The sequence below is a fragment of the Lutra lutra genome, chromosome 7 (assembly GCF_902655055.1).
Source record: "Lutra lutra chromosome 7, mLutLut1.2, whole genome shotgun sequence".
Taxonomy (NCBI): Eukaryota; Metazoa; Chordata; class Mammalia; order Carnivora; family Mustelidae; genus Lutra; species Lutra lutra.
Genome location: NC_062284.1, coordinates 64,404,279 through 64,476,117, shown reverse-complemented (window position 1 = coordinate 64,476,117; position 71,839 = coordinate 64,404,279). Strand labels below are relative to the sequence as shown.

Genomic DNA, 71,839 nt, shown 5'->3' with positions numbered 1-71,839 from the left:
CCATTTGTCTGTCTCTCTCTCTCTGGCAAATAAATAAACAAAATCTTAGAAAAAAATAAATAAATTTGTAACACACAGATGAAAAGGAAATATGGCATTTCGCTATCGAACAACTTTAGCCTGCTCTAATAATGACTCATCATTTGTGGTAACACAACTTGGTTACTACAAATAATAGTTTAATTGGGGAATTATACTAGTTTAGTAATAACTTGGATTTAGATACAGATAAACTCCTCCAGAGGCCAGGAATACCTAAGTTCCCGTCAGGGTCCTGCTGCTAGTTAACTCTGTGGCTATAAACACATGACCTCACTTTGCAGGGTCCCAGTTTCCTATCTCTTCAAATAGGAATGATAACTATCTCACAGATCTGAATGAGGATTGAATTAAATAAATCATGCCCTTGAACACGATTTGTAAAATACAGAGGTATCCTCAGCACCTTTCCCTTTAGCCATCTGTGTCCTTCCTGGGGTGGGTGCCAGGCAAACAAGGCAGAAAGTGGGCCGACAGATAAGGCAGCAAGGTCAGGAATCCTCACCGCGCCATGCCTTGCTGCTTCACAGGTTTCAAGCCCTTACAAGATCTAATAGAATGGGGGTGTCAGCAGGAGTGGAACTTGAACCAGCACTTGAGTCAGCAGGGTCTCTCATGTATCCCAGGAATGAGAAGTCCTAAAGCAAAACGAGAAGCTGGAAGTAGGAGAACCAGATGCCTGTTGCCAGTGGCGGTCACAACAGAGGCACCAACCTACTCAGTCTGGAGCAGGATTTAAGTGTCTGACCCAGGACAGGGAGTAGGACGGGAGAAGCCCGTGGATGTCAGAATCAGATGCCTTAGTCTCTGAGACAGAACCCAGAACTAGATCCTGAGGTAGAAGAGCAGAAGGGGAGAATGAGCTCCTAGCTGCAGACAAGAATAGGTCACCGTCTTGGGTGACCCAGTAGTCTTAGGTTGAATTAGCTTTCCACATTGTATTCCTGGTAAGGTAACTTGAACACCAAGGTAACCTGATTTTTAATTTCTTTCTGGAAATTACCGTCATTTTCTTCATATGTTTAATTTTTTAAAGATTTATTTATTTATTTATTTATTTGACAGACAGAGATCACAAGTAGGCAAAGAGGCAGGCAGAGAGAGAGGGGGAAGCAGGCTCCCTGCCGAGTAGAGAGCCCGATGCGGGGCTCGATCCCAAGACCCTGGGATCATGATCTGAGCAGAAGGCAGACAACTGACTGAGCCACCCAGGCGCACCAGACAAAATGGTATCTTTAAAGGGAAAACGTACTAAATTAATTTACTTAATTTCTGAGGAAGTAAATCACATGTAGGTAAAAGAGAACTGCTTAATACTACCTACCTGAGCACCTTAAGAAAACCTTGGACAGGGGTGCCTGGGTAGCTTAGTGGGTTAAAGCCTCTGCCTTTGGCTCAGGTCATGATCCCAGGGTCCTGGAATCGAGCCTCGCATGGGGTTCTCTGCTTAGCAGGGAGCCTGCTTTCTCTTCTCTCTGCCTGCTTGTGATCTCTGTCAAATAAATAAAATCTTTTAAAAAAGAAAAGAAAACCTTGGACAGATTTCCAAAGGAAAGCCTGAAATAAAAGTCCCGGAAAACTGGAATGTTTTGTGAGGCAATGAGGAACTAAGCTCAGAAACAAAAACAATGGGTGGAGCCTCCTGATTCCAGCCAGGGGAGGGAACTACAGGGCCCGAGTGACAGATACTGGAAAGGCCTCTGATGTATGGCGGGCATAGTAGTCACATTTCTAATTCTGGATTTCTCAAAGGAAACAGTGTGGTCTTCCTCAGGAAGGTGGAGTCCTGTGCACTGAGGGGATCTGACGTAGAGGCATCAGACAACTGTGGGGTTGACATCCATGAGAGGAAGTGGGGAAGGGGCCCATTAATCTAATAGTAACCAAAGCAAGCCAGGTGCCAGTCACATTATCTCATTTATATCACCACAACCCACTGATGGTAACTGTTGTCTTCATTTTACAGAGAAGGAAACTGAAGCTCAAGGAGATCTTATAATTCAAGTTCTCTCTGCTAGTAAGGGAAGGGGCCTGTTATGAAGAACAGTGCCCGCCTAATAAGCTAAGGTCTGCTGTGGCTCTGGTTCCTCTATTCAACAGATGCTTACTAAGCACCTACTATGTGCCAGGCACAGAGTCAGGTGCAGGAGATAAGACCCCCCCCCCCCGCCCAAGTCTCATGGAGCAGAGTCTAATAAGAGAGTTGGAAGCAGCCACTAGTCAAATAGTGCCACTAATGAAGATAAAATTACAAAGTGAGACATGAAGACACGTCATAGATGTGTCTAGACTTGGGATGGGATGGGTGCCATGGGGAAGAGTGGTTCTAGACTTCATCTAGAACTAATGAGGTAAAGGAGTGGTGAAGAAAAGCATTCCATTTAAGACTATTGCCTATCATAACTATGGTCCAAGCCCCCAAACAATGCAACTTCAGTGTGGCTACAGCTCAGAGGGGCTGAACTGAGGGTGTGGGGAAGTGTGGGCATGCAATCAGATTTCCATTCTGTAAAGTCCAAGGTATTTAAACAAAAGCCACTGGCACACTTGGGCAGCCCCAAACAGACCACTCTAGTGGGTTCTGGGACCCCAGCTACATTCCACCTGTATGAAGACAGTTGGAATGTCCAAACGTTGCTGCCTTAATAGTACCTTGGGAAGCAGAGATTGATGGACCCAAGTAAAGAGACTGACTCCTCAAGCATCTTTGCTAGCAAGGGGCTCTCTAAGATATGTATATGTGATCAGGAGGAGGCAGTGAGCAGTAAAATCTCTAACAACACTTCTATCTAGTGATGGGTTAGATCAGGGTCAACAAACTACAGCCCACAAGCCAAATCCAGCCTGTGCCTATTTCTGGACAAACCTGGAGCTAAGAATGGTTTCTATATTTTTAAACGATTTTATTTTTAAAGGAAAAGACAACCAATATTTTATGACATGTGAAAAGCGTATGAAATTCACATTTCAGCACCTATAATTAAAGTCATACTCATTCATTTGTTATCATCTGTGGCTGCTTTCACAAGAGCAGAGTTGAACAAATGTGACCAGCACCAAGGTGTGCTGCAAAGCTGAAATTATTTATTATCTGGTCCTTTATAGAAGAAGTTTGCCAATCCCTGGGCTAGTCAGAAGAGCCTGTAAATCTGACCATGTGGTCAGACAACTGACAAATGAGCTTTAGTGGGAACAAGTGCAAAGTAATGCACTTTGGGATAAAAATATCCTAACTATTTATAAAATGAAGACAGGGCTCTGAGCTATGAGGTCACAACTCAGAAGTCAGCACAACTGGGAGGACTAAAGGCAGCAACAGTAATATTAAGTGAACTTCCTGCCCTAGATGATAAAAATCAACACAATGGCTCGAGTTGGTTATCTGAAGACTTCACCAGATGGGGGCCTGGGGAATGATTTCAGGAAGACTAAACTGAAATTCAACTAAGAAGAAAGCTTTTTATTTTTCACTTTCACTTAGAAATTACATATAGATATTGATGAGGGAATAGAGGCAAGCCAAGGACAAAGCAGAAGACAGACACCCCACAACTCTGCTCCCACCCCCATATATGTGACATTCCTCAGATACACCTGGCTTCCCTAAACTAAGTAAAGGAAAAACAAATAGTTAATTTATAGAGATCACAATCCTACAAGAGTTGAGTCTTCCTCCGCTTACAAAAGTCTTAGCAATTTACAAGAACAAAGCATCTCTACGAATAAGGAAAGGTAGACACAATTAAATGTCCTTATAAACTGTGGCCCTGACAGATCCTAGGAGCAGGCAGTGTAGTGTTCCTCCAAGAAAGCTTCCAGCTATCTTCACGTTAATGCCTTGCTAGAGGGAAAACAACCTTAACTTGACAAGGGCAAGGCCTCCAGTATCCTGCGGGTTGTCTTTAGCATTTGAAAGTCCTGTTGGACATCTGCCTTTTTCCTTACCTCTTCCAACTCCCAAGTACATAATCAGCCACCCCTCACAACCCCAAGCAGCAGCTTTTTCTGCCCCCGGGTCCTGTCCTCGTGTTTTAATAAAACCACCTTTTGCACCAAAGACATCTCAAGAGTTCTTTCTCCCTCATTGGCTCTGGACCCTACCCCACCAAATCTTACCTCTATCCCCAAACCATATCAGATATCAACAGTCTATATGTAATCTGGGGAAAATTAATAATAAAGAATTAGAATTTGTGCTGTGTATACAGGACTAATCTGGGATGGGTTATCATCTAGACTTTGTCTATTTAATTCTATAGTTCCAGTGCCTACTTTAGTGACTGGCATATGATAAACACTCAATATTTGTGGAAGGCAGACAGGCAGGAAACAAAGAAAGAAGGGAAGGGGGGAGGAGGGAGGAGGGAAAGGAGGAGGGAAACTGGGCAGAATCTATGGGGTTTGAAAGCCAGACAGCATTTAGCCAGATATCAAGAATGAAGAAGAACATCCCAGCAGGGAACCAGGAGCACAAAAGGCCAGGAGAGGTCATGAGGCCTATAAATAATGTCATTAAGATCCGCAGTCACCTTTGTTCTAGCTGTAAGGTAACTTAGTTTCTCATATTCATTGGTTTTGTGAAGAGGACATCCAGGGCAATAAGAGAGTTGTAGCCCCAAGAGAATTAAGTAATCAACCTCACAGTAATTTTGTCAGTCTCTGGGGGCAGTTGGGTATACACTGATTTCCCCAGCCTCATCCTCAGGCATCATTTCCATACCTGCAAAGCTACGAACTGATTTGGGGCTTCCATGGCTCTAACAGGTCCTGGTGTCTTGGGGCCTCTACCTGGCTGTGGCTGGCCTCCCTCTTGGATACCTTTGACCTCTTCCATTTCACTGTGACAGGAATCACACCCAGAGAATTCTGGAGAACAACCAGCCCAGTGTGCTGTTGAGCCCAAAAGGAACAAGGTATCCTTCCCAGGGAAGATACTCTCCCTGCCCAGCAATATCACAGTTACAGAATCTATTCCTGCCACAAGGTACACTCATCCCAGTACACCAAAAGTCGCAGGTCTTGGGAATCCCTTCCATCTCAGGTAAACTGGGACAGTTGGTCACCTGCCAGATGGGTTTCTCATTTACAATGGGCTTCTTGTCCTGCTCTTCCCCAGACTCCACCTGGGCCGGCTCCACTGTTTCTGCTACCATAAGCCCACTGTAAAGTCCATTTTTAGGCAACAGGCTTGAGCGGTGGAAACCTAAGTCAGGTAAAAGGGCCCACAGGGACCACCAGGCTAAATGCAAACAGGCCCATCAGGGGACCCACCTCCAAACAGCCATAAACCCTGGCTGACTTAAGGAGAATTCTATCTGTTCCCACACCTCCTCACCTTCCCCCCCTTAACTACAGCCCCATACCACAGCCCCCCTGGGCAGACAGTCTCTCCTTTGCTGTCCTGCCCATTTGTATTCAATGAACTTCTATCTCCTCTGTTCTGCTATCGGTGAATTCTTTCACAGCCCACACCTCCAGCTTCCACCCAACTGGGTGGCCCCACACCCACCACTCAATATTCAGAGAGCTCCTTCTGGGTCAGGGAAGGGAAGAGCAGGGGCTGGGTGGGTCAGTGGGAACAGGATTAAGATCACAGATCTGGAGACACAGCAGAAGGGGTTCCTAAGGAACCTCAGAGATGGGGGAAACAAAGGCAGAAGGAAATGTAGGTACAATTAAATGTCCTCAGAACCTGCAGCCCATTGACAAATACTTGAGGAAGGGAGAGTACATTGTTCCTCCAGGAGCCTCCCAACTGTTAACGCCTTGCTAGACTGGGAAAACAACTTTAATGTGACAATAGCAAGGCTTCCGGTATCCCTTCAGTCTTCTTTAGCATATGAAAGTCCTTTTGGACACCTCACTTTTACCTCTCCCAATCCCAAAGTATATAATTACAATCTCAGGGTACCAGGCAAGAGCGGCAGCAGCCCCTCCCTCTTTCTGCCAAGGTTTCGGTCCGTGCTTTAGTAAAATCACTTCTAGGGTCCGTGGGTGGCTTGGTTGGCTAAGGGATGGCCTTTGGCTCAGGTAATGATCCCAGAGGATTGAGTTCTGCTCCCGGCTCCCTGCTCAGTGAGGAGTCAGCTTCTCCCTCTGCCCCTCACTGTGCGCATGCTCTCTGTCTCTCTGTCTCTCCGATGAAATCTTTTTTTTTTTAATCTTTTTAAAATTTTTATTTTATTTTATTTGAGAGAAAGACTGTATGTGAGAGAGAGCACAAGCAAGGGGAGCTGCAGAGGGAGAGGGAGAAATAGGCTCTGAGACTGCAAAATCTGAGCAGGCAGCCAGATCTGGGGTGGGGGGGGCTTGATCCCCGACCCCTGAGATCATGACCCCAGCCAAAGGCAGACACTTAACCAACTGAGGCACCAGGCACCCCAATAAAATCACTTCTTTTGCACCAAAGATGTCTCAAGAATAATTTCTTGGAAAAAAAAATTGCTTCTTGGCAGTCGGCTCTAGACCTTACCTACGTTCCAAAACGACATCATCAGCTGCTAGAGAGTTGGTCGTTAAGACTCCTGTCTTTCATCGGTGTCTATGTGTTTCTGTGCATACAAGGAAGATTAGACAGTACTTAGTAGGAAAAACCCTCATCATTTCCAGAGTTTGGAGGTGAGGAAGACCTACTAAAGGGAAGGCTGCCTTAAACCCCATCTGTAAGTGAGCAGAATGAGAGTTAGTAAAATATAAATCACAAAAAGGAGGGTAAAACTTTGTGGGGTCAGTATTAAACAGCTGTAATAATTATAGTAATTTATATCTAATTACCATGTGGCATCGTGATTAGGAGGCATTACTGTGTCATGTAAATCATACACCAAGATCTTTGGGATTAGGGTACTAAAATCTGCTCATCCATGTGTGCTCCCATGGTCAGTTTAAAACCATTAGAGGATCATCTAGGTTGGCTTAGTCATGGGGTTTTTTTGCTTCAGGGAATATAGGGAGTTAAATAGCAGGTGAATTTGCTACATTTGATTCCGGGAGGACCCATATAAGGATAGTTTAAAAAAAATAATGCCATCTTTATTTATAAAGGAGTTCTGGGAAAAACTCAAAAACACTTTGCAGATTTTAATCTAATTAATCCTCACAATAACCCTAGGAGGGAGCTCTTACACAATGGCCTTCATTGTTTAAAGCCACCAGTTGTTAGAGGCCACAGAAGAGTCACTTGTCTGCAGTTGCTTCTCTGTCTTAGTTTTAATTCATAAACGTTATAGTGTTCTTTGAAATAAGTCTTGTATAAATATAAACTGAGTATTAGTCTATTAATCATCTCCCGATCAGTATGAGACAGACTAAGCTCACCACTAAGAATTTCTTAGAAACTATAGACCAGCTTCAAGAAATAAGAATGTTTGAGTGGAATTTAAAGTTATGAATGAACTCTCTATGATTAAAACATTTTTGCACATAAATCCACATGAATTTACAAGGCTTCTGCTCTGAGCACAATGTTAGGTGCCCTGGACACAAAAACAACTTAGGATACAAATGAAGTAATAGTAACAGTAATGCGTGTGGTTGTGATCCAGAGATCTAACAAAGTCATAATATGCCCTTCACAAACCAAGGAGTTTCTGGAGTTTCACTCTCCTAGGAAGGGACAGATACCAGTGGAGGCTTCTTAACAATCAGCATTTGTCTGTACCCACGTTTTGCATTTTGGTTCAGATGGCCTGACCTTTAAGAGCTGTAAAGTAGGTAAGGTAAGGGAATGTTTTCACATGCAAAATCTCACTGGATTCTTACAGTGTTCTATGAAATAGGTAGGACAAGTACTATTTTCCACTTTGCAGACAGAAAGTGAGTCCTGAAACAGTATGCTGCGAGGGATCACAGTGAAAGGATGGCAAAATTAGAGAAGCCAAAGAAGCTTCTCTTGTCTGAGGAAGGATTCCCAAAGCACGTCCAAAGTCAGTCTTCCACCCTCACACCATCAAGCTCCGGGAGCTTCGCTGCCACCTCCAGGCTCCAGGGCTGGTGTGCTTATGTCTTCTATTCCCTCTAGTTTTAGCCAGACACGGTCAGAGAAATTCACAGGTGCATTTACTTCCAAAACTAAGGGAAGATAAAAACAAAGGTGTGAAAACAATGAACTTGTTTAGTGTAGGTTTTGGCTCACGTGTTGGTTTGCCTGGCGGGATACATTGACTTGGCCCTCTCCTTTATGTCCTCTTTGTCTAAGAAGGAAACTTCCCTCTCCTTGGACAATTCTCTTAACTACTCTGTGTTCTTCCCCTCCCCTTGGAAGAGGGGTTAAACAGAATCTCCAGCTTCTCTGTTACCAGAGCAATCCACAAAAAGAAGAGATTATTAGACTCCCTGTAGTTGTGTGTCACATCACCAACCCTTGTCCATATGAGGCTGACAGCTTTCATCCCCTCCTGAAAAAGATGAGGGGTCACATTCCAAAAACATCCTTCGAGAATCTCCTACAAGCACCTATTCCAATGGCGAAAGGAGTTCTCAGGAAGAAGAATATGCAACATTTGAGCCTGTCAGTTAAGTGGCAACTTTTCCCATATTTTCATTAAAAAAAATTTTTTTAAAGATTTAATTTGAGAAGGAGAGAGAGAGAGAGAGAGCAGAGCAGGAAGGAGGGGCAGAGAGAAGCAGGCTCCCCGCTGAGCAGAGATTTTTTTTTCCCCCCACCCCCACCCCCCAACCAACACAGAGCTTGATCCTGGGACTCTGGGATCATGACCTGAGCAGAAGGCAGATCCTTAATGACTGAGCCACCCAGGCACCACCCTCTCATATTTCCATTTTTGAAAACTTTTCCACTCCCTCCCCCTTCCTTTCCAGGAAGGATTTTACAGGGTGATGCTGAAGTCTGGAGGTGATGGCAAATCTTTGGTGTATGGAATGGGAATTTCTTCTAGAGTACTGCAAGGAGTCTAAGTACATTTCTGTAGATCATTCCATTTGTGTGTGGAAACAGACTGAGAGAATAATGTAGGCTAATGGTTGAGAGCATGAGTGGGGAGGAGGGGGAGAAGCAGGTTCTCTGGGATCATGACTTGAGCCAAAGGCAGATACTTACTCAACTGAGCCACCCAGGTGTCCCTCTACTTTAAAAATATTAATAGTTGGCATTGATGGATCACTTACTATGTGCCAGGAACCATATATGTTATGTTGTTTTTTAAAAAAATATTTTATTTATTTATTTGTCAGAGAGAGAGAGTGAGAGAGTGAGCGAGCACAAGCAGGGAAAGCGGCAGGCAGAGGGAGAGGGAGAAGCAGGTTCCCTGCTGAGCAGGGAGCCAGATGCAGGACTCCATCCCAGGACCCTGGGATCATAACCTGAGCTGAAAGCAAACTGACTGAGCCACCCAGGCATTTCTGTATATGCTGTTTTACATGCTTTACGTGCATGATCTCACTGAATCCTTACCATAGCCCTGGGAAGTGGGTACTCTCATCAAGCCCCTTTTATAGGTAAAAAAATTGAAGCACAAATTGCTTAAATGGTTTGCCAGAGATTATAGGACCAAATAGTGAAACCAGCACACAGACACATGCAGTCAGACTTCAACACCTATGCTTTGAATCATTAACTTTCTCATAGTGATGGTCTAAGGATTAAATGAGCCGATATAAATCAGGTCTCTTGCAGAGGTTCTTGGCACATAAAAAAGCCTCAAGTAAATGTTAGATATGGTATTATTTTCAGCCTTGTCATTTGTTCTGGAAAATGTCTGGGCCAGAAAACAGGTTTTGACGTGGGATATTGTGGGGCTACTCTAGTTGACTGCCAGAGGTAAGTGTCTTTTAAACGTCAGACATCTACTATTACCTAAACAATTTGTGTATTATGAGTTACCTGGTTAAGAGACGGGACAAATGGTTAGCAACTTTATCTATTTGCTCATGCAGAAAAGTTCTCCGTACTGGAAAGAACTATGAAGTCTCATAAAAGAATGGCATGCTGAGCAATAGCTGAATTGTAGGCAGGACCAGATTATAAATGATTATGTTTCAAAAGTTCATTTGTCTATTGTCATAAATTCTGAATACATAGAAATAAGGTTGCAAATGGTGGTTACATGCCAAGACTATTCACAGAAGTCTATTCAGCCCATTTTAAAGTTCAATGCTAGAAATCATGCCACTAGCTCAAGGCCAAGCCTAGGAACAAGGGCCCATGTAATAAAATAAAAAGTGTCTTTCCTGGTACAGAGGCAAGTTGAGATTGAGTGTATTAGTTATCTATTGCTCTGTAACAAATTATCCCTAAAATTACTATATTAAAACAATAAATAATATCTCACAGTCTCTGTGGGTCATCTGGGAGCAGCTTAGTTGGCTGGTTCTGTTCAGGATCTCTCTGGGGTTTCAGTCAACATCTCCTGGGCTACAATCTGAAGGTTTAACTGGGGCTGGTGGATCTACTTCCAATGTGGCTCATTCACATGGCTCTTGGCAGGAGCTCTCCATTTCTTATCACCTGGGCTTTTCTTTGGGGCTGCTGAGTTCCCTGTGACATGGTAACCCTGACTTCCTCAGCACAGCTGATCCAAGAGAGAACAAGCAGGAGCTGCAGTGCCTTTTATGACCTAGTCTTTTAAGTCATACATTGTTACTATTGTCATATTCTATTCATTCTAGGCCACGTGGTATTCATTAAGAGAAGCTCACATTCGGTGGGAGGGAGATTAAGCTCTATTTCTGGATCGGACAAGTATCAGAATTTGTGGATATACATTAAAATCACTATCTAGTTTTTTATCTCCTATCACTTTGTTTAGATATCCAGTGATATAAAATAGTAAAAATAAATTGGGAGGCAGAACTGCAGCCCTTCCCAACAAAGCTTGCCGTAAGTATCCAAAACAATCCATGTTCTGCCTCAACTTTTCTTGAAAACGTCTATCCCCTTTCCTTGAATGGAATTTTATTTGAACAATTTATAACAAAGAAAGAGCAATCACATTCCTGACATATTTGCTTTATTTATGTGTATTTCTCATTAGCAGAATTTCAGCCAATGAAACAAACTGAAATGAAAAATAAAAATAATTTACTCCTGAGTTGGATGGATTAAGATATTCGGGTTAGGAAAGCAAGGCTTAGTAAGCACTGTCCCTTCAGCTGATAATGACCTGAGCTCTCTGGTTATTGAATATCCTAGGCAAGGCTGCCCTCCCTGGTCTTGGGAACCATGGCATCTCTCATCCAGGTTTTCTGATCTGACTCCCATGGCTGCAGCTCTGTAGGAGTATGGGGCGCATTCAAGACTGAAGGATTGCTGGGGAGTCCAAAAACATTTGATGCTCTGGCACCGGTGGGATGCAAGATTCTACAGTACCGTCTGAATCTTCAGAGGAAAAGGACGCTCCATGTGACTTTTTATTGTGTATTCTGTAACCTGAAACTTGGTAATCCATGTAGACTACTGTCAAAATACAACATCTATTAACACAGGGTAACTACAATTCAACTCCAAGTGTTAGCTAGGGACTTCCTCTATGAGTTCCCCTGACAATGTTGCTGTTTTAAATCTTAAAATTTGAGTCTTAAACCCTTTTGAGAATATGATAAAAGCTAAGGGACTTAGTTCAAGAAAATACATATAAGCCACAATATCTTGCACATGAGTTTAATGCCTCCAGAAGCCCCTAAAACTATCCAAGGAATCTGGATTAAGAATCTCTTAAGACTTCAAGGGAGAAGAGGAGTGGGGAGGCTTATTGCCATTCCATTTCACCATTACAGCTTAGATCTAAATGAGCAACTACTACTCAGAACTCAGTTCTTCTAAATTTGTCGTTGTTAATAGAACCAAAGGCCAACACGGAAGCCCCTACTAGATTTGTGCTTGGGTTTAGTCCATGTTATAAATGGAGGGGAAAGGAACATGGCAGTGAACACACACAGGACAATACATATCTGATGAAAAGCAATCGTAAATACAAAGGAGTTAGAATTGCTGACGACCTTGAGAGGGCCTTGCCCTCTCGAAGTTGACCTGACGGTGCAGCAAATTTTGCCAACTTGCCAGAGAAGCAGCAACTCGAGAGAGAAAGCCGGTTGGTTTCTCACTTGGCAAGAAAGCGCTAAAATCGTTTCCTGCTGCGGATCCGCAACCGAGGTCCTGACCCAAGATTCCAGAGGCCCTCCTCGGAGCTCCGGCAGCAACGCCCAGCCCCGGGCGGGCGGGACCGTTCGAATCTACCCACTTGGTCCGCAGGCCCCGCTTCATCCGCTCCTGCTTCTCCGCCTGGGGAGGTGGCAAGGCTGCGCGGAAGACACGGGCATCCCTGTGAGTGCCCCTGGGGCAGAGGCAGGCGCGCGGGGCTCCGGGGCCGGGACTGAGGGAACCGGCGGGGGCTGCGGCGCGCGCGCCCCTGCCCCTCCCCTCGCGGGCGCCGCAGCCCTGCGCAGCAGGCCTGCGTGTGCTCCTGCCGACCCCTCCTTCGCGCTCCTCGCCTGCTGCCGCTCCGGCGCACGCGCGCGGCCTCGCGCAGGGCGGGGAGAGGCGGCGGCCCCTGGCGTCCGGCCCCGAACCTGTCAGACCCGGGTAGCCGGCCTGGAGCTGCGGGCGCGGCCGGCACGAGGACGGGGCCGCGCGGGGACCCGAGCTGCGTGAGTCGGCCCCGCCGAGCCGGCCGGGGGCGGGGAGATGAGCGGCGGCCCCGCGGCAGCGCCCCAGGTAGACGCGCCGCTCCCTCGCGAAGCCCCGGAGCCTCCGGGCCAGACTGCGCCCCCACCGCCCGGGGCTTCGGAACTTGGGGGCAGTGTTGGGGCGCCTTTAATTTATAACGTGTTTCGTTTTCCACAGCATGGGGAGGGACGCGCGGCAGTGCCATCGGGAACTAGCGCTCCGGTGAAGTAGGGGCCGCGGGAGCCGCCGGCCGGCCGCCTGCACCGAGCCGTTCCGTGCGGCGGCCGCTCAGCCTCTGCCATGGCCGGATCCGGCGCGTGGAAGCGCCTCAAATCTCTGCTACGGAAGGACGACGCGCCGCTGTTTCTAAATGACACCAGCGCCTTCGACTTCTCGGACGAGCTGGGGGACGAGGGGCTTCCTCGGTTTAACAAACTTCGAGTTGTGGTGGCCGACGATGGTTCTGAAATCCCAGAAAGGCCTGTTAATGGGGCGCACCCGGCCCTGCAGGCCGACGACGATTCCTTACTGGACCAGGACTTACCTTTGACCAACAGTCAGCTGAGTCTGAAGGTGGACCCCTGTGACAACTGCAGCAGACAGCGAGAGTTACTGAAGCAGAGAAAGGTGAAAACCAGATTGACCATTGCTGCCGTTCTTTACTTGCTTTTCATGATTGGAGAACTTGTAGGTGAGTTGTGTTGCCAACTCACTTTCCATTTACCTTGTCCCGAGGGTTGTTGTCCAGCTTTAGTTACACATGATTTGAGGTTTAAACTTTCTTTTCGGGAAGTTTGTTATTTATCGAGATATTGATCCCGTGATAGGAGGAATCCACACAGTTCCAAAGTGCAGGTCAACCTAAGTAAGACAGAAACTTTCAGAGATAACTTGGACTTTTTCATCTTGTTCTCCAAACACTGTGACACCGACGGTAAAGTTAAGGACATTAGCTTCACTGTTTATCATGTAACTTCCTCTTTAAAAAGTTCTGATCAAACAACCAGGTTAGTTTTTGCATCGTTTAAAACAGTAAATGATCTAAGCGTAGAATCATAAAATTTTACAGTGTGAAGTGACCTTACTGAACATCTTCTCTTCCTTCTTTTCCACACATAAGGAATCTGAGGGCCCAGAAAGTTAAATAAGTTGGGAGGACACTTAGCTGGTTAGTGGAAGAGCCACATCCACAGTCTCCAGCTGCTTACTTTTTTCTCTACATTTGACTTAAGTGGTCTCTTCATACTATTTCTTTTTGCATTTACATCCAAAAGATTTGCAAAATTAAATACTACTGACTTTAAAAGTTTTTCATTATAGTAAGGATCTGAAAAGAACCAGAGGGCTCCCCCAGGGTTCATGAACTTTTCACTTTTTAATTATTCAAGTAATATATTGTCACTCTAAATACATTCTTAGAGGTTAATTTAACAGTCATATTAGTGTAACTGCTAACTTCTCTTAACAACAGTTTACAAAGTGACATTAAAGCAGGGAGATAATTCTGCCTTGTTGTTTCTTAATGATGAACCATTAGAGAACAGAGGTGGCAGTCCAGAATAAGATACTGGCCAGAGGTTATATGTAGGAAAATTATATACATTTCCTACCTCATTTTATACCTCTCCTCCCCAGTGCGCACTTCCGCCATGCTGGCTTTCTTTCTCCCTATGACTCACAAAGCTCTCCAGTCCATGAGGCCTTCAAACTGGCTGGTTCCTCCACCTCAGTGGCTTTCAAATTTTCTTGACCTAATTATAGTAAAAACTACACTAAACATTGTGACCGGGGTAGGCATGCATACATACATATGTATGGATGGATGTACACACACATACATACATGTGTAAATATATGTATAACTAAAACAAAAGTCTGATTTCTTGTGATGCATTCTAGTATTTTTTCGGTACGGCCCCAACCCACTTAATTGATTTTGTGTTTCACAAGTAGATCAGGGCCTGCAGTTTGAAAAACACTGCTTAACCTGGAGTGCCTTTTCCCAAATATTCTCTTGGCTGGTTTCTTGACATTCATATCTTACCCCAAAAGATACCTCTGAGAGACCTTTTCTGATGGACTGAAGTAAGTATCTCATCTCCCTTATTCTCTCCCCAACTTTAAAAGCCCTCAGCATCTTGAAATCATCTTGTTTGTATATTCACTTATTTGATATCTGTCTTCTTCCACTAAAATAAAAGCTACATTCCAAGGAACAGAAGAGACCTTCAATAAACTTTTGTTGAATTAATTTTTATTGTGATAGAGAATTATAAATGCTTAAGCTATAAAGAAAGTAAAAGGCAGGCGTGAAATTGTGGCCAGGTAAGACATAGTCTCTACAGACTAAGATTCAATGACTTGCTCAAATTCACACAGCTAGAATATTGAGTCAGTCAGACTTAGTGATTCTTTTTTTTTTTAAGATTCATTTATTTATTTGAGAGAAAGAGAGCATGTGCACACACATGAAGTAGGAGGGAGCAGAGGGAGAGGAAGAGAAGCAGACTCCCTGGTGAGCAGGGAGCCCTACCCTTGGCATCTCCGTCCCACAATGGCTCACTGAGTCACCCAGGTGCCCCAGACTTGGTAATTCTTGAAGTTAATATTTTGTATTTGAAGTTAAAAATCATATTATTCACAATTTTCCCCCTTAAAATTAATTTACTTTATTTTACCTAAGAAAAAATTATTAAGATAAAATTATCCTGACATACCATTTTTGAAATCTCTTATTTGGTAAATGTTGTTTTGTGAAAGCCACACTAAGTATTTTATTTAAAATATTGATTTTATTTTCAAAGATAAAAATCTTTTGTTAAATAATACAGAAGTGCTAATGGGGGCACCTGGGTGGCCCAGTCTTTCTGCTTCTGCTTTCACCTCAGGTCATGATTCCAGGGTCCTGGGATCCAGCCCCCATATCACATCCCATTGGGCTCCCTGCTCAGTGGAAGGCCTGCTTCTCCCTCTCCTGCTCCCCCTGCTTGTGTTCCTGCCTTCACTGTCTCTCTCGCTCTCTCTGTCAAATAAATAAATAAAATATTTTAAACAAAATGCTAATAGGATAAGCATTAACAAATATTCAGGATGTTACATAGAATTAAATTGTATATAGTAGAGCATATATTAAAGTGTATCAAAAGGGGCGCCTGGGTGGCTCAGTGGTTAAGGCCTCTGCCTTCGTCAGGGTCCTGGGATCGAGTCCCGCATCGGGCTCTCTGCTCAGCAGGGAGCCTGCCTCCTCCTCCTGTCTCTCTCTGCCTGCCTCTCTGCCTACCTGTGATCTGTCAAATAAATAAAAAAAAAATCTTAAAAAAAAAAAAGTGTATCAAAAGCACTTAGAAAAAAGGCATCTTATGTAGAAAGTATGGAGTAATTTTAAAAATGAAATAATTTAAAGATCTGAAAGGGAAGACTTGATTTTGAATCTTGGCTTTGCCACTAACTTGTTTTGAGACTTCAGATAGGTCCATTCTTTTCTTCCTTTCATTCAGCAAGTATTTTTTGTGTACTTGCTCTATGCCAGGCACTATATTTAAAGTATTTGGGCTATATAATTGCAGACAAAACTATTATGAAATCTACTGTCTGAAGCACTTAGTTTAATGGAGGGCACAGATGTTAAGCATATAGACAAATAAATTTAAAATCCATATGGCCTTAAGTGTTATGAAACAAAAGAACAAGGTACTATAAGATAGAGTAACTAGTGGGACATAGTTTATGTGTGAGCTAGGTGCAATTAAACCAAAAGGTAAGAGTTACTCAAGTAGAGGAGTGGAGGAGTTTTCCAAGTGAAGAGAACAGCATGTGCAAAGGTCCTAAAAACCTTCAGTTCTCTTTTTTTTTTTAATTTTTTTTTATTTTTAAGATTTTATTTATTTTTTATTTGACAGACAGAGATCACAAGTAGTCAGAGAGGCAGGCAGAGAGAGAGGAGGAAGCAGGCTCCCGGCTGAGCAGAGAGCCCGATGCGGGGCTCGATCCCAGGACCCTGGGATCATGACCTGAGCCGAAGGCAGAGGCTTTAACCCACTGAGCCACCCAGGCGCCCCGAGTTCTTTAAAAGGACCTAAAAAGAAGGCAAGTTTCACTGGAATATAATAATAAGTAAGAGGGAAAGAGCCCAGACCACCAGATCAGCCAGTTCTGATAGACCATATTATGAGTATAGTTTTTAAGTCTAAGTACAATGAATAGCCAATGAAGGCTTTTAAGTGGAGAGTGATATGATGGGATTTACCTTTTTAAGAGATTATTCTGGGCCTTTTGTGGAGATGGATTGGAGGGTGCAAGAATGGAAGCGAGTAAACTATTGCAGAGGTCTAGACAAGAAATCATGGCTTGGACTGATGTGGATGGAGAAAAATGTACTGACTGAGAAATATTCTAGAAGTAACATTAACAAAATTGACTATTGGCTTAGATGTGGAGGTTGATTCTGAAGTTTCTCACCTAAGAAACTGAGTGTATGGAAATGCATATCATTTATTAGGCAGGGAGAAAATACAAAGCAGGATTTAGGCAGGGGCTCAAGGGTTGTTTTCGACATGTTCATTATCACATGTACATAAAATAGCCAGTAAACATGTCGTGTGAGCTTTAGATATGAGTCTATAGTTCAAAAGAAAGGTCAAATTAAGAGATACAGTGTGTAGTGCTATCGGAATGGAAAAAAACATCTAAAGAGTCTGTTTTGAGGAACTCCAGCTTTAGAAGTCAGGCAAAAAACAAACAGGTATTCCAGAATCTAAGAAATTAAAGTATTTCCAAGTGGAAATAAATAAGTTAAAGCTGCTGATAGGTCTAATGAGATGAGAACTGGACTATCCTTTGAATTTAGTAATAGTTATTGATTAACAATTGCATTTTTGTTGGGAGTGAAAAAGCTTGAAGAATGAATGCAAACAGACTTCCTGATAAAGATGGCAAATGAACTCCTATATCTAAATGTACTTTTTCCTGAAGCCTCTCAAACTACAATAAAGGGATTTCTAAATGTATATATGTTTATAGCCATATATCCATCCACATCTGTGTCTGTGTATGTGTATATATGTCTGCATAGATGGGGAAAACTGGAGAGGAAATAATAACTTAATTTGGCAAACTAGAAAGGAGATAGATAAAAGAAATAACTGACTTAATAGACCCAAGAAAGCCCCCTCCTAAGCAAGTAGTTGGGGAATGCCAAGAATCAACCCAGTTTACACTAATTCATCAGAAACACCTAGAGAATTTATTAAAACACACATTGTTGGGTGAGAGCTTCTAATTAAGTAAGTCTGGGATAGGGCCCGAGGATTTGGATTTCTAAGTTCACAAGGGATGCTGATACCAGGGACCATACTGAGAACTACTGCACTTCAGAATCCTAAGTAGGCCCAGAATTGTTTGCACCTGGTACCCCTAGAAATGTGGGTGAAGAGGAAGACTAAAATAAGGAAACAAGTTAAACAGATACAATAATTATATAGTTAGTATCCACAGAAATAAGAGATATGTATCTACAAGAATAAGCTGTTTTAAAAAAGAAATTCAAAATAAAGAACTTTTGAACAATAAAAACAAAAAACAATTTGAACTCCATAAAAAAGTTATAAGATGAAATAAGGTAATCTCTCAGAGTAGAGCAAAACAATAGAAATAGATAATAGGAGAAAAAACACAAGAAAATCAGCATATCAATCTAAACTCCAGGTAATAGGAATTTGGGAAATTGAGAAAACAGGAGAAAAGAAATTGTCAACAATATAGTTTAAGAAATTTCCCCAGAACTGGGCGCCTGGGTGGCTCAGTGGGTTAAGCCCCTGCCTTCGGCTCAGGTCATGATCTCAGGGTCCTGGGATCGAGTCCCGCATCGGGCTCTCTGCTCAGCAGGGAGCCTGCTTCCCTCTCTCTCTCTCTCTCTCTACCTGCCTCTCTGTCTACTTGTGATCTCTCTCTATCAAATAAATAAATAAAAAATCTTTAAAAAAAAAAAAAAAAAAAAGAAATTTCCCCAGAACTGAAGGGTTTACCTTTCCAGGTAAGAAGAGTAAACAAAAACCCAGCAAACTAGGCGAAAATAAAGCCATACTGAGGTACATCATTGTGAAATTTCAGAATATAGGGAGCACATTGTTATCTATTGCTTCAGGCAGTTGCAGTGTTAAACAATTCCCTCTGATTGTTTTTTGACAAACATTTCTTAGGGTTTGCCTAAGGCAGATCCCCAAGTCAAGTCAAAACAGCCTTACTTGTATGATTTTCCAGGGAAGTACCAGGCAGATCAAATAATGATAGTTCTTTGGGAATGGGGCTTGTAAGGAGCTCTAACCACATTTTATACCTTGCAGTGGCTGCCAGGCTAGTTTTCACTATGGTTGCTGCTTGTTGATTTTCAGGTCAACCACAGAGCAGGAGAGAGGGTGATGGGTCCAAGGCTACAGAATGTTCACTGTTCTGATGAAGATTCAGTTGTTTTCCTTGAGTGAATACTACCTATAACAGCCTCTGGTTAATTTCCAGAGTTCTAAAAAAGTTGATTTGGACCATTTTTCCTAGGTTCTCATTACTTCCATAGAGGAGATGATTTTCAGAGGTCCTTACTCTGCTATTTTTTGCTGATGATTATCAGCACATGGCTCTTTAAATTTAGGTTAACTAAAATTGAATAAATCCCTCAGTTGCCTTATCCATATTTCAAATGCTGAAAAGCTACTGTGACTAGTGGTTCTTCTGGACAGCACAGATAAAATATTTCCATCATCTCAGACACTTACTGGACAGTATAGCTTTAAGGTGTTATCTTTATTTTATGGATAAGGAAACTGAGGCTCAAAAGTATTAAGTAACTTTCTAAGAGAGTCTCAGAGAGTCCAAAACCCCATGTTATTAGCCACCAACTTACATTTTTCTCAGTGATTTCCAGCTCTTTAATGTCAAGGGAATACATTAAAAAAAAAAAAAAGTGGTATTTGTATAGAGCACACTGGAGTAAATGGATGTGATTATAAGATCACTAGCTTGGTCTCCTGCTGCTCTTGCCTCTGCACATCATGCCATTAAAGAGGGGAACAACAGCTCAGCACACTTATGTGTCATAATACCCTGGTCAGGAAGTTAATTGTAACAGTGATGCTCAAAATTACCAAGACCAGAAGCATCCACATCACCTTGGGAACATGTTAAAAATGGAAATTCTCCTTAAAAAAAAAAATAAGGAAATTCTCAGGCCTCATCCAGCCCTCTGGAATTAGAAATTCTGGGAGTGGGGGACCTGGGTGGCTCAGTGGGTTAAGCCTCTGCCTTCAGCTCAGGTCATGATCTCAGGGTCCTCGAATCGAGCGTCGCATCGAGCTCTCTGCATAGCAGGGAGCCTGCTTCCCCCTTCTCTCTGCCTGCCTCTCTGCCTATTTGTGATCCCTCTCTCTGTCAAATAAATAAAATCTTAAAAAAAAAAAAAAAAGGAAAGAAATTCTGGGAGTGGGGCAAGCAATCTGGTGTGTTTAACCACAGGATTCTGATACACATAAAAGTTTTGTTATAAAAAGCTTATTCAAGGGGGGTGCCTGGGTGGCTCAGTGGGTTAAGCCGCTGCCTTCGGCTCAGGTCATGATCCCAGGGTCCTGGGATCAAGCCCCGCATTGGGCTGTCTGCACAGCAGGGAGCCTGCTTCCCTTCCTCTCTCTCTGCCTGCCTCTCTGCCTACTTGTGATCTCTCTGTCAAATAAATAAAATCTTTAAAAAAAAAAAAAAAAGCTTATTCAATGAATGGTGCTAGGACAATTGGTTAACCAATAGTAGAATGACATACATATATATATACACACATATATACACACACACATACACAAAATGAATTTTATATTTTATATATACATATAATGCCTGGAAAATCAACATTAAAAATTTTATTCTAAATACCACCTTTAATCTCTCTGAGACACTGCTGTCTGTACCCAAGGGAATCTGTTAATCTTTATCCTTCATTTTGAACTAATGTACATTTTTTAAAATAATTTTTTAAATTTTTTATTAACATATAATGTATTAGCCCCAGGGGCACAGGTCTGTGAATCACCAGGTTTACACACTTCATAGCACTCACCATAGTACATACCCTCCCCAATGTCCATAACCCAACCACCCCGTCATGTACATTTAAAAAATTTCTTCAGTTTAATTTTGTGGTCAAACCTTCACAAACAAGTATCTACCTTCAGCCTTCTTGTAATATTTAGATATTATGGTCATTAATTTCACTAATAGTAGGATTAGTAGGTTGAGTAAAAGCTGCAGTGCTAAAACAAAATTTCTATGTGTTAGAGCCCAGTTTAATGGTTCTTAATTTTTTTTCAAGATTTTATTTATTTATTTGAGAGAGAGAGCATGAGCTCAAGCAGGGGAGGCAGCAGAGGGAGAGGGAGAAGCAGATTACTCGCTGAGCAGGGAACTCGACATGGGGCTTGATCCCAGGACCCTGAGATCATGTCCTGAGCTGAAGGCAGACAGTTAATCAGCTGAGCCACCCAGGTGCCCTGGTTCTTAATTTTTTTAAGGTCATCGACTCTTCAGAGAATCTGTTTATAGAAATGGACATCTTCACCACAAAAATACACACATATTTAATGTTTGGTATAAAATTTCAGGATATCTTGATTTAGTTGTAATAGGATAAAGATTTAGTTAAAAGCTGATGTTTTGTAGGATGTTACATATTTTTGGTTTGCTTATGTTTATTATTTTAAACATTATTCTAATTATTCATTATTTTAACTTATTCCTTCTTCCCTCTCACCTTTACCCCAAGGTGGATACATTGCAAACAGCCTAGCAATCATGACAGATGCGCTTCATATGTTAACTGACCTAAGTGCTATCATACTGACCTTGCTTGCTTTGTGGCTCTCTTCAAAATCACCAACCAAAAGATTCACTTTTGGATTCCACCGCTTAGGTAGGTAATTGGAGTTTCTTTCGGTTTATAAGATTTCATAGTAAAACCACAATGAACTGTAACTAGCCTCTGAGTAACTGAAGTCTTTCTGGTGATAACCTATTTGAATAAAGCAGATGAAAATAGATAAACAAGATTTATTCAAATACATATACTCCAGGGTACATTTGGTCTAGTCAGCTAAACAGTTTACACATACCCAATAATACAGTAATCACTAACTGTTGTTCCCTATTTCCTGAAGATGTTAACAAAAAAAAGTTTACCTTATAGTTTATTCAACTAGGCAAAACCACATGGGTTTATGCTAATGTGTATTAGCTTCTTTCTCCACACTTTGGTATTCCAACCAAAGCTACATAGCCCAGATCTTAAGCAGTACTATATGTTTCACATATACTGTGTGGCTAAGCTTCATTGCTGCCATTGTATCATCATAATTCTGTAAATGCTGATAAGGATTCTTTGCTTGACCAAAGTTTAGTCAGGAAACTTAACCTCCCGAGCCCATCTGTGCACTTCCTTAAATAATCCTGTTTTAGCAAGAACCCTGCTAAGTCAGTTGAATAAAACCCCCACTCTCAGTATCTGGTAGGTCATCTCACAGGTGATATTTCATTGCACTGGCCTGTCTCTAGTGAAAATTCTCTTAGGTCAGTTTAGCCAGAATCCCCCTCAACCCTTATGTTTCCTCTTAGTAATTTTCCATCCACTGACTTGCCCATAGAGTATTCAGAGCTGAACCCAATCTCTCCCCACCCACTGCAGAGTTCTATTGCACTGGTCCTGTACCTTTCTTCATAGCTTCCTCTCTTGAATAAAGTCTTCTTTACCATGTGTTGACAAGTGTCATTAATTTTTTTCTTTAACAATGTACACATTTTTATTTTCCTATTTTGAATAAATATTAATATTTAAGAGGTTAAAATCATACATTGTTATCCATACAGCTCTTTCTCTGTTACTGTGTTTTAGATTTTTTTTTACTTATTTTAAAAATATGTATGAAACAATTTACTTGAACTAGTATGTGAAATGCCATATGTTCAGATGTCATTTGATTAGAATCCAGAAGTTGACATTTAGGTAGCTTTAGTCAAACCTGTCTTAAAGATCCAGAATTAACAACTTGCAGTTTAATTTTGTAGAGACACTGACCTTCTTGGCTAATATATCAGTAAGTTCCTCCCCTTCTTGGTTACTTTTTAGCCTCATCATAACTCAGCATCTAGATCTTCTAAAATTTAGTCACTGGGCCTTCTCTGTAAAACTCCATAGTGCCTGAAAGGCTCTATCTCAAGTAGCTATCCAGATCATCAGATTGGGACATTCTCTGGCACTCACCTTCAGCACTCTCAGCTGCTTGCTGTACCAGAGAGCTAATGCCCTGGGGTGTGTCTGTGATTTTTTCCCACTTCACAGTGCACCCGCTGCTTACCAACATACTGTACAGTCATTTCTTACCTGCTTGCATTGGGCTTTTTGAACAAATTCAAGATGACTTTCAAACTTTAATTTCTTGTGATTTAAGCACCTTCAATTTAAGATCTAACACTCAAACATAGCATCAAGGAATGGGGGTTTTACCTTCCACCACTCTTTAAAAGAGTGTGTTTCATTTTGTCCTGCAACTCTTAACCTTTTAGGTTATAGACCCCTTGGACCACTAATGAAAGTAGTAGAATTCTACCCCCCACCAAAGAAACATTCAATAACAGAACATAGAAAGTCCTACATATAATAAGAACACATAATCATGAAAATCCTATTAAATATCAAAGAAATACTTTAGTCACTTCATTTCTTCATACACAACAAGCACTGTGAAAAGAGAGAAAATAGGACTGACTGTTCCTGTTTATCTCTGCAAGTTTCTGTAGAAAGTAAAATATTCCTTTTTCCTTAAAAGTACAAAGTTTACAATTATGGATTAGATACCAGCATTTGACTCATCTCTTCTGAGAGTTCATTCAAATAAAAACAGCAGAAAAAAGCAAGTCACCAATAAACACCTTTCTGGAAGTTAGAAGATAGATGGGAGGGGGGTAAAGGAAGAAACAAGCCAGGAAGCTACAGTCCAGTGCACACTGAGCCAGGAGCTGGCAGCCCCACACTTCTCCATAGAAGACTCAGGGATAGAGATGAACAATAGGGAGAACTGGGGCTGAAAACAAGGACAGTTAATTGAATGACTATAAGTGGGAAACTGCTCACACTTGTCCACTGTGTTCCTACCTTCCTATCCCCACTCAGGTAGCCTACATTTTCCCCCATGCAAAATACCATATAGTTCTTGAAAGATCTTGAACAAAATGTCTGGGGACAGCTGAGGCTTGTAGTGTGGAAGCTGATGTTCCAAAATAAGTCTTTTTCATATTAGAATTCAGGGTTCTCTACCTGTAATGTGTGGTTCCCCTCCTCCAAAGTAATACATTTGTTTTAGTCTGCCCTGCCTTACACCCCTTATTAGTAACCATTTTAATTAGTTTATGGCTTATCCTTCCAGCATTTCCTTTTTGCAAAGAACCATTTCCCTGTCCTTCTGCCCTAAATGTAAATGGACAACCAACGACCTTTTAGCAATAAGAAAAACAGAAAAATTAGTCCTAGAGGAAAGGGAGGTGACTTTAGAAGCAGAAGCAAATGTTTTAAATCATCTTATTAATATACTCAGAATAATAAGACAGTAAAATATTTTGAAAAAGAAGCATATAAGAAAAAGGTCTTTAAATGTTACTGCTAAAATTAAAAAAAAAATTCAGTACACAGACTAGAAAATATAATCGAAGTCTTAGGATATATAGAACAAAAAGATAAAAACAGGGGGAAAAGTTTAAAACTTTTATAAAAGAACAATTTAGGAGGTCCAAAGATTGTGCTTATTAAGAACCTCAGGAAAATGTTAAAAAAAAAATAAAAGGGAGTGACTGCATATAGGCTTCCCTTTGGTGTGATGAGCATGTTCTGGAATTAGAGGTGATTATAGCGTAACCTTGTGCACTGAAACCCACTCATTGGTGGTGCACTTTAAAATTATTAAACTGGTGAATTCTATGTGGGTGAATTTTATCTAAATTTTTAAAAATTATCTTAAAAAGGAAGAGAGTTACTAATACAGGTAGGTGAGTATTTCCCAAAGCTAGGGAGGGACTTAAACCTTTACACTAGAAGGGCCTTATGGGATCTTCATTTTCTTCTTTGTATTGCAAAATTTTGTGAGGATTTTGCAGATACAGAACTTATTTCACTTATTCTGCTCTTTGGGGAGGATTAGAGAGACAGCAAGGATATGTAGAATTGAATAAAGCTGTAAACCACAGCAGGGGCTGTCATGTGTTCCACAGAATATACTGCTCCATGAGTATTCTTTTCAAGCTCTGTGAACCTCTAATACCAAGACTTGGGGATTCAGGTCCTAAAAAACGCTGCAGAAAGAATCTCCCTAAGAAACTTCTGGTGTTACTGTTGTTGAATTTTGTTTTGACATTGTGGGTTGTGGGGGGGAGGTTAGGACAGGAGTTAATTTTTTTCTTTGTCGATCTGTTTTGTAAATATGTAAAACTTATGTTGCAAGAATCAAAAATGAGTTATTAAAAGAAAGGATTTACTCAGAGAAGTTTTATTTTCATTCTGTCCCCTCCAACCCATCCTCTAACCCCATTCCTTATTAGTAATGATTTTTAACTTGTTTCTGGCCTATCCTTCCAGCATTTCCTTTTGAAAGTATAAGTGAATACATATATATATACCGTACTACCTTACCTTTTCCTATCCCCTGCCACCCTGTCTTATGCAAAAGGCAGCATACTGTATACCCAGTTCTTTTTTTTTTTTTTTAACATTTTATTTATTTATTTGAGAGAAGAGAGAGACAGTGAGAGAGAGCATGAGCGAGGAGAAGGTCAGAGGGAGAAGCAGACTCCCTGTGGAGCTGGGAGCCTGATGTGGGTCTCTATCCCGGGACTCCAGGATCATGACCTGAGCTGAAGGCAGTCGCTTAACCAACTGAGCCACCCAGGCGCCCTGTATACCCAGTTCTTCATCTGGAAGTGTGTGTCTGTGGATGATAGATACTAGTTGTACCATTCCTTAAATTTATTTCCTTTTTGTTTGCTTCTAACAGTTTATACATGCCTAATAGCATTTATCACATTTTATAGCTATTTTCATGAAATCGTATCTTGTTCTAGACCATGAATGAAGTAGGGATGGAAACAGATAATATTAAATAAACTTTTTATGTCTGGTAGTAATAAGTGCACGATATGAGATTATTAGCTGAATTGTTGCTTATTCAGGCTGAGTAAATAAATAATAATATTATTATTCTGAGTAAATAAGGACATGAAAACTGTGAAGCAGATCATTTAATATAGCTCAAGAACCTCCAATCACTTGTGTTTAGGGTAAATTAAACTAGTTTCCAAACTAGGAATAGGGATATTTTTGAAATTTGAGGACTAAAATATCTGGGACTTGAGAACATTTATCTGTAGTTCTGAAACTGTGATCATACTCACAAACTACACTATAAAAAGTTATTTGATTCATAACATAATGGGGTGGAACAGCCAGTCTTCTCGGTCCCTTCGACTAAGTAAGAAATTAGTCAGGAGCGGGGCACCTGGGTGGTTCAGTGGGTTAAGCCTCTGCCTTCAGCTCAGGTCATGATCTCAGGGTCCTGGGATCGAGTCCCACATCGGGCTCTCTGCTCTGCAGGGAGCCTGCTTCCTCCTCTCTCTCTCTCTCTCTCTGCTAGCCTCTCTGCCCACTTGTGATCTCTCTCTGTCAAATAAATACAATCTTAAAAAAAAAAAAAAAAGAAAGAAATTAGTCAGGAGAGTGTTTCCCCCAGATGTCAGTCAGGAACAGTCCTATTTGTTTTGGTACTTTCCACTTTTAAAGTTTTCGGAATAAGTTGTCTTCGGTTCAGATCTGAGATCTGCAGTTTTACTAGCTATATGAACTTTTAGAGATGACTTAATCTAAGTACAAGGTTTTGGGTTTTTTTTTTTTTTGTAAAATATGAATGATAATACTTGCATTGCAGAATTGTTAAGAATACGTAACATGGTAAGGTCTAAGTACCTGACCTGGTAGACCTGGTCCAGAATGAATTCCCAATAAAAGTTAGTTCCAATCTTGTTTTCCTTCCCTCTTCTGCCTGCCAGTATATCACTCTGCCCACACTTTTCGCATCTCTCAGATGCTACACACCCCAAAATTATATGTCTTCCTTCCCCACTAATCAGAATTCTTCTCTGAGCATAACCGTCTCAGCTAGGTAGTGGGAGAAAAGTAAGGTGATTCACCCTGATGATTAAGCAGCAGTTTTTAGAGCAGTGCTTTTTAACTCAGGTCTTTGGTAGTATATGTTTTTAAGATTTACTTATTTATTCCAGAGAGATAAAGAGAGGAGGTGCAGAAGGAGAGGGAATCTCAAGCAGACCCCACTGCGTATGGAGCCCCACATGGGGCTCAATCTCTCCACCCAAGCCAAAATCCAGAGCTGGACGCTTAAGCTACTGAGCCACCCAGGTGCCCCTTTGGTAACTTTTTTGGAAATGTGACTAAATTTATTTTTGCACAAATCATTTAGTGAAGGTGAGAAAGGTGGTTTTAGATTTGAAGGGAGGACCAAATGGCTGCCCCAGAACCTGTTCCGGTCCGGCAGTACATTCCTTTCCTTCCGTGAACTCCCAGATTGTGTCAAGTCATTCGGGTTCTCCTTTTCTTTATTAAGTGGCAGCTCTTTTGTGGGAAAAGAGAGAGCAGGCTAGAAACCATATCTGAGCTATTTTTAAGTGCCTCGATTTATTTGACTGTGGGTATGTCCTCTTACCCTGGAAGTTAATAAAACCTAGAACTTAATGAAACACACTGTAGCAGAAATCCCACAGATCCTTAGGAGGAACAGCACTATTTCCCAGACAAAGGGGAATTGCTATTCGAAAGAGAACAGTACAATCCCCTTGCTTTCTACTTTTATTCTTCTCTGTAGATTATGAGCTTAATTGACTTTTATTTATAAGGCTTTTCTTCTAGTTCTTGGGCTGAAGAAGCTTCAAGGATTAGATAAAGATAGAGATCATGTAAAAGGACTTAGTAAGAGTTGTTTGTATTTGAAATAAAAAAGCAGGATTTACATTTTGGTAATGCAAATCATCAGCCTAGGTTAGCGAAGTGACAGTGCAGGAGTCTTTTGTAATAAGCAGAGTGTAGTTCCACTCAGCAAAGACCCTGGCAGACATGGCTAGATGATGGTTCTACTCCTGTAGGTATACGGTTATAAAGCTAATTCTGTGTCATTTGCTATTTCATTCCCTGTTGCAAAAGGAGCAGAAAGTATTCAGCTAAAAAATTTCTTTTCCCCATACATGCAGCCATGGTTAGTCATTCATTTTAACAACGTCCTCCCACTCCTGACAAGGGTTATGCCAAAGAATGATTCACATCTTAGTGAGAATTCATATCACTAAACATCTGGAAAAGAATAGATACCTCCTAGAAACTGGAGTTTTTGTTGAGACAGAAGGAAGACATGAGTGAGGTGGTCCATGTTGGATAGTCAAGAGTCAATTTGAGAGTGCTGGGCATCTTGGGTATGGGGTAGAGGGAGCGGTGAGAAGGCATTAGAGGGGCGCCTGGGTGGCTCAGGCATTAGGCATCTGCCTTTGGCTCAGGTTCATGATCCCAGGGTCCTAGGACCAAGCCCTGCATCGGGCTCCCTGCTCAGTGGGGAATCTGCTTTCCCTCTCCCACTCCCCCTGCTTGTATTCCCTTTCTTGCTAAGTCTCTCTCTGTCAAATAAATAGAATCTTTTAAAAAAAAATTGAAAAGATTATTTAGAATAGGAACTGAAAGGATCCAAACATGGCAACCTACTGTTGCTACCGGAATACCAGGCTAAACTGCAAAGTCTGCTTTGCAGTCTGCCACCTGGTATTCCGGTGGCAACAGTAGGCCACTAAAAAGTGATGTCGTTAGCCTAAGTGCATGCAGTAGGATTGTCTGTGGCTGAGTTGAAATACAAATATGAATTCAGAAATCCTAGGCAAATCCAGCACAGCCCACTGATTTTCCTTCTCTTTCCTTCCTATCTTTTACTGGAAGTAGGTAGAAAAAAGAAATAACATAAAAGGAAGTACAGGAGAGAATGTGTCTCCGCTCTCCTTCCCTATTCATTTTTTTAAACCCCTGAAACCTATTTTTAGATGTTTGCTATAGTTTTTTGAGACAACAGAAAGACAAGCATTATGGAATTTAAAGGAAATATACTCATTATTGGCATCCTAGCATTAGCAAAGTTAACACTTATGATAGGCCAGTACATTTAGGCAGCACTCATGAAAAACAATATGCTTGGGTTGAGTGTGGTTTATGTAATTGAAGCAAAGTGATACTCATTCACTGAATAGGTGCTCAATAGTTACTTGTTGATTAAAGGAGTAATACTATAGGTTGGGGAGACAGGCAGTAAATATGTACACAAATGCAGTACAATTACAAATTAGAGTAAATGCTAGGAAGCAAAGAATAAGGTACTATAATGGAGAGTAACAGGAGGACAGAGAAGGACTCAGTGTTTATCATATGAACCTTGAAAACCTCTAGTTTTGGAAATTTATAGATGTGTTAAAATATGCAATAAACATTTTTCATATTTTCTAGTACTATCAAAACTTGACAGTCATCTGTGTTTTCTCCCATTTGATTTTTTTCTTACCATTTATGAGTCATTTAAACTAAAACTGCCTATTCTCTGTATGTGAAATTTAGGGTATATTTTGGTCTTAATAGATCATTGACCATAAACATGTGTTTATATTTCAGATGAATTAAAAGACCTAAGTGATGTTATAATAAAAAAACACATATTCACTCATCTTACTCCCTCCTCCAATGCTCCAGTTCAGTCAGATGGAGTGACTTAATTATTTGTGTGTAATGTAGCAAAATATGTTGGAACTACTATAATAATAGATTTTCTAGAATTTCCATAAAAATCTCTTTCAAGAGTTTCTCATTTATGATAAATTTCCATTTAGTCAAGTTTATCTAAAGTTACTGGGGTCATAACTTTCATGGAAATCTAGGGTTTCATTTGTGAAAATTCTGGGTCTTCTTTCAAAGATGAAAAATCCATGCTGTCGTGTTCTCCTTTGTGTTGAAAAACTTTTTTGTATGTTATGTGACCAGAGACTAAGCCAGAGCAAGAATGAGAAGACTGGAGCAAGTCAGAATTTGGTTGTTGATGGAAAGCTTCCCTCTCTTTTAAATGTTGGGTGGCAAAAACCTTGCCTGTGTTTATCTACATTCTGTCATGTTAAAAAATACTTTGAAAGGGGTGCCTGGGTGCTCAGTTGGTTAAGCATGCAACTCTTGATCTTCAGCTCAGGTCATGATCTCAGGGTTGTGAGATCAAGCCCCGTATCAGGCTCTGCACTGGGTTTAGATTCTTCTTAAGATTCTCTTGCTCTGTCCCTCCCCGCACCACACCCCCTTCCTTCTTCTCTTAAAACAAAACCTATGAAAAAAATTATAAATGCTAATTTGTCCTATTCGTGATATTTCTCCAGTTTAATTTATTCACAGTGAAAGAGCTTTTATCAAAATAAATGATCATATTACTACTACTAGGATTTTTAGCTATGTAGTATTATCTGTGCCTTTTACTTCTCAGTTATAAATCTCAGGCCTAAAAATATACATAAATTTTTTCTGTTTTTGCATTTATCAGTATTCTGTCTAAGACATTTTGACAGGTGATTAGAATAAAAAATAATAGCCGAATGTCTTTGCTTTTCACCAAGGGGTTGAGACACGAGTCACATTCCTTATTAATTGCTGGAAAAGGGATATCATTGATACCAGCATCCTAATATGTCACTTTGGCAGTTTCTAGGAATCAGCTGAATTCCATTACTATTAACTGTGGGTAGACATTGGGATCCCTTTTATGCTACTCACATGGGTGAAAACTGGTGTGGAAAACTGCAGGCTGCAGGTGTCTAGTGGGCCTTCTAAGTATGGGAATCCTCCCTGCCGAGGATCTCTGTTCATGCTTTAGTCTGACTTTCATTTTACTTTATTTTGAAATAAGATAATTTTATTTCATTGGTTTTGCTTTATATGAAAGTTCACTAAAAGGTGATTTTAAGTGTTTAGGAAAATTATCACTAGGGTATGGAGTTGCCAGATTTGGGTGTGTGGCCTGGGAGGGCACACACACATTCTTGCAGGACTCCCAATATGTCTGAAATATTGCATGGGACATACTTATACTAAAAAATTATTCATCTGAAATGCAAATTTAACTAGATATCCAGCATTTTATCTGGCATACCTACTAGTGTAAGTTATCATTTATCATCCAAACCAGCACTTTGAGAGTGAAGTAGGGCTCTTTAAATAATTATGCCAGGACAGTGGTATAATTAATAAATTGGGGCTATCCCAGGAAAACTGTAAAGTATTGCCAACTTAATTATAGGGAGTTTTGGGCGCCTGGGTGGCTCAGTGGGTTGAGCCGCTGCCTTCGGCTCAGGTCATGATCTCAGGGTCCTGGGATCGAGTCCCGCATCGGGCTCTCTGCTCAGCGGGGAGCCTGCTTCCCTCTCTCTCTCTGCCTGCCTCTCCGTCTACTTGTGATCTCTCTCTGTCAAAGAAATAAATAAAATCTTAAAAAAAAAAAAAAGAATCAGTTTAAAAAAAAATTATAGGGAGTTTTGAAAGAATTTTTAATTATTGGTTTTAGATTTTCATAAATAATTACAACTTAAAGACAAAGTTAATGGCATAAACTATTATATAGCCATGAATTTTTATAAGTAAAGAGTATTGCTTTATAATTTTATATTAATAATTTGATTAAGTCATCTTTTTTTTTTCAAGATTTTATTTATTTCTTTGACAGAGATCACAAGTAGGCAGAGAGGAAGGCAGAGAGAGAGAGAGAGAGAGAGGGAAGCAGGCTCCCCCCGCTGAGCAGAGAACCCAATTCGGGACTCGATCCCAGGACCCTGAGATCATGACCTGAGCTGAAGGCAGAGGCTTAACCCACTGAACCACCTGGGCGCCCTGATTAAGTCATCTTAAAAACTATCTGACCTCATTGGTAGCTTCAACCTTGACACATGATTAAAGTTCTCTTTTCTGGGAGGGTAGAGGGGAAGAGTTTGAGAAGAAGAATTGGTTTTGTTGTTGTTTTTTTTTTTTTTAAGTAAATTCTACTCCCAACGTAAGGCTTCAGCTCACAACCCCCAGATCAGGGGTTGCATGCTAGCCAGCCAGGTGCCCCAGAATGGTATTTATTAAATACCAATATTAAAGAGAAAGTTCTCTTACCTTGTGAGTAAAATGAAGCTACCACTAGTACATGAACTTCACAGTTTAAAAATATTTTATTTTTTTTAATATATGTGTTCTTTACCATCAGCAGTTATAACTTAAGAGGAGAAATTCCATGCATTTTCTGTCTTGTATTTGGCTTAAGTCTTCTCTTCTAACCAATTTACTTACTATTTTTTGGGATTTAGTAAATAACCTGTCACTCACATTTAGCTTACCCTTCTTAATTGTATAGCCTTTATCATCTCCCCTTGTTCAACCTACCTAACCTCATTCAGCAAATCCATCCTTCAGTATGTGCTACATGACAACCACTCTGCTGAATGTCACAGTAAGTGTGACGTGGAATGGAACTGGTCCTGTCCTCAAGCTGTTGAGAGTCTGCACTTGATGTGGTACTTTCTCCACAGCTTTGTGTATTTCAGAGTGTCCTTCCTGGGTTTTAGCTGTATGCGTCTTTTGAAATGGGACGATTAGTATGTCAGAAATAAGTGTACCATGATTTTCAATAGGAGCTGTATGTTGTCTTATGCCAGCGTTTGTTCTGCTAATGCACAGGATTTTATTGGAGTTTTAGCTACATTAGTGAGATGTGTTCAGGAAACAGCTAATAACTGCTAGATAATTTTTCTGTGTTATAATTTATGTATCAAAATGAAAATGTATCAAAGCTCAATATATTTGAACTTCCTGGAACCTTTGAGCAATGACTTGACTCAGATAACAGTTTCCTAGATTGTTTTACCTTTAACGAGATTACTGTCTGGTTTCTCTAAAGGAAAAATTTTCTTTAAAAATATTTGCTTGCTTTTATTATTTTGAGTGTCAACAATTTTTTATATTATATATATTATATATTTTATTTATATTATATATTATATATATTTTATATTATAATGTTAATTATTTAAAAATGTAAATATTTTCCATTGTCCTATTGTGTTATCTTGAAAAGATATAAGATTATCTCTACTATATACTTACATGGTAAAAGTTTATTTGATATAAAAGCATATATAGTGCAGTCATCCCTGTCTCCCAGTCAGCCATTTTCTTCATAACCAGTTTTTTTTTTCATAACCAGTTTTTTATCAGCATTTTGTATATCCTTTTAGAGATTGCATGTACAGATATCATATATATATAATATATATATTTTTATATATATACTCCTTTTTCTTTTCACATATAGTAACATGCTTTTTTCACATAAACCTATATCTTGGAGATTACTCCTTATCAGAACATAAAAAGCTATATCCTCTTTTTTTTTTTTTAAAGATTTTATTTATTTATTTGACAGTCAGAGATCACAAGTAGGCAGAGAGGCAGGCAGAGAGAGAGGAGGAAGCAGGCTCCCCGCCGAGCAGAGAGCCCGATGCGGGGGCCGATCCCAGGACCCTGGGATCATGACCCGAGCTGAAGGCAGAGGCTCTAACCCACTGAGCCACCCAGGCGCCCCACTATATCCTCTTTTTAACAGCTGCATAGTATTCCGTGTTATAGGGCCCCTACTAATCACTTTTTTATTGTTTACTATTTTATACAGTGCTTCATGAATAGCTTCATAACATACCTCATTTTGTACATATGCAGCTCAGTTAGCATGAATGTATGTATCATTCCAAGAAGAAGAATTGCTGGGTCAAAGTACATTCATGAATACTTGCATGCCTTATTTTTCTTTAGTCTAAAGGTAATATGTGTTTGTGGTAAAACTTACAACATTTCAAACATTACTCAAAAGAATAAAATGAAAACTAAGTTTCCGAAGCTCTAGTCCCACTTCCTAGATGTAACACTTTCTTGTCTTGTGATTATCAATTTGCCTGATTTTTTTTCTTTTTTTTTTTTCGACATAAATGGCTTTATGATATTTCACTATATGGATATATCGTATTTTATCCATTAAGTTCCTCGTTGGTGGACATATAAGCTGTCTCTAGATATTTTTTGATAATAGTGAATTTACAGTGAAAAACCTTATAGGTATATCTTTGCATATATATCATGAGTTCTATTGAATAGATTCCTAGAATCAAGGAACACATGCATTTAAATTTTTGGTTCATTTTACTAACTGCTCTCTGAAAAGATAGTTCCATGTGACATTTTCACCATTATATCCTTGCTAACTATAGCTGTTAACAAACTTTTTAATATTTACCAATTTAGTAAGGGACAAAGAAATAATCATATTCTTATCTGAATTTCTTGTATTGTGATTGATTTTGATAAATTGGTTGTTTCTGTTAATTTTCTGTATATTAGTATTTGTGTCCTTTATCCATTTTTGTTATGGGTTCTTCACTTTATTATTAATTTGTAAGTGTACTCTTACTGGGAAATTAGTCTGTGAGCATGCATGTTACCAATAATTTTTTTTCAGTTTTTCATTTTTTACCATGTATATGGTCTGTTAAATATACACAGTTTGACCCTAAAGAGATGAGGAGGAAGGTGCGGAGTGGGGAGAATGAATTAGTGGAGAATCCAGAGCAAACTACTCAACACTTTTTAAATAAAGAAAATAACATGAAAGAAATAATACAGTGTTTTTAATCTCTTTGGAGGAAAGATATAAATAAAAGATCGTACAATATTTAGTTTGTATGAAGTGTAATAACCATGCTACAGATATATTTGTTGTTTATATTTCCCTCCAGAGGTTTTATCAGCTATGATTAGTGTGCTGTTGGTGTATGTACTTATGGGATTCCTCCTATATGAAGCTGTCCAAAGAACTATCCATATGAAATATGAAATAAATGGAGATATAATGCTCATCACTGCAGCGGTTGGAGTTGCTGTTAATGTTATGTAAGCTTTATTTTAAAGAAAAGTATAAAAGCTTTATTTTTTAGAATAGTTTTAGGTTCACAGCAAAACTGAGCAGAAGGTGCAGAGATTTCCTGTATACCTGCTGCCTTCACACATGCATAGCCTCCCCCATTATGAATGTCCTCCCTCAGAGTGGTACGTTTGTTACAGTGGATGAACCAGCATTAACACATTACCCCACAATATCCCTAGTTTACATTCGGGTCCATTCTCTTGGTGTTGTACATTCTGTGGGTTTGGACAATTTTATGATGATATGTATGTACCATTATGGTATCATATACTGTATATTGTTTTCAATTAATATTTTATTAATTTTTAATAAATTAATATTTTTAAGTTCTGTGAACTTAGAGACTATTGTACATGCATTCACTAGTGTGCAGTGGTATCTTTATGTATCTTAAAATTATATGTTATATTAATTTTTCTTATAAATATTAGTAAAACATTGATGGAATTCTAAATTCATTAGTTTGCTCAGTTATACTGAAGTTTGACAAATAATTTGGAATTTAAGTGGGACAAAGTTTTTTTTCTTTTATTATAATCAAAACAAGACTTTTAAACTACAAACTTTTTCCCTAAAAGCTATGACATTTTTAAGTTATATACTTATTTGGACCAGCAGTCAGAAAACTTTTCTGTAAAGGGCCAGATAATAACTATTTTAGGCTTTGAGAGCCATGTAGTTTCTGTCACAACTGCTCAACTCTGCTGTTAGAGAACAAAAGCAGGCACATTTAATATGTAAACAAATGAGCACTGCTATGTCCCAATAAAACTTTATTTACAAAAACAGGCAGCGGGCCACATATGGTTTACAGACTGTGGTTTGCTAATCCCTGCCCTACTGGCTTCCATTCCTATTAAAATAAAATCAGTCCTCGGGGCACCTGGGTGGCTCAGTGGGTTAAGCCGCTGCCTTCGGCTCAGGTCATGATCTCAGGGTCCTGGGATCGAGTCCCGCATCGGGCTCTCTGCTCGGCAGGGAGCCTGCTTCCCTCTCTCTCTCTCTCTGCCTGCCTCTCTGTCTACTTGTGAGCTCTCTCTGTCAAATAAATAAATAAAATCTTAAAAAAAAAATAAAAAAAATAAAATAAAATCAGTCCTTACCACAGCCTTTTTAACAAAATCCTGTGTGCCTTTCTAACTCATACGTTAGCATTCTTGCTCAGTTTATTTATTTTTAAAATTTATTTATTTATTTATTTGTCAGAGAGAGCAAGAGAGTGCACACAAGCAGGGAGAACAGCAGGTAGAGGCGAGAGCAGGCTCCCTGCTGAGCAAGGAGCCCTATGTGGGACTCAGTCCCAGGACCCTGGGATCATGACCTGAGCCAAAGGCATATGCTTAACAGACTGAGCCACCCAGGCGTCCCTTTTTTTTTTTTTTTTTTTAAAGATTTTATTTATTTATTTGAGAGAGAGAGAGAATGAGAGAGAGAGCATGAGAAGAGAGAGGTTAGCGGGAGAAGCAGACTCCCTGCTGAGCAGGGAGCCCGATGTGGGACTCGATCCCGGGACTCCAGGATCATGACCTGAGCCGAAGGCAGTTGCTTAACCAACTGAGCCACCCAGGCACCCCCCAGGCGTCCCTTCTTAATCACTTTAGTCTAGCCACAATGGCTGTCCTGCTTTTTTGAAACACATAGAGCACATTTTCATCTAAGAGCCTTTGCCCCCGTATTCCTTCTGCCTAGAGCACCACCACATGCTGCTTCCTGACTTGATCCAAGTCTCTGCCCAGAAGGAATCTCAGGCCTCTGACAGACTACACTCCCCCAGCACTCTCCATCCCCTCACAGCGCTTTACTTCCCTTCAAAACATTTGCATTGCCTGGCAGTATATTATGTATTTATCTGTTTACTTCTCTGCCTTCTCTACTGGAACATAAGCTCCATGGGGATAGGAATATGTCTGTCTTATTCACTGTTTTTTTGTTTTTTTAAGATTTTGTTTATTTATTTGACAGAGATCACAAGTAGGCAGAGAGGCTGGGGGGGGGCTGGGGGGGAAGCAGGCTCCCTGCTGAGCAGAGAGCCCAATGTGGGGCTCAATCCCAGGACTCTGAGATCATGACCTGAGTCGAAGGCTGAGACTTAACCCACCAAGCCACCCAGGTGCCCCTTATTCATTGTTTTGATGCCAATACCTAGAACAGTACCTAATACATAATAGGTGCTCATATATATATTAAATGAATGAGTTCCATGTTGCCTCATTAGTGTCTGATTCGTAACAAATCCTTTTATCAACAATACTAGGAAGAATAATAATGTTTTCTTTTATTTTTGACAGAATGGGTTTTCTGTTGAACCAGTCTGGTCACCACTCCCATTCCCACTCCCTGCCTTCAAATTCTCCTACCACAGGTTCTGTGTGTAGACACAACCATGGGCAGGACAGCCTGGCAGTGAGAGCTGCGTTTGTACATGCCTTAGGGGATTTGGTACAGAGTGTTGGTGTACTAATAGCTGCATACATCATAAGATTCAAGGTAATATGATTGCTACTTTTTCTATTTTAAATTATATTTAATTTCAATATTAAAAATATTAACATAATTGTGTTTTATCAGTATACTGGATACCAAAGCCAGTCTTACTCATTTTGCATTTAGGTAGGCTTAATTGAGCCATCATATAGCTCTTTTGCTAGCACTAAACACAATAGTATCATTTCACAGAGTAGCTGGTCTGTAGCTGGCTTCTGGACTGCCTTCACTGGAGAACTCAGTTTTAAGCCATGTCACTGAACTGCTAGGTACTGGAATGTACACTGGACTAGAAATCCAGAGACTGGGGTTCTAGTCTTGGCTCTGCTGTTAATGCTTTGACCTTGAGCAAGTCCCTCCTCCTTTGTAGGAGAGGCTTAGACCAGATATGTGGCTGCTAAAAGTCCTTCCAGCTTTGATATTCTATGGTTCTGGGTGGAAGTTTTAGAGAAGGCATGGAGGAAAACAATAGAACAAATGATTAAACTTCTGGAAATAGGTCTTAGAAGAAAAGGCAAAAAAAAAAAAATTTTTTTTTAAACAATCTAGGAAAGAGTGAAGGTGTTTCTCAATTGCAGTATTCAAAAATAAAGGTATTCTTTAGTTCTGGTATAGAAGACTAAAGAACAGGGGACAGAGTATTGCTTGTTTTGCTTTACAGTCTGTTTTACGTTGGTCTGTATTTAATCACACAATTTTGGTCTGTTACCTTTCAGCCAGAATACAAGATTGCTGATCCCATCTGTACATACGTGTTTTCATTACTTGTGGCTTTTACAACATTTCGTATCATATGGGACACAATAGTTATAATACTAGAAGGTAAGATCTCACTTTCATATCCCCAGTGTGGGTTTCTTACCTCCCTTAATCAGATTGGGGGTGGGGGGCACTCTAGAGTAAGAGTCATGTCTTTTCCTTTCTCTTTACTGATGCTTATTAGGCTATGGTTAAACCACTTCATGTGTATATTGATGTACTCTTCCCTCTGTTACCCATTTGATCCTTACAATAGCTAAGAAAGGTAGGCAGGATGGACATTATCCCCACTTACCAACGAGGAAATTGAGCTTCAGAGGGGTTATATAACTTGCTTACTTAAGGTAACGCTGCTAATAAACTGTGGAGTGAGGACAGAAATACAACTCTTGATTCTTGGTATAATTATGTTTAGTGGTTTATTCATTCTTTAATATCCATTTAACTTGCTACTTTGTTATATTTTCAACATCCCTACTTACTGATCCTATGACTGAGTGTGTAAATTCTCCACACCAGGTTCATCATCATTGGATATTCCCTTTTTTCCCTTTTTTGTGTATCCCAGCTTATTTGTTAAAGGAAGTATTCAGATTTGATACTTCTTTTTAGCAAGAATGAACATTCTAAAAATTATTAACCTCTTATACATATCTTGCTTTATGTGTGCATGGTTTATCTTAAGGTATTAAGATATTTTAAAGTGTCCATTTAAAGTGAATTTGGTAAAGCCATTTGGTTTCTTTGGGGGAAAACAAAAAGTTCTATCAGTAATGTATAACTTTCTTCCCCAAAATAAACTTTACTTATAAATGATATATTCTGAACTAATAGGTGTACCAAGCCATTTGAATATAGACTATATCAAAGAAGCCTTGATGAAAATAGAAGATGTATATTCCGTGGAAGATTTAAATATCTGGTCTCTCACTTCAGGAAAACCGACTGCCATAGTACACATACAGCTAAGTATGTTGCTGACAGTAAATGCTGGGGTTGATGGACTTTAGTATTAAACATCTGTGCTTATAATTAAGTAGGAGGACTTTTCTGCTGTAAATATTTGCTTTAAGGGGAGGGACCAGGCTTTTCAAAAGGTGAGTGACAGATCAGTAACAACAGCAGAGCAATAATTTTTGATCTCTAAGATGAGACTCTTTTTTTTTTTTAAGATTTTATTTATTTGAGAGAGAGAGAGAGAGAGTGCACAGAGGGGCAGAGGAAGAGGTAGACTGCTGAGCAGGGAGCCTGGGAACATGACCTGAGCCAAAGTCAGACGCTTAACCAACTGAGCCACCCAGTCACCCCTAAAATGAGACGTTACAAATTGATTTTTGCCTTCAGATTAAGGCATGAAGAATATTTACCATCCTTTTTCTACATAAGAAAACCTGTTTTTATTTCTTAAAGTCATTTCACAGATTGATGCTTTTTATTTATTAAAGTAATATGCAGGGGCGCGTGGGTGGCTCAGTGGGTTAAAGCCTCTGCCTTAGGCTCAGGTCATGATCCCAGGGTCCTGGGATTGAGCCCTGCATGGGCTCTCTGCTCAGCAGGGAGCCTGCTTCCTCCTCTCTCTCTGCCTGCCTCTCTGCCTACTTGTGATCTCTGTCTGTCAAGTAAATAAATAAAAAAATCTTAAAAAAAAAAAAGATAAAGTAATGTGCATATGGGTTTATTTTTTTTAAAAAAGGAAAAGACTTAATTGATGTCTAGTATTTTTTCTCTACCTGCGAGTGGACTGGAGGATTGAAATATGAGAAGGCATCCTGGCTTTGGAGACTGGTGTACTTCTCTAACAGAGTAGCTTCAAGAGGGGAGAAATCAAACTACTAAAAATAGGTTCACTGTATGCTGAGTTTTTTATTCCCCTATGTCATTGTAACTATGTACAATGAGTAGTAATGGTATTTTCTTGACATTGCAGTTCCTGGAAGTTCATCTAAATGGGAGGAAGTACAGTCCAAAGCAAAGCATGTATTATTGAACACATTTGGCATGTATAAATGTACTATTCAGCTTCAGAGTTACAGGCAAGAAGTGGACAGAACTTGTGCCCATTGTCAGAGTTCCAGTCCTTAACTTTATACGTTTTCGGGACTACTGCCTTATTTATCCTGCAGTCACAGACCTGAGAGCAATAAATGCACACACCTGAATGAGACAATGGAATCCCTGCCAGCTGTGTCCATATCAAGCACAGGTCTCTCAGAACAATCACTCCAGCCGGACAGTGCTAGTTTCTGTTTAATGGTAAAATGAGACTTCACCCTGACTTTCAGAGGAAGATGTTTCCAACACTATTTACAGAATAAGATGTGACTCTACAGATACCTCAAAGAAGACAATCCAATTATTAATTATGACAGAGTACATGTCTTAAAGGAAGCATCAAGAATTCAGTATTTGCATTTAAAAATCCTTTTTAAAGACCATTTTTTATCAAGCCAGTGCTGGAAAACTGAATTTTTTTATTATGTAATCTTGACATCCAGCTTCTGGAATTTGACACCCAGCTCTCTTTTTACAGAAATTATTTCTCAGCAGATTTCAGAAAGTACTAGACGTTATCCAGAGAGTGGAATAAGCATGTATTCCCATGTTTCAGAAATGTTTTATTTCACAAATAACTTAATGTTATTATTATAGTTATACTTTATAAACAGTTTTTGCCAGATGTTATGTGGTTTTGCATCTCAAAGTTAACATTTTGGGTTATTTGCAATCTTGATCAGAACTAAATCTTTACATATTGTGATCACTGTCATGAGGATTATTTAGGAAATATTTTCAGTACTATTCTGAATGGCAGAAGTTCATCTTAAACTCCAGTTATGATATGATCATGTAAAACAAAATACAGGAGTAAGGATGGAGTGTGGAATGTCAGATTTAAGTCTTCCTGAAATCACTTTTATTGTTCATGGAATTATCTTTACTTAAGACTAGGAGGAGACTGCAAAATGTGAACAGTGATCCTCTGTCCTTTCAAGAACTGAAAGTTTGCTTGGTACCTTGCTTCTGGCCTCCTTATCAGTCAGTTTGTGCCCTTTCAGGGTAAAACTCTGGAGGACTAAGGGTCAGTTTGTAATGCCCATCTTTCAGATGTGTATTAACCACATTCCTCCAGAGAGATTTTTGTTTGATTATATGAGTTAGGGATTCTCCAGGGACTCCAGAAACCCTAAGATATAATTTTGAGGTTTTCCAATAATACCATAGCAGAAATGCCCAAAGAGAAAGGGAGAAGACATTATTCTAAAAAAAAAGAAGAAAGAAGAAAAAAGTCAAGGGTTTTTGACCTAGTGTTTGTGTTTTCTTAAAGCACAGGAATAGGGGTGGACTTTCAGTCTGTGGTATGGGGAGGTTAAACATGAAACTTTCCAAAGGAATGCAACCTAATTGGTAACAGTTGTGTTAAAGAGGCAGCTGTGAATATTCACGTTCCATTTTGCAACTGTTGGTTTTGAAATTATCTTTATGCACTTTAGGAGTCCATTTTCACAGGGACAGTTTCTTAACCAAGAATGGCTGTGGCTCTTGGGGTTCTCAGAGACCCAAGAGTAGCGTACAGTGTAGAACAGACAGGTTGTGTTTTGAAAGCCGACGTAAACATGCCAATGACTTACAATATCAAAGAAGGATAGGAAACAGATTTCATCTTTCTACCAAGTACCTCACTATAAGTAAACCGAAGATAAAACCTGAATTTACCTAAGAGAGGATTATGAGTTGATGGTATCCCCCCAAAAAGGGTTGAGGAGGGATAATTGTATCTAATAAAACCCAGTAAGTGTTTATGGAATTGAATTTAAAATTAACTTTAGGGGATTCTTACTGTGAATCCATTTAAAATAATGATTTGAATTTTTCAAAATTTGGGTGGTATATAAACTGTTTAAATACAAATTCTCATATTAGGGAAGGCAAATAAGAATAAATGAGAAGCACTTCAGTGGACATCTGAGCATTTATGGACTTTAGGGTACCTAGCACAAGAAAGGAAAAGAATAATCATTATATGCTAATGGATTTTCACATATTTGTAGTTGTTTCTTATGTCTACTGAGCTTGTTTCTTGTAAACTTCCCTTTGTCTTGAGTAGGTATATCTTACTTTTCATATCGACCTGTCCTTGAAAATTTACTTGATAAAAGAGTCTAAAATCCACTTGAGGACTGAAAAGGAGCCTTGTGTAAAATGCAGGAAACACTGAAAACTTATGTAAATCTTAATGACTGTGTTCTATTTAAAGTGAGGTACACATGAAGTTTCCTGTCTTTGTCTTTTGTAGCAAGGATTACAGATTTTGTACTTTACTGGGTCTGTGGGACTGAGAATTGATAGATTTCACTTTTTATAATTTGACAAAACCCACAAAGGAGGATGTGAATTTAGCAGGTACGACCAGGGGACCATGGTCTGCCTCTGATAAGGAGCCTTGTGTCTGTCCCTCACCTGTTGAGCTGCAACCCTGAGTTACACCCCCAGCAAGCCCTCACAGGAAGAGTTCTCCACTGTCCTGTGACAAGCGGTGAGTATTTGTGGATAAACACCTAGTGTGGTTAATTTTGCACTGGGCAGTTCTTCAGTGTGATCTATTTTAATTAACATTTCCAAATAATCAGAGTTAACTTGTGTACATAAAACCTGTGTTTCACAACTCTGGCCAGAGGTAGCATTTTGATTTTAGGGAAAGACCTATTTTTCATTAACGACCATGCTGCCTTAGAAATCTCATGTGAGGAAGAGGGTTGAATAAAGTATCTTTCAGAGGGCTTTGAAATGCCGAACCACAAGCAAATGGAATTCGCACATACACTTTCCATTAGCTGTGCCTCGTGTAATGTGAGCCCAGATTTTCGCAGCTCTCAGCTCCCATCAGTATTGTTTGCCAAATCACAGGAGCTCCTGTTTTACTGTTTTCGTTACAGATTTTGGTACTTTATTTCCATTTTCTAAAATGAATTTTCCTGCTCTTAAAAGTCTCAGTATTCTGGTTCTGTCTCTTGAACCCAGGTGTCCTCACTGACAGTGTTTGTCTTTTCAGTAGAATTTTCCCAGACTAGACACAGGCGGGATTAGACACACCAGCTTCCCTTTCATTTTAATGCGAGGAAAACCATCTTTCAGAAACAAAGTATCACTTATAAATGTATTTCTAGGTGAGGAAGAATGCTTTTTTTTAACAGCTGCTTGTTCCTGATCCAGATTTCTCTGCACACTGAACTTTAAAGAATAAGTATGATAGAAATAGGCTATACTATAACCATGAGTGAAGATCATTTCTAGTAAGACGACTCCGGGTCTTGTTTCTCAAACAACCATTCTCATTACTTTTGAAGATATAGTCATTTGCTTCTGAAACAAGCACAATTAGCTAAATTTATTTTCTTTTTTCTTTTTTTTTAATTTTTAATAGCCCAGTGCAGGGATTAACTCATGACCTTGAGATCAAGAGTCAGTTGCTTAACTGACTGAGCCCCCTGGGTGCCCTAAATTAATTTTCTTTTTATGAATTTATATAAATTGGCTCACCATAATGAATAGTGTGTTCTTACAGAATTTGAGCCCCTTTGGCATAAGGTTTTAGGCAATTCTGCTGTTGACTCTACCTATAATAAATTTAAAGTTATAGAATATGTTAATAGATATAAGACTAGTTCATTTGGCTCAGTTTGTCTTTGAATCAAGCTCAGCTCATGAGCCAGTTGGGTATTAGTCACAAATGAATAGTGACATCTAGCTGTGTGCTGTGTTGAGGGGAGGTGAGTCTCAATTCCAAATGATTAAGTTTTATTTCTAACTACAGATCTGTCCTGTGAATCTTGCCAGACAGGGCATGATATTTATTTTACAGCTCACCAATCGGGGTATTTTTGCGATGTTGGCAGGAACGTGCAAATTAGAAGAAATTGTCGTGGGGGAATTCCTCAGTATTGAATTGTATATGCGCATTCAGGCCATCCTGTAATTGATTTCTCGCTTACAAAGGGTTTACGCTGTTCTTCTAATCATATTGTAAGGACCAACAAACATTTTTCTGATTTTTGTAAGACTGGAAAACATTTATGGAGACTTTCCCAATTAAATCTATGACAGTGTCAATTTATAATAATGTAATTAAGTATATTCTGATGTAACTGCAACACAAAGTTGAAATGGCCAGTAGTATGTCAGCTTTGCACCTGGAAGATACTGTATATTTGGAAAGCTTTGCTTCTCTAAAAAAATATATATGTTATTAAGTAAGCCATATCACAATTTAAGAAATTGTATATACTTTTCCATTTGCCCTTTCAGAAACCAGGTATTTTGCATATGATTGATTTTGGGAAGATTTTAAAGCTGGGGTTTGCCCATGTAATTTAAGATCAAAGTATAGTATATGTATATGTACTGTATTTGCAATTTTCAAATTGTAATTTCCTATACATTTATTAAATAAAGTATTGTTTTGCCGTGTGGTTTATTAAAAAATGAAAATATACAATCCCCCTTAAATCTCTGGTTTTTTTTTTCATTGATTAAGTAGTAGTAGGCCTTAAAACAATAATAATCTTTAAAAGCATTAGAAAGTGGATTATAACCTAACTAGTTTTACCAACTCCAATGGTAATGCCCTCTTAGACATTTAAGAAATAAACCTGAAAAAAACCTTCCCAATAAGGAGAAAAAGATATTAAAAGAATCTGTAACTTTTTCTATCTGTCATTTTTGATATCCCTGCAGCCCCAGCAACAGTGGCAGAAAGGGAAGAGCAAGGCTCCTGCTCCAGTAAGGTTGGTGCGGGCCTTTGTGAAGTCTAGGCACGCTACCGGCTGACCCTCTGGGAGTGTAGACAAGGGCTCGGTCTGAGCACTGTGCCTCATGGGCCAAGTCTGGCCTGCAGCCTGATTTGTGCAGCCCAAGGAGCTCAAAATGGTGTTTATAGTTTTTAAAGGCTAAAAAAAAGTCAGAAGAAGAATATGATGTGAAAATTAAGTTGAACTTTACATTTCAGTGTAGGGGCGTTCAAACACAGCTCTGCTCCTTTGATCATGTGTCGTCTGTGGCTGCTTTCATTCTTCAATGGCAGAGTTGAGGAGTTGGGACACGTATAACATATTTGCCATCTGACCATTTATAGGAAGTCTGTCCGCCCCTGGTGTACACACTGTTGTTCTCTTTGAAGGCTATCACTTTTGGGTGTAGCAAACTTTTCCAATCTGGCTTGGACGTTTCTGAGACTGGCTAATATGAAGGTCACCTGAGCCACTAAAGGTTCTTTCCCTCCCCTTTTTTCTTTTCTATATCCTCCTTGGAGTTTGGGGCAGAAAGAGGAAAAGAGTAGCAAGATTTCAAACATTTTGTGCCATATGCCCTAAATGTTTACTAGCAAAGCAGTTTTCTACCCCAAACACCGGGATCGTTTAAGAATACTTTTCAAGGGGTACCTGGGTGGCTCGATTAAGCATCCAACTCTTGATATCAGCTCAGGTTGTGAGTTCAAGGTGGTGAGACTGAGCCCTGCATTTGGCTCCATGCTCCTTGGGGAGTCAGCTTGGGATTCTCTCCCTGTCTCTCTGGCCCTTTTCCCTGCCCTCATCCTGCATGCCTGCATGCTCTCTCAAAAATGAGTCAATCTTTAAAAAAATACTTTCTAATAGAAAGTTTTATTTACTTGATTTTTAAATTTTCACTTAAGTTATGACAAAAAAAGGAATTTAAAATGTATTTATGTCGAGTACCTTATGTAGTTTGTGCCAACTGGGAGCTCACAAGTGAAAAAAAAATATTTTATCTGCTAAATAAGATGAAAATTGGGGAGTTCCTGGCTGGCTCAGTTGGTTAAGTGTCTGCCTTTGGCACAGGTTATGATCCCGGGGTCCTGGGATTGAGCCCCACATTGGGGTCCCTGCTCAGTGGGGAGACTGTTTCTCCCTCTTCTCCCCACTTGAGCTCAGTGTTGCTGTATCTGTTGCTCTTTCTCAAATAAAATATTTGAAAAAGAAAAGATGAAAATTGGTTATTGGGCTTTTAAAATATGTCCTCTCAATTTTCCAGTCAGGGAAAGATACATCTATTTTTGAAATATTTATGAAATATGAAAATAGATGAAAGATACATCTATTTTTGAAAATAGTAATAAAATATAGTTTAGATAAGTTGTACTAGGGAGATGTTAGATATTATTTGATTACTTATCTAGCTAGAGCTATCTAAAATGTGTCAATTTTTTTGGTCCACATCAGATGCTAAATTCTAAGCTGGGGTAAAAGCCTTACAAACAAAAAAAGTCTTACAAACTTTTATTTATGCCAAACTTTCAGTTTTATTTACTATATCAGAATAATGTTCATTTATAATTCATTCCAACTATGACCTATTATTATTGCTGGAGGCTATGAAATAGTCTTTTTAAGCAGCATTCTGGTTTTTTTACTTTTTTATGGAACATGAACTATAAAGTTTGGCCTATGGGTATTACCCAGTAAATATGGAGACAATACTTAGTAAGTTACCAAATAGCTTCCATGTCTCCTTTCCTGAACTTCTCAAAAATTCATTCTGGTTTGACTTTCAGATTCCTACTGTCTATGTTTTACTTGCAGTTTCTGCATGTTGGTTTATGGGGTTTTGTTGTGTGGGTTTTGTTGTTGTTGCTTTCACACTTCTCTTCACTTTAACAAAATGTCATGGAAAAAGTGTGTGGGGGTTGGTTTTTTTACAAACTATATCTAGCTATTTCTTGGTAAGAAAGTAGGATTTTTTAAAAAAGATTTTATTTATTTGACAGAGAGAGAAAGAGGAAGAGTGCACAAGCAGGGGGAGCAGCAGACAGAAGCAGAGGGAGAAGCAGAGGGAAAAGCAGGCTCCTTGGTGAGCAGGAAGCCCTATGCGGAGCTCAATCCCAAAAGACCCTGGAGTCATGACCTGAGCCAAAGGCAGATGCTCAACCAACTGAGCACCCTGGTGCCCCAGATATTTTCTTTACTAGAAATTTTCAGAGATCCCATGACTGCAAGGACTATGCTAGGGCAAGTGAGACCTCTGTTCCCTTGACTTCCCTAGGATTGCAGATCTTACCCCACCTTCCTCTCTTACCTTTCCTCTACTTCCTTCCCAGAGGAATCCGGCTGATAGTGTGAATTATTACAGGGATATTTGCCTCTAGACAATGATGCTAGTTGGGGCATGAAGAAGTGGGGTGAAGATGAGAGTTTCCTGGACTTCTGTGCATGAAATCACAGTCACCTGGGAAGGCTATGAGCAAATCCTAGTTCCAATAGGCTCTTAATCACTTTACAGTTTGGCTGGAGTTTCAGCATTATCTGAACACAAGCCCATTTCATCCTCTCTTTGCTTTCTTGTGTAAGAATATTTTCCAAAGTACAGCATATTTTTTAAAGTGCCAAGACAAAGTATTATATATTTTAGCTATATATATATATATATATATATATACATACACATACACACATACATACACACATACATACATACATACCTGGTTTGAGAAGCATTCTCATCTTTAAGATACCATGATATTGAAATTGGGACATTTCAAAAAGTTGGTTCAGTTGGTTGGAATTTTTTATAAGATATATATTTTTTTGGAATTGATCTTTGAAGACCACCTCCTCCCTACTGAACATGTTATGGACTAGAATACAAAATTCCTAAGGATTTTTCAAATTAAACAGGAAAGGAAACAATACTATGTTTTTGGAGAGCATCTTAGGTCATACCCTCACTCCTACAAATATAAAATCAAACTCCCATTAGGGATAGCTTGAGAAACTCTGGCTGGTAGAATAAAATCCACCCTCTTGGTAATGATATACAAAATCTTTCTGATTTGGTGACTGCTCACTTCTCTACTGACCGTTCCATCCTTTCCACAACTACTACCCTACCCCGCCATGTGTCAGCCATACCAAACCACAGTCAACTTTTGGTTAATGGGGGAAATATGTATTAACATTTTTTTTGAGATCTCAGACACTGTACTGTGCATTTCATTAGGTAATTCTCATGATGGTATTTTAAAGAATATTATAATCATCTTACAAATGAAGAAACTGAGACCAGGAGAAGTTAAGTGCCTTGACAAAAGTCATGTAGGTAGAGTCATAATGCAGAAATAGAAGGCCACAGACAACTCTTAAAATTAGTTATAATTAGTAAACAAGTGATACAAAAGGGATCCAGTGTAGACTACTGTAGTCAAAATCACAACCAAGTTTTAGATAATAGATGTATAAAAATAATGTAAGTATAATAGTTCAGGAACACTCAACTTTTTACAATTTATATGCATGCTTGGCCAAAAAGTAGCCAGAATTTTACTCTGTTTCTTAGCTGAGTTCTTGTTTTTTGAAGCACTAGAATGGTACTAAATCAGGTCTCAGCATATTGTTCTCACTAGCATTTCATCTCTTCACTCCTCAACCCTCACAGCCATGATGGGGAAGTGTTGGGACCCAAGCCACAGGGGCTGGGCTCCTTCTGGCCTTCCCTCAATAACCCACCACTTCCTGCTCCCAGGACAGTGCACTTCTGTGTCCACACCTGGTCTTGTTTATGAGGAGGAGGGGCTGTTTCACATTATAGTCAACATACATGGGGATCCACTGGTCACAGCCATCCCCAAATCTTTTTTTTTTTAGATTTTATTTATTTATTTGAAAAAGAGAGAGCTCAGGTGCACACACAGCAGGAGGAAATGCAGAAGGAGAGGGAGAAGCAGACTCCCCACCAAGCAGGGAGCCAAACACAGGACTTGATCCCAGGACCCCAGAATTATGACCTGAGCAGAAGGCAGACACCCAACCGAGCCACCCAGGCGCCCCCATCCACCAAATCTTAAGTCAGTGCTTACATTGCTTGGGGAGAGGGAAAGGTAGATAAATCAAGGAAAGGGGGTTGTGCCCACCAATGGTGTGCCCACCAAGACAGGATTGAAATGACCAAGAAACAGCTTAAGAAATTCTATGTTGGGGGGCGCCTGGGTGGCTCAGTGGGTTAAAGCCTCTGCTTTCGGCTCAGGTCATGATCTCAGGGTCCTGGGATGGAGCCCCACATCGGGCTCTCTGCTCAGCAGGGAGCCTGCTTCCCTTCCTCTCTCTCTCTGCGTGCCTCTCTGCCTGCCTCTCTGCCTACTTGTGATCTCTGTCTGTCAAATAAATAAATAAATAAAATCTTAAAAAAAAAAAAGGAAAAAGAAAAAGAAAGAAATTCTATGTTGGGAAACAACAAAAACACAAGCCTCCAGTAATTCACAGAAATTTCCAGGAAGTCAGTGAACTTCCCACAAGCCATGGAATTATGGGTTAAAGCTGATCTCATCTGGGTTGGGAGTGGGTAAGATCTAGTAGATATCTGGGTTAGTAACTAGGAAGCTCCAAACCAAAGAGATGCTTTCCCTCTGAGCTCACACAGAGGTATGGACTCAGAGCAGGCTGTTTAGATTTCTATCCTGACCCTTCCTTCCGAACAGTGAGATTTTGGGAAAACTTATTGAACTTTTCTGTGCCTCAGTGTTTCTGTCTGCAAAACAGTAATATTAATTGTCCCTACCTCATGTGAGGATTAAGTGAGCTACCTAGTGGAAGTGCTGAGAATACATCATTATCATCAAAAGTTAATCTCTTCACAAATGCACTGCCTAGGGCAGCTGGGGTGGCTCAGTCCAGCAGGTGTCATGATCCCAGGGTCCAGGGATTGAGTCCCACATCAGGCTCCCTGCATCTGCCTCTCTCTGTCTCTCATGAATAAATAAAATCTAAAAAAAAGCACTGCCAATTTTTTTTTTTTTTTTTTTTTTAGGCACCAAAATTTTTATTTACCCATCTTCCTGCTGTCTTTTAACATTATAAACATTAAACATTATAAACCAAATGAATCTTTTTGATCCAGGGTTGTGACAGGAACCATCGTGTTCCAAAGAGGTGGCAGATCTATGCCTCCTTTTAGGATTCTTTGGCCCCTCTCAACCTCTGGGTGTCACTTCTCTTTTTCTTGCTCTCCCTTAACAGTATACTCTAACCTGTGTAAAATAGAAACTGACAGTACTAACCTCATTGTTCTGTGAAACCTCTTAAACAAGAGAATCCGCAGCACTAAGGTAGGTTCTCAGGGACATCAAACTCCCAAAAGTTCCTCCCAGCTCTCTGATACAGTTCATTCTCATGTCATGGGCTGAGGAACCAGTGAATCAGTAAACTAAGAACATGTGTAAAGTCCCCAGGCCAGGTGAGGGCCTAGATGGTAAAGTGCATGCACTTTGTGACCACCACTGCTGACTTCCAACCCAAGTAAGGACTGACTGAGCAGTTCCAAAACCCCTGAGCTCATGGTTTCCTGTGGGTATCTCCTATGTACTTGTGATGACCAGGGCTTGAGAAGGGGCTTCTCAATTCCATCTGCCACACTTTTAGAACAGTATGAGGGATGCACCAGCCAAAGATGGAGTGACTAGCTCTGGGGAGTCAATGGGGAACATCAACAAACCTATCTCAAAGTTGGTGCCATTTGCTCTTGGGGAAGAGAGGTGGGACCCCAGCAAGGCCAGCAGCTATAAGGCAAACAGTAGGCCTGGTTTTCAGTAGCGGTAATGATCAGGCTTGAAGGGACCATCACGGGACAAGCCCAAGTACTGGGCCTGCTTCTCAGTCAGCTTGGTCAGCTTCACATTCAGCTTAGTCAGGTGGGCTTCAGCCACTGCTTCATCCAGCTTCTTGGGCAGGAAGTGGACCCCAACAGAGTACTTGTCTGGGTGGGTCCACAACTCTATCTGTGCCAGCACTTGGTTGGTGAAGGAGTTGCTCATCACAAAGCTGGGATGGCCCGTGGCACAGCCTAGGTTGACCAGCCGGCCCTCAGCCAACAGGATGATACGGCGCCCATTTTTCAGCCAGTAGCGGTCCACCTGGGGTTTGATGTTCACCTTCTCCACAGCATTTTCGTTCAGCCACTTGACATCAATCTCCACGTCAAAGTGTCCAATGTTACACACTATGGAGTCATCTTTCATCTGCTCAAAGTGCCGGCCAAGGATGATGTCAGTACAGCCTGTGGTGGTGACAAATATGTTGCCCTCCTGACAGGCCTCATCCATAGTGGTCACCTCATAGCCCTCCATGGCAGCCTGCAGTGCATTGATGGGGTCGATTTCCGTGATGATGACGCGGGCCCCAAAACCCCTCAGGGCCTGGGCACAACCTTTGCCCACATCGCCATAGCCTGCTACCACTGCCACCTTGCCTGCAATCATCACATCTGTAGCCCGCTTGATGCCATCTATAAGAGACTCCCGGCAGCCATACAGGTTGTCAAACTTGCTCTTGGTGACTGAGTCATTGACGTTGATGGCAGGCACCTTCAGCTTCCCATTGGCCATCATCTTGTATAGGTTGTGGACCCCCGTTGTGGTCTCTTCAGAAATGCCTCGGATGCCTGACAGGAGCTGTGGGTACTTGGTGTGAATGAGGTTGGTGAGGTCACCGCCGTCATCCAGAATCATGTTGAGGGGCCCGTCTTTGAAGTACAGCGTCTGCTCAATGCACCACAGGTACTCCTCGTCTGTCTCACCCTTCCAGGCGTACACTGGAATGCCAGCCTTGGCGATGGCAGCAGCTGCGTGGTCCTGGGTCGAGAAAATGTTGCAGCTGGACCACTGCACCTCTGCACCCAGGGCCACGAGGGTCTCAATGAGGACAGCTGTCTCCACAGTCATGTGTAGACAGCCAGCGATGCGGGCGCCCTTCAGTGGCTTAGAGGCCGAGTACATCTCCCTCATGCGCATCAGGCCCGGCATCTCATTCTCCGCGATGTCCAGGGCCTTGCGTCCCCAGGAGGCCAGGCTGATGTCGGCGACTTTGTACGGCAGTTTGTCCGACATGCTGGCAGTTTCCGCACAGAGTGATGGACACACGCGAAGGGAACCAGCCCTGGGACTACGGGATAGCGCAGGAAGGGCGGCGCTGGGCAGGCTTTTTTTTTTTTTTTAACTTGACTAACTGAGCAGTGCTGGTCTTGCAGCTCCCAGAACAAGGCAAATTTGTTAGCCTCTGCTCCTTTGCCTCTTCTTTATCTGAAAGATCATTTCCCCAACTTCTTTACCTCACAAAACTCATCTCATCCTTAAGGCATCTCCTTGGGCATCATCTCCTCCAGAAAGCCTTCCTTGCCCTCCCTATGTGAATTAGGAGCCCCTCCTCTGTGCCCACCTCCCCCATTTGGTCGTTGTGGGAGCCACAAGCCCCTTGGGGGAGGGACCTAGGTCTTCTCTTTAAATTTCCAGTGTTGGAGACGCAAGAGGCCTGTGTGAATGTTCCACAGTTGGAAAGTATACATCCACTAAATATCTATTTTTGTATGGACATTTCTTAAGTAGCCCTAAGAACCCCTATCATCAATGCTATAATCTCTTTCCCATAACGTAACTGAAACCCTAGCATAAAATGGCTCCTCTGAGAAAAAAATGTTCCAGACTGGCCATCTTTCAATAACAAAGACTTAGTTTCTTTATACTTAGAGTATGTACAATTACAGTACAGCTATTCAAGAATTTCTGATTATTTTCTGTATCGTTTTAAGATTACAAGAGAAATTAGACCCTCTCCTAAAACACCCACAGACAATTGCACAATTAACTGCAACTAAATTGCTGTTAACAGCTAGCAATTATCATCACTCCCAGAACCTGCTCATCTCCAGGAGCCCAGAGGTAGTAGCAGTTCCTGTCAGTTCCCGTCTTGCTGGTGACGGCTTGTTCCTTTAACAAAGGCGCCTTATTTTTAGAAGATGAACAGCAGCTATTTTCATCTTGAAATTGGGGAACAGCTCACACTCCTTTGTAAGTCTTGATGGAGTTTAAATCAATCTTTATTCTCACTTTACAACGTTATCACCGAGCATATAGGAGCACACTGGAGCAAGAGGCGGAAAAAAAGATTCTGGCCTCAGCTCTGGTAGGCGTGTCTCATTGGACATTTGTTGAGCCTCAGTCTGGCCGTCTGAATACTACTACTACTAATAATAATAATAATAAAACACTGACTGAATGTTAGCACTGTATATGCCAGGCACTGCTCTAAGAGATTTTCGGGTATTCGGGAATCCTACCAAACAACCCTATTTTATTACCCTGGTCTTACAGATGAGGAAACTGAGACAAGGAGAATTGAAGAAACTTGCCCCAGGTCAGCCAATAAGCGGCAGAGCTGGGATTCAAATCCAGGCAGGCTGGTCCAGCATCCATACTCTTAGACTTTCCGGCAAGATGGGAGCTGGGACGGACCTCCTAAATGAGCTCATGCAGAATTTCGTGATGCTCTCAGAGCACCCACAGGGGCTGCCTGAATGCACAGCTGTGTGGATGGGATGAACGTGAGGAGGACCACTGCAGAAATGTACCTGCTTCATCAAGAATTGGGCAACTGGGGATGCCTGGGTGGCTCAGTCAGTTAAGCCTCTGCCTTTGGCACGAGTCCTGATCCCAGGATCCTGGGATCTAGTTCTGCATTGGGCTCCTTGCTCAGCGGGAGCCTGCTTCTCTCTCTGCCTCTGCCTGCCACACAGCCTGCTTGTGTGCTCTCTCTCTGACAAATAAATAAATCTTAAAAAAAAAAAAATTGTGCAACTAGATGGACAGGTTACCTTAACTCTGACCCCATCTCTCCCGGAACTGCCTGAAGCTTACTAACATTTTTTACAAATAGAGACCCCAAGGGGGCTATGCTCTGCCTCTTCTCTGCTGTGCTTTGTTGGTGAGAAGTTGAGAGGTGGCATAGCGTGATGGCAAGGAGGTGGTGTGGATCCAGCCTGTGGGGATTCAAATTCAGCCCTGTGAACTTAATCACTGTGAACGGTTATGGTGTCCATAAAATGTCTAGCACTGTGCTTGCTGGTCAATAAATTGTCATCTCCTTCCCTGGCTCCCTACTCCGTGAGAAATCACGAATGTTCCTACTGGACATATCTACTTAGTATAACTCAGGTAGACTCTCACACTAGGGATTCATTGAAGGATGGAAAGCAACTAACTGTTATCTGAGATTTTATGTCAGGTCATTTCATACCCATCAGCCTTTTCTCAATGGGGCAGAAGTGACCCCAAGTTTACATTCAGGTTTCATCAGTATGAACTGAGGTTGATTACTTGACCTCTTTGGGATCTTTTTTTTTTTTTTTTTTTATTAAAGGGGGGTCTTAATGTTAGCTGGTCTCAGGCACATGCTGGGGGCGCACTGAATGGTGGCTGCAGCTGCCATTCCTACATTGGTGTCCTGAGCTTCTCTGGCCTCACTAGAAGCTTTCCTGACACCCTAAAAACAACTCCAAATTCATAACTTCATGACACAATGGAGATGCAGGATCTACTTCCCAAGTGAGTCAGTCACAACCACCCCAGCACAGATCATGCCATCAGTTCAAGGAGGACATCTTACTGTGCCCCACTGCCTTCCACTGAAATCCTGGGCTCATGACTGCTTCTGGGCAAAGCCTCCACAGGCAGAAACTGTGAGTCATGAGCAGAATGACCTAAAAATTCTTAGGAAGATTCTTGGTGCAATACACCCACACCCACTAACTCAGGGCCTAAAAATAGTTTTCCTCTAGCGGGAAACATCAGTAGAGATGTGTCTATATCGCGTCAAAGTGACAGTGAAGGCTCAGATTCTAGGGAGTTCCCATGAGCTGATCACTCCCTGTAGGGCCCCCAGCCTGTCCCTAGGACAGGCACAATTAGTCCTAGCACAGCGTGTGTCTCCCTCTCCCTCCCTGAAGCAGCTAATGACCCCCATTACCCAAAACTCCAAATTCACCAACTACCTCCCTATTCTCCAAAACATGATGATCCCTGTACTTGCTTCTGATTTCAGGCTCCATCCGTAGGAGAGGAGAGGCTTCATCCTTCACCTTAATCCCACACCCCTCCTGGGGTCATCCCAACAGCCTAAACAGACTTGAACTACTCTACTTTACAATCACACTGGATTCTTCCTCTTCCTCCTCAGTGGACTTCACACACCCAGAGCCCAACGAAACAGAACCACTAGACTGTAAGCACCTCAATGACAGGGTCCACATCCACCTTGCCCCAGCCCATCCTTAGTGTCTAGCACAATGAGAGGCACAAAGTGGGTCTCAGTAGATCTTCACTGAGTGAATGGTGAATGAATAAATTCTGATACTAGAGAAGGAGTGAAAGTCTCTCCCTGGTACAGAAACACTGGAGTAATAAATACTTTCTAGAACTGTGCTGCCTAATGTGGGAGCTACTAGCTACCTTTGGTCATTTAAATTTTAATTATTCTTAATTAAATAACATGGTTAAGTTATACCTACCATATGCTCTAGCCATTCCATTCCTAGATATGTATGTAAGAAAAATGAAAGCATATGTCCATACACAGACTTGTATAATGATGTACATAGTAAATTGATTTGCATTGCCTTAAAACTGGAGAAAAGAAGCAAATGTTCATCGACAGATGAATGGATGAAAAAAATTGTAGTGTATCCATACAAAGGAATACTACTGAGTGATAAAAAGGAATGAACTATTGATATAACACGGATGAATCGCTGAATAATTATGCTGAACAAGTAGAGAGAAAATATTGTATAATTCCACTTATATAAAGTTCAAACTAATCTATACTGACTAAAAGCAGGTCAGCAGTTGCCTGGGGATGGATAAAACAGCACGGGTGGTGGGGCGGTGGGGGGTGGTTGAAGGAGCTGGCATGTCTGGGTGGCTCAGTGGGTTACGTGTCTGCCTTCTGCCCAGGTCATGATCCCAGGGTCCTGGGGTCGAATCCCACATTGGGTTCCCTGCTCAGTGAGGAGCCTGCTTCTCCCTCTCTCTCTGCCGCTCCACCTCCTTATGCTCTCTCTCTCTCTGGCAAATAAATAAATGAAATGTTTTTTAAAAAAGAACTGCAAAGGGCAAGAGGAAAAGATTACAAAAGCACATAAGGAGACCCTGAGCTGAGAGAGATGCTCACTATCTCGACTGTGGTGATTGTCTCACAGGTATGGGTGTCATACACATACCAAATATTATTAAACTGTACCTTTTAAATATGTGCAGGATATTGTTTGTCAACTCTATCTCAATTAAAATTGGATGTTAAAAAAATTCAATAAAACTAAAAATTCAGTTCCTAAGTCCCTTTAGCCACATTTCGAGCACTCACTAGCTTTATGTGGCTTGCACCTACCACACCAAACAGCAAAGATATAGAACATTTCCATCATTGCAGAAAGTAGCAGATTCACAATGGCCTTGGAAGCCATCAGCACAACCCGTGACCAGAGCATTAATCTGCTGTAAAATTCCTGGGCAGTCCCTGTGGCCTCCCCTGTCCCCAGGGCTCACCACACCCCAGCGAGATTTAGGCCCTGGGCAGAGCTCCCCAGCTCTGGGTTCCCAGCCTCCTGGCCTTTCATCCTCCCTCTCCTTCGATTCCTTCCCTTTCACCCCTGTACCCTCAGTAGATCTCTCAAATCTCTCACCAGAGTAAACCTCCCTTGATCCTGGCCCTCTAGCTACTGCCTACTTCCCTCCCTCCATCGCACGCAGTCAGACAAACAAGCCTGCAGTCTGTCTCTGCTTCTCCTCCTTCTCTCCCGACTTTATTAGAATGGGTTTCACGGCCTTCTCTTGACCAAATATCTCCCCCAAGGTCACCAGTGCTCTTTCAAGTGATACCGCAGGAGGTATTTCAGCCTTTGAAGTTACTAGGTTTCAAACTTTCTCTGATTTCAATACATAAACCATCATAAGGTTCCAAAATTAAAGCCATACAGAAGTGACACGGCAAACAGCTCACTCTTCTGGCTATCACTGTTCTCACTGTCCATCCCCCACTAAGTAACCACCTATCTTAGCTGCTTAGGTGTCTTCTTCCAGAACTTACCCCCCACCTACCTCCACAAACGCCCCATCATCCCTCCTCTCCCCATCCCTCCACACTCAGTGCTCTGTTCAACCAGGAACTGCTCTCTCTGAGCTTTCCCGCCCATGAAAGTGCTTCCTCAGGCTTTTGTTTAGGTGACTTAACACTGGATCTGTAACTGTTTTTCTCAAGGCTTTATTCCCCCACGCCCCCAAGCAGTTTTAGGTTCACAGCAAAACTTAGTGGAAGGTACAGATTTCCCATGGACACCCCCCCCAACACACACCACCAGTATCTACATCTCTAGTCACAGTAGTTATAATCTGTTGTAATTGATGAGCCCATATGGACGGACCATCATCATCCAAAGTCCACAGTTTACATGGGGCTTCACTCTTGGTGTTGTATCTTCTGTGCATTTGGACTAATTAATACTGACATGTATCATACAGAGAGGTGTCATACCCACAAAAATCCTCGGTGCTCCACCTCTTCTTCCAGCCCTCCTCCTTCACCCTCCTCCAACACGGATCCTTTTACTGTCCCCCTAGTTTAGCCTTTTCCAGAATGTCACACAATTGGAGTCATATAGTATGTAGACTTTTCAGACCAGTGTCTTTCATTGAGTAGCGTGTACTTAAGGTTCCTCTATGTCTTTTCATAGCTTAAGACCTCATTTCTTTTGGGCACCGAAGACTTTCCATTGCCTTGTGGTACCACTGGTTCTTTATCCATTCACCTACTGAAGGACCCTGTTTTAAAAATCTACTGTTGGAAGGCCTGAGGAAATATGTCCTTTGGGGTCATGCTGAGTTGCTCTAAGTTGTTTTGGAGGACAGTCTGGCAAAGTTCATGAAACAAGACATTAAAATAAAATAAAATAAAATAAAATAAAATAAAATAAAAATGTACCCTTTGACCAAATTATTACACTTGTGGACATTCTTCCTACAGAAAGAATTCAAAAGAAAAAAAAAAAAAGGTCAAAACAGAATCTTTGCCTACAGCCAGAATTCTCAGGGAGAAAGGACTGGAAGAGGGAGCAGACTTGCCCCCATAGAGGTTAGAACCCGAATTACCTGGGGATTGTTTTATGGCCAACAGCTATATCTGCCCTGTGTTGAGTTTCTTCTGGTGTCTCCTTTCTACACACTCTTGCCTCCACCGACAACTACTGGTTAAGCAACCCCCTACACTTTCTTTTTTCTTTTTTTTTTTTTACTTTCTAACTTTGTAACTGAAGTGTTAAATATATTTTTAAGTGCTCAAATCAAAGATACATTATCATAAAGTCAATACACTCCTATAAGCATGCAGGTAAAGAAACCTAACATTATGGGGCGCCTGGGTGGCTCAGTGGGTTAAGCCTCTGCCTTCTGCTCAGGTCATGATCCCAGGGTCCTGGGATCAAGCCCTGCATTGGGCTCTCTGCTCGGCGGGGAGCCTGCTTTCCCCTCTCTCTCTCTGCCTGCCTCTCTGCCTGCTTGTGATCTCTCTGTCAAATAAATAAATAAAATCTTAAAAAAGAAAAAAAAAAAGAAAGAAAGAAAGAAAGAAAGAAACCTAACATTACCAACCCCAGAAGGCCTTCTCAAGCTGGGTCCCAATCCTGGCTTCCACCCTCCACGCCAGAGGTCACCATTATCCTGACATCTACAGTATAAGCTGTTTTGTGCCCTTATACACTTATTATCATATAGTATGCATTATTTTATGCCTCACTTCCTTTGAAGCCCAGTTTTTTGCTTGTTTTTGTTGTTTTGTTGTTAATTTTTTTTAAGATAATGTTGAACAATTTTTCAAAATTGTGTCAACTTGCATTTCCTCCAGCAGTAAGAGTACCTGTTGCCCCACATTTTTTGCCAATTTGGCATTGTTAGCCTTTCAGTTTTAACCATTCTGAAGGGTATACAGTGATAGATAGTTCATTGTGGACTTAATTTGCAGCTCCTGATGCAAAGTGAGGTAAAATTTCTCCCCCTAGTGGGTAAAATCTGAATTATTTGGGAGTTTTTTTTTTTTTTTTAAGTATTCAGTCTTCCACTATACCTTTCTTCTTCCCCCAAGAGTCTAAGAAGCTGACCATCTTTCATAAATTCATTGTCCATTGCATATCTTCTTTCATGAAACATCTCCTTAAAAGTCTCTTGCTCAATTTTCTTTTTAAAATTTATTTATTTACTTGAGAGACAGAGTGAGATGGTGGGGGAGGAGCAGAGGGAGAGGAACAAGCAGACTCCGCGCTGAGCACAGAGCCTGATGACGCTGATCCCTGGACCTTGAGATCACTATCCAAGACAAACCAAGAGTTGCTTAAACAACTGAACCACCCAGGCGCCCCTCTTGCTCATTTTTCTACTGTATTCTTTATATTAATTTCTAAGAGTTCTTCATGGAATCTGACACAAATCCCTTGTTAGTTACACCTGTTGTCGCACACAGGTTTTCCGCCTTTTAACTTTCAAGTCAACTCAAAATTTTCAAATGTATGAACAGGAGGCTCAATGCAAGCTCAATTTGTCATACTCAGAAATGACCAGTAGATGGCAAAATAGTCCCACATCTGAGCCTTCTGACAGCTATGCCTGAATTTCCCCTAAATCTCCCAAGATATTATATAAGTAAGCAGCATTAAAGGGTGAGAAATTAAACTTTAAACCATTATGCAGCTATATAGAATACAGACAGGACTGGGTTTCCTTTTCTTTTCTTTTTTTAAAAACTATTTTATTTATTTATTTATTTGACAGACAGAGATCACAAGTAGGCAGAGAGGCAGGCAGAGAGAGAGGGGGAAGCAGGCTCCCTGCTGAGCAGAGAGCCTGATGCGGCTCGATCCCAGGACCCTGAGACCATGACCTGAGCCGAAGGCAGAGGCTTTAACCCACTGAGCCACCCAGGCGCCCCAGGACTGGGTTTCTTAAAGGGAACAACACATTAATCTTTTTTGCTCAGAATAAAGGAATAAAATGTACTTTACCAGAAGGCAGAAAAGCAGGGCTGAGGCTGTCCTCAGGCAGGGGTGCACGGAGCAGAATCCATGGAAATACCCTCTGAGAGTAACCTGTAGGCAAATTGAAAAAAAAGAGAATAAGTACCATGCATGGCATTGGGATACTGTTTTACTCTTTACAGAAGTCAGGTACCCTACTAGCTCAGGGTCTGAGAGGACAGCAGAACTAGGATTGTTGAAAGGGTAGAAAGATTTTCCCACCTCCTCTCCCTTATTACTTTTTTCATTAGATATATCTTAATGCTGCAGAAAACTGCTGTGGTGGGTCTCAGAAATTTAGTGGGAAACCAGCCCACTCACTGTGATGGTAATGGCGTTTGTAGAGTGAACATGTTTGAACCATGAGGCCTTGAAAGTGATGGGTGGTCTGCCCGCTCTGCCTCCACTCAGAGTGGATGCTTCCCTCTAGCTGACTCACGCTTAGTCTTCAAGAGTCTTCAAGAAAACTTCCATCTTCCTTCTCCTCCAACCCCCTCCCCACTGAATAAGGAAATGAATGAATGAATGAGTGAATGACAAGGTCCTAGTCTTCCAGAGCTTAGAAAGCAGAGCATATAAACCCCACACTCAAAGGAAGACCCCAGGGACAATGCAGAAGCCCTACAAGTAAGAAAGGCAGCTCCTCTGAGAAGGAGCTAGGAGGGACCCTGGTGTGATAGTTTGCCTTATGATGGGCTGTGATTAGGGACAAGGGGAAGGCACATTTAGCCGAGTGAAAGACATCAACCAGTGACTGAGATGTATTTGGGATGTGGTAGAAGGTGACCTCTTTCTTTCAGCTCCCACAATGGTCAGAGACAGGAACAAGGAACATCAAACCAGAGATCCAACTCATTTCCTGGGGTAGCCAAGACAAAGTTTTCATTGCTGTGTGTCATCACCTCTGATGTCACCAAAGACCTAGTGCAAAGAGTGACACATTTAGAATGTGTCCACTGAATTCCTCAGTGTTTTCCATTCTCCCTGTTACAAAGTGAGACCAGGTTGAGTTAGCAGCCCTGAAGCTCTCTTGGGTCCCACATCCAGTCAGACCTAGCAAGGACCTGCCTCACCCTGCAGCTCTTAATAAACAAACAAAAGGAAGCTCTATTCTCTTTTGTTTTCTTCATTGCCCAGAAAGCAGGCTTGCCCCATCATCCCCACTGTGGAAGTTCCAACCCTCACCCTCAAAGATAAAGGGCACTGTGTCTCTCAAGCTTCCTGGCTCTGGGCTGACAAGGGTAGGGGTCCAGAGACTGGGGTCTGGGTAAGCACAGGGCTCAGGGGTCCAGTATCAGGAAAGCCCACGTCTGCAGGAGGGAGGGGTGCCCAGGCTCTGCTCCCCCTGGGTCTTACTATAAACAGGGATGCTGAGGCCTGCTGCCCATCACCTGCCGCCCAGACTGACAGTTCCCCCAGACGGATAGGGAGAGGAGACCAGCAGAGATCCACATCGGTGGAAATGTCACCCCTTAAAATTTGGGGTTTGGAGAGTCCCCCTTTTCTCCTGGCCCACGGACCACTCAGTGGTTTCCTGGGGCCATTCTGTGCTGTTTGTAAGACCTGTTAAATTTACAGGAATTTGGTAAACCAGTTGTTAAACAGCCACTGTTTTAAAAAATTAAATTATGAAAACTTCTGAGAAAATAAGTTATGCTTTTAAAAAGCAATAAATACTCAAAACTTATTTCCTGCTTAATTATAGGTCATAATCACACACGTTCTCGAGGCTGTCTCCACCTCTCGGGTCTGCATAGCGGGGCTATGACAGGAAAGCGTAATATTACGTACTGTACGCTGCCAGCCTCGTCCCGGTTCCACGTTCAGCGGCATCGCGTCGGTAGCCAAAATTGGTCACGGCAGGAAGTTACCCACAGAAATCAATAAATGGCATCCATCGGGGCTTTTTGCCCTCAGTGCCGGTTAGACACTTGCTGGCGCCCTGCCGCACCCCGCCTGCAGCTTGTGGAAGCTAGGTGTGTCATGGCGGGCAACCGGCCGGGCCACTGCCCCCCTGCTGCCAGCCTGGGACCCGGATGTCCTCCCAGCCGGACCAGAGCAGGCAGAGGAAAGGGGCAGAAGTGGAAGGGACCCTGCAAACGTCCTTGACTCTCCCCAGGGCACCGTTCCCTGGGGGACGGCCAGGACTACCTCAAGAACTCAGGAGTGTGAAGACCGTGGGGGGGTGTGTGAAGCAGAAATGATACGAGACTGAGCTGAGGAGAAAGAGTTGGGCATGCCGGAGTGAATCCTGGGGAGCTAGGGTTTCAGTGAAGGCTCTACAGAGCTGGTGGCTCTCCCTGCGGTAATGGTGAGGTGATAATAATGAGGAGGATGGGAGAGGAAGTCACAAGACACCCCTCCCCCAACCCCAGTGCAGAGGTAGGAGCTGCTGTGCCTTTCCAGCTCCCACTCATCCCTCAGCGTCCTCCTTTGGAGTTGTTTGTTTTAAATTGACAGAGAGAGAGGGAGAAAGCACAAGCAGGGGGAGCAGGAGGCAGAGAGAGAAGCTCTCAGCTGAGCAGAGAGCCGGATGCGGGGCTCAGTCCCGGGACCCTGGGATCATGACCTGAGCTGAAAGCAAATGCTCAACCCACTGAGCCACCCAGGTGCTCCCAGCCTCTTCTTTAAAAGTCCTTTTCTCTGGGGCATCTCAGCCCTCCTCTCGACATCTTGTCACACTTTTTCTTTCCAGAACCTGCAGTTGTTGGAGACACCCTAATTTCTAGCCTTTTTTTTTTTTCTTTTAAGTAAGCTCCACGCCCAGCGTGGAGCTCAATGTGGGGCTTTGAGGACCCTGAGATCAAGAGGCGGATGCTTAACCGACTGAGTCACCCAGGCACCCTACCCCACCCACCCCCACCAGCCTGCACCAATTTCTGTCACAAACCAGAAGTCCCACAGACACCAAACTCATCATCTAGTCTTCCAAACCTGCTGCTCCGAACAGGCTCCCATCTCGGGGAGAGGCAGCACTGAGTGCCAGCTGCCAAACCTAGAAGGCCTCCTTTGCTCAGCACTTCTCACTGACCAGGGAAGCCCCACTCCATTCTGCTCCGCCAAGTCCCTCTTCCTTCCCCAGTGTGCCTCCCAGGCCTCTGACCACTGCTCCCCAAATTTTAAATGTCTTTTTCTTGCATGTGCCCCATGTTTTAAAAGATGCCTATCACGTTGTATTTATTAAATAGTACTACCACCCACCCTTAAATTTGTACATACAATTTTCAATCAGAATTTCATCCATTAAACGCCCACTGAGGGGGACCACATGCTGGGGGCACCGTGCCAAGCATGTGGGATATGATGGTGAAGACAGCCTGGCCCCCCAGGACTCATGGCCTACTTAGGGGAGGGTCACATAAAGAGATCATAAATCGTAGCAATGCCTCGAGGTTAAGGACAGTGATGGTATGTGTACACAGTCCAATGGGATGTTAGTGGTAAACCTGTCTAAACTGGCAACCTGGGCACCCCCTGCTGGCCACCTCCATCTCCCACCCACCCACTCCTGATGTCCAGGTGCCCCTGGCCCCCAGAGCACATCTCCCTGAACTCTCAAGTCTCACAGCCATGGCTGGATTTAGGTCACCAGCCTCTGCCGCTTGGGCTCTGTCTCCAGCCCTTCTCCAGGCAAAGCCAGAAAGTGATTCCTAGAACACAAAGCTGACAGAGTTGTTCCCCTATTTAAAACCTTCAGTGGCTCCTTATTGCCTCTAAGATAACATCCCAACTCATTAGCACAGCTTCAAAGCCCTTTCTGACTTGATCTCACATTAACATGAGAATCATTTCCCATTTACTTGTTCACTCAATACCAGCTTCGGTGAACATTTGTTCTATATGCTAGTCATTGTGCGGGGCACGGGAATTCTGCAGAGAATATAACGCATACCATCCCCTCTCCTGGAGCTTGTGGTCTAGAGGGCTGGGGTGGGGGAGAAATGGTAAACAGAGGCAAATATGGATAACTGAATGCAGTTGTGAGGGCAGGAAAAGGAACATCTCTGTGTCAGCTGTCTGCTCCCACCACAATCAGCATCTCTGGTGCCTGCCTTCTGCCTAGGCTGTTCCTTTTTCTGAACTGCCACTCTCCCTCAGTTGGCCAAATCTCTCTAGCTGTCCAGGTCTCAGCTCAGGGTCCTCCCCTCGTGAGTCTTTCCTGAACCTTCCAGGTGGTTCCATGGGATCCCGCTCTCACTCCCGTGAGAAGGCAGAGCCCAAAGTGAGCACGGGACCCAGCCCTGTCAACTCTCAGGCTGTGTTTGCTTTGTGAACGCCTGCCAGGTCTTTTCATCCACTCACATCTAAAAAGGTGTTTGCATTTTTAAAAAGTAATTATAAAATTTATCTTAGTATCTATCATATATTCAGAAAAATGGTAGCATTTTGTGCCAATAAAGGTATAAGGAAATATTTCTCAAAACAAGGATAGGTGAGAACCTGAGGACTCCACGATGACTATGACTAAGCAGGAGGCAGGGCTGGTCCCAGGGAGGCCCAGTGAGGTGTCCCACGGCCCAGCCTTGCTTTCCTCAGGCTCTCTGGCCCAGGGGCCCCGGCTGATGTTCCACCTCTACTGCCCCCTTGGAGCCTGGTATCTGCCCCTGGGCTTAACCCCCTGAGCTACACTTTGCTGGGGGACCAAGGGGCAGCTGGAAAAGGAGGGGAGCCCCCCATGGGGGCTGGAGCAGCTGGACCCCAGCTGCATTCTTGCACTTTACCCTAGGCAGTCTCACCAAGGCGTCTGGACTTCTGTCTGCTGGGCCTAGCCGTGAACTCCACTCCAGGCCTTGGGGCCAAGCCCAGGTCTCCCAGCCACTCTCTTTTTTTTTTTTTTTTTGGTCAGAGAGAGAGGGAGAGAGAGCAAGCACAGGCAGACAGAATGGCAGGCAGAGGCAGAGGGAGAAGCAGGCTCCCCGCCAAGCAAGGAGCCCAATGTGGGACTCGATCCCAGGACACTGGGATCATGACCTGAGCCGAAGGCAGCTGCTTAACCAACTGAGCCACCCAGGCGTCCCTCCCAGCCACTCTCAAAAGCCTCCTGCCCCTCCAGGAGGCCTCGTTCTATCTGAAAGCCCCCACCTGCAGCTGCTTATCCTTCCAATCCCAAGCAGCTCTCCTGTGCTTCCTCTTTCCCTGGAATCAGAGTTGGGAGATCAACTGGTCCATGGCCTGTGTTTTACAGCTGATGAAACTGAAGGGCATCGAGGGTTCAAGGTCCCAGAGCTGGCAAGGGCAGAGTCATGCTTTAAAACAAACAGTAAAGGAAGCATCCTGACTCCCCAGCCACCCCAGGGCCCCTTCCACAAGGCCGCCCCAGCTTTTTCAGCAGGTCTGAACTCAAAAGTTTGCCTCCACCAAATAGAAACTCTCAGGAATCATCGCTGCCCCCACCCTATACCGTCTTGCACACCCACTCTCCTTCATCTGACCTTCTGACCCAGAAGTGGGGGAAAGCTTGCCTCCACCTGGCAGGCCTCTCCCAGGCTGGGACCAGGAGGAGGGGCAGCGGGGACACCCAGCCTCAGGACTCACCGGAGGAAGGAGTGGCTGCTGAACGGGTTTATGGAAGGAAACAAGCACAGGTGTGCTCTGTTTACCTCCCTGGCTCACAAACATGACTGGGTCCTCTCTTCCTGATGGGGTAAAGCTCCGTGTCCTCTGAGCCCAGCCCTCAAGCCCTTGCCATTCGGGCCACAACCTGCTTGTCCAGCCTCATCTCCCACCACTCCCAACCCCAAGCTCTCTCCTCTCATAGCAAACCATCCTTAGACTGCACCACACCCTCCGGGCCTCTGGCTTTGTTGATGCTGTTCCCTCTGCCTGTAATGCTCTTCCCTGAATCTCCATAGAGCAAGCTCCTCCTTATACCCAGCTCAAAGGTCCCCTCCCTGCCTCTGTGTGCTGGGAGTGCTTCTGTGTCACCTTCATAGCATAATAAAGAAAATACAAGGTCATGAATCTGTGTCCTCACTAGACTCTCAACTGCTCAGTGACAGCACTTGTGTCTTTATCTTCAAATTCTTAGAGGCTGGCACATAGTACACATGCAAAAAAAGGTGGAATAAGTGGCTAAACAAAATCTGTGTATGGACCCTGGATCTCTTCCAGAGCTATATGAGGAAGCACGTCTCAATGCAAAACAAGAATCCCCTTCCAGCTCACTGATTCATATTTATTGAGGACCATTATGTGCAAAGCACTGAACAAAGTACTAGAAACTCAAAAGCTGGAGTAGACTCAGGAATTTACAGTTTGGGGGTACAGAAAGGCAGAGCAGAGGACTAGTTGGAAGGAAATGACTGACCCGCTGGTGTAAGCTGGCGCGTGCATTTATTCCTATGCCAGCCTACGACGTAGGCACTTTTATTATTATGCCCACTTTATAGATGAGGAGATTGAGGCTTTCATGAGCAGGGAGACTTGCAACGGCGTAACTGATAAGCCATGGGGGAAGGATCTGAACCCAAACACCACATGCCCAAGCAGAAAGCTCTGGTACAAGTGTTTTATTTCCTTAATTCATGACCCTCAACACCATCTGCATCCCACAAGCGCCTGGAGAGCTTTAAAGAGCACGGGTGCCCACCCTGGCTCCACCCAGAGATTGCGATGTAATTGCTGTGGGGTGCAGCCTGGGCACCGGGGGTTCTGGTGTGCAGCCAGGGCTGGGAATCCCTGCTGAGATGAGGGAGTGCAGTGTCCAACGTGTAAGGGGAGACCCACCTGCAGCAGAGATGCTCCCGGTTGGGGTCAGGGTCCTGTGTGTCCAAACACCGAGCTTTCTTGTCCCCTTGGGAGGGGCCCCAGACGGTGCAGGCAGAGCTAGCACTTCCTCCCTGGCATTCTCTGACCTTCCTGTAGCATCGGAGTCACCAAAGACAATTTGCTGGGGAAATTCCATGGTTTCCATGCAAAGGCGGCGGGGCAGGGGGGCGGTGCGTGGGTTCTCCAGGCCACCGGTCACCTGGCTTTCAGGATGGAGGAGCCAAGATCTGGCTCAAAGCCAGCGAAGACAGCTGATGGGAGCACGCTGGATGAATGGTGTGTGGGCTGCAGGCCAGAGGGATGGAAACACACCCTGACATGTCCCAGGAGAGTGAGGAGAGGGCTCCTGGGTCCACTGTCTAACGACTGTCAGACTCAGCAGCCGCTGGATGCCCTGCACTTGTAGGCTCTGAGGGGCCTTGAGGATCCCCATGGCCAGTGTTGCCAGGCCACGTGGCTGCAAGCAGCAAGCCTGGGTTTTCCCTTCTCAAGCCCAGGCAGTGACTCAGGGAATAAATACAAAAAGCAGACAGTGACCTCGGCATCCTTGCCCAATGGGAGCATGACCTTGCCCCAGAACCCTCTTAGGAGCCCAGGGCCCAGTGGGATGGAAATTGGCAGCATGGTGTAGGCGTATGGAGTCCCCAGAACACTGTCCTCATTTGCTGGGTGCCCTGAGCCCCTTGTTCATCACAGAGGTGCTGGGAGCACAATTTCATTGATCTGCCCCATAGCAATTGGGGTGTGGCTTTCAATGCAATGAGCTTGGGACTTCCTGGAACCACACAGTGCCTTGGCCATCAGTGCTGGGCTCCTACCTGGAGGCTCCTGGGAGAATGGACTTAGACCATCTCTCCCGATGCTGAACTTTTGGCCTCTCTGGTTCTAAGTCATGATTCACGACGGCCTGACCATGAAAAACCATCTCTTAGTGTCTATTCTTCCAATCTTGGGGGATAGAATGGGCCTCGTGGCTTCACCCCACTGTGACCACATGGGAAATAGCTTTCTGGACAGGAGAACAACAGAGGGAAGGCCCAGAGACACCACAGGGTAAGGTAGGTCTCCCCACCCAGGCTGCAATTATTCTTAAGGGTAGAGATCCTGTTTTCTTCACCCTTGTGTAAGCGCCCTCCTCCTATTACCTAGCACAGGACATGGCACGTGGCAGATAAATACAAAAACCTCCTCAAAGGTTTTCCTAATGACAAAACCCAGTGATGAATCTTTTTGCAAAGACTCATGCCACAGTTGACCTCTGGCATACTTAACCTCAGGCATTTTAAAGTATTCATTTATTCAACAAGAATGTATTCAATGAGTTGCCTGCTGTGAGCCAGGCACACACCAGCTGCTAGCGATCCAATGGTAAGCCAAAAAAAAAAAAGCTCCTCATGGAGCTTTGTGTTTGTGGGGGAGGAAATTCGTTTCCCAAATCCACATAAAATGACACTGTGATAATGTCATTTAATGACACTATTTAAAGGAAAGGATCACAGGACTGTGGAAGTACAGGGAAGAGGGCCTGCAGAGGACTCAGAGAAGGTCTGAGGAAGAGGTCTGCACAATGATCCACCAACCATGATGGACCACGTTCCAGAGTTTGCTTAGCGAGATGCCCAGGCGTCCGGTGGCTGCTTGAGTGATTTCCCAGCCACGGTCCTGAAGAACAAGAGGAGAACCTGAGTCTTCTGACCACCCTGTCCTTACTCAATGCCACCTCAAGCTTTGCCGTTTTCTGGTCAAGAGGAAAGAGGATTTTTGTCTTTTTATGCAAAGCAGCTTAAACTGAAACTGACCTCACCTCGGGCGGGCGTCTGAGGTAGTTTTCGGTGACCGAGGAGGAAATGAGCCAACTTTCCAGGAACCTCAGGGCACACCCCGATTGCCCAATAGTGCAGGGCTGTGCAGCCCAGACACCTCCCAGGCCTCTTCTCCAGCCACAGGGCCCTGAGGGGACCCCTGCCTCAGTGCCAGCTCCTCTAGAGCCAAACGTTCACAGGGGGTGACCCCAGACCAAAACTTCCCCAGGAGCAGCACAGGGTGAGGGCAAGGGCAGGTCTGGAGAAGTGATCCTCTCGGACCAGCTAGTGGAAGCTCAGAGGCCAGACTGTCAACCATCAGGAGATGGCTGATGACTCTATTCCCTCTGATGCTTTGCCTCTGAGGCGCTCTCATGCCTAGTCAGGACTCTTAGCTCATGCTTCTGATCCTACTTCTGATCCATGCTTCTTATCCTGCTTCTTTCTGGCTTTCTGCTCTGCTCGCTTTCTCTCTCCTGACTGGCTTCTCTCCATGTCTACTCCCTCAGTAACATGGGGTGCCAGTGGCCCTACGATGGCTGCTCAGTCTCGACTTTTCTCTTCAGGTGTATGCCTCCTGTCTGTCTCTTCCTTTTAACCTCTGGAGAGGGTCTGACTGACCTCATAAGCCTTTGCAATTCAGGCCCCCTGGGGTCTTTGAGAAGGGGGCTGGGAATACTTTGAGAACTGGGCCCTCGAAGATATAATCTCACCCCTTCTCATGCTCTCTCCTTTCCACTGATTGAATTGGTTTTCCTTCTGGATGTATAGATAGCTATTACATCTTCACAAATTCTTCCTGACTCCATGGCTTAGAGCACAAGCTCCAGGTTGTTTCTCAAGCTTTGTCCCTCCAAAGAAACCCCCTTTTGTCTCCCAGCATGCTGTGTACATTCGCACCCTGGCTTTCAGGCTGCCTTTCAGGCTGCTGTCTGAGCTATGGATTTTTTAAAAAAAAGTTTCATCCATTCATTCGTTTATTTATGGGGGGAGAAGGGGCAGAGAGAGAAGAAGAGAGAATCTCAAGCAGACTCCTCACTGAGCACAGATCCCAACACAGGGCTCGATCTCATGCTGCAGAGTATCACGACCTGAGCCAAAACCAAGAGGTGGAGGCTTAGTCAGCCTCGCCATCCAGGTGCCCCTCAGCTATGGATTTCGGAGCCTCTTCCTTGAAACTTCTTTCTTCTAGACCAGAACTTCTCTAGCTTTAGCCATGTGTACTAACCTGAAGAGGTTATGTGTTAAAACACAGAATCCTGGGCCTCCCCGACCCCAGAGATTCAGAATGACTCGGCCTGGGGCATGGTCCCAGATGATGCCGTTCCTACCAGTGGAACCGACTGCCCGGACAGCGGGAGTGGGGTGTCGCACCTGCAGCCCCCACCCCAAGGTGAGGAATGCTCCCTACTTACTACTGGAGGAAAGTAGGGCAATGAGGAAATAATGCAGGCATGTAATATCACAGCAAATACGTTTCTAAATATTAACCCACCCCACGGGCTGCCTCCTGAGATGAATCCTCCTTTGCAAGACAAGGTTCTGAGAAGTTAGGAAACTTGCCCCAGTCATGCAGCTCTTGGCTGGGAGAGCCTGGAGTCAGGTGCTGACCAGTCTCCTTGCTCCTGGCCCACTGTGTCCGGTGGGAAGCTGCATTAACGTGTGGCCCGATGGTCCCTCACAGAACCGCTATCATCTGTCCTGATAAAGGGTGGTCAGTTGTGTCACCTCTGCAGAGAGAGGAAGACGTTCTCAAGCGCACAAGCATCTACCCACATGCCTGATAAATCCACTGCTTCCAGGTTAAGGGGCCCGACCAGGGTGACCGAGCAGGTGGCCCGACTGGGAGAGGCGTTCCTACCCAGGTCCTCAAGGCCTTGTCCAACCTGCTCTCCTGAGAGCAAACGTTCCATGGATGGCTCAGCACCGTGTGGAATTCCCCTCTAGTTACCGAATGTCACAAGGAGCAAAGAGCTTCAACACTATGCTCAGAGTGTGGTGCCCAGACCAGCATCATCAGCCTTGCCTGGGAACAGGTTAGACACCCAGATACTTGGGTCCCACCCCGGATATACCAAAGCAGAAATGTTGGGTTTGGGGCCCGGCAATCCACATTTTAACATGCCTTCCAGAAAGTTCTGAGGTATAGCTGAGAACTACTGTTCTACTGAATTAAGCAGACTGCTAGTGGAGGACTTGACCTGGTGACATGGCGGGTTCTGGGCTCCCTGGGTGAGTTCTCGCATACACCAGTGGCAGAGCAGCTGGTAAAGCATATGTTAACCCAGCTGTGAAGTCAACTGTAACTTCTCCTGCTTCACTTGGTGACAGCCTTGCCCCGGAGAGGATTTACTGCAGGCAGACCCTCGTTGCTATGGTAACTCTTGAACCCGGCCTGGGCCTTCCCTCTGTGGGGGTAATATTTGTGTCGATTAGACACTAGGTAAACCCAGTGTCCAGACTCTGCTCCCAGGTCTCTGCACACAGGGAAGCCTCTTTGTTGTCACTGCAGCGACAGACTGAACTAGAAGCCCTGGTCCAAGGGACCTCGTTAGCGGGTTTCTTACAATCTTCAGCAACTTCCAATTTCCTGTTTCCAGAAAAAAAGCAAATCAAGTGTAATATATAAGGTAGGGGATTACTTCATAGAGTGGTTAAAAAAAAAAGTCAACCTGTCTTATTTCTTGAGGAAAGATCACAGGTAAATGTGGAGCAGATATTTTTTTTTGAAGGGGGCAATAATTCACATATCAAATTCACCCCTTTTAAGTGTACAGTTTGGTGGAGGGTTTCAAAATATTTAAATTATATATATATATTATTTATATTTATATATATATATATATAATATATATATATATATATAAAACGAGAGAGAGAGAGCGCAAGTGAGTGGAGGGGCAGAGGGAGAGGGAGAGAGAGAATCTCAAGCGAACTCCCTGCTGAACACGGAGCCTGATCCCATAACCTTGAGATCATGACCTAAGCCAAAATCAAGAGTCAGATGCTTTACTGACTGAGCCACCCAGATGCCTCAGTTAGGAGGTTTTTAATTTAAAAAGTGCCACAAGGGGGGCGCCTGGGTGGCTCAGTGGGTTAAGCCGCTGCCTTCGGCTCAGGTCATGATCTCAGGGTCCTGGAATCGAGTCCCGCATCGGGCTCTCTGCTCAGCAGGGAGCCTGCTTCCCTCTCTCTCTCTCTGCCTGCCTCTCCGTCTACTTGTGATCTCTCTCTGTCAAATAAATAAATTAAAAAATCTTTAAAAAAAAAAAAAAGTGCCACAAGGGCTCCTGGGTGGCTCAGTTGTTAAGCATCTGCCTTCGTCTCAGGTCATG

General features: G+C 42.6%; 2 protein-coding genes and 1 pseudogene across 3 annotated transcripts; 1 reads left to right on the top strand and 2 right to left on the bottom strand.

Moving 5' to 3' along the window:
* Positions 1-5,192, bottom strand: part of LOC125104448 (cAMP-regulated phosphoprotein 19-like) — a 7,069-nt pseudogene extending 1,877 nt beyond the window's left edge.
* Positions 5,193-12,225: 7,033 nt separating this feature from the next.
* Positions 12,226-44,539, top strand: SLC30A4 (solute carrier family 30 member 4). 2 transcript variants are annotated; one of them, XM_047735878.1, is made up of 8 exons: positions 12,226-12,316; positions 12,836-13,349; positions 21,456-21,602; positions 34,619-34,772; positions 37,095-37,293; positions 38,007-38,112; positions 38,884-39,018; positions 39,977-44,539. In XM_047735878.1, exons 2-8 carry the CDS (start codon positions 12,959-12,961, stop codon positions 40,129-40,131), a joined length of 1,287 nt encoding a protein of 428 aa, XP_047591834.1. In that variant the 5' UTR covers positions 12,226-12,316; positions 12,836-12,958; the 3' UTR covers positions 40,132-44,539. The 2 variants fall into 2 exon arrangements, with proteins under 2 accessions (XP_047591834.1, XP_047591833.1); XM_047735877.1 differs by lacking the exon at positions 12,226-12,316 and adding an exon at positions 12,569-12,706.
* Positions 44,540-49,936: 5,397 nt separating this feature from the next.
* On the bottom strand, positions 49,937-52,019 carry LOC125105310 (adenosylhomocysteinase). The gene has a single exon (XM_047738675.1). It carries the CDS (start codon positions 51,932-51,934, stop codon positions 50,636-50,638), a length of 1,299 nt encoding a protein of 432 aa, XP_047594631.1. The 5' UTR covers positions 51,935-52,019; the 3' UTR covers positions 49,937-50,635.
* Positions 52,020-71,839: the final 19,820 nt, after the last annotated feature.

Coding starts and splice junctions, on each gene's coding strand:
- SLC30A4 (XM_047735878.1), top strand. CDS start 12,959: ATGGCCGGATCCGGCGCGTGGAAGCGCCTCAAATCTCTGCTACGGAAG. Junction 21,603..34,618: donor TTTTGGATTCCACCGCTTAG/GTAGGTAATTGG, acceptor ATTTCCCTCCAG/AGGTTTTATCAGCTATGATT. Junction 39,019..39,976: donor CATAGTACACATACAGCTAA/GTATGTTGCTGA, acceptor TTGACATTGCAG/TTCCTGGAAGTTCATCTAAA.
- LOC125105310 (XM_047738675.1), bottom strand. CDS start 51,934: ATGTCGGACAAACTGCCGTACAAAGTCGCCGACATCAGCCTGGCCTCC.